The following is a 72,089-nucleotide window of genomic DNA, read 5'->3' as shown; positions in this document are numbered from 1 at the left end:
GCTCCCGATATTGATCATTAGACTGCTCCCGATATTGGCCATTGGACTGCTCCCAATATTGATCATTAGACTGCTCCCGATATTGATCATTAGACTGCTCCCGATATTGATCATTAGACTGCTCCCGATATTGGCCATTGGACTGCTCCCGATATTGATCATTAGACTGCTCCCGATATTGGCCATTAGACTGCTCCCGATATTGATCATTAGACTGCTCCCGATATTGACCATTAGACTGCTCCCGATATTGATCATTAGACTGCTCCCGATATTGGCCATTAGACTGCTCCCGATATTGGCCATTGGACTGCTCCCGATATTGATCATTAGACTGCTCCCGATATTGGCCATTAGACTGCTCCCAATATTGATCATTAGACTGCTCCCGATATTGATCATTAGACTGCTACCGATATTGACCATTAGACTGCTCCCGATATTGGCCATTGGACTGCTCCCGATATTGATCATTAGACTGCTCCCGATATTGGCCATTAGACTGCTCCCAATATTGATCATTAGACTGCTCCCGATATTGATCATTAGACTGCTCCCGATATTGACCATTAGACTGCTCCCGATATTGACCATTAGACTGCTCCCGATATTGGCCATTGGACTGCTCCCGATATTGATCATTAGACTGCTCCCGATATTGGCCATTAGACTGCTCCCGATATTGATCATTAGACTGCTCCCGATATTGATCATTAGACTGCTCCCGATATTGATCATTAGACTGCTCCCGATATTGGCCATTGGACTGCTCCCGATATTGGTGATTAGACTGCTCCCGATATTGGCCATTAGACTGCTCCCGATATTGGTGATTAGACAGCTCCCGATATTGGTGATTAGACTGCTCCCGATATTGGTGATTAGACTGCTCCCGATATTGGTGATTAGACTGCTCCCGATATTGACCATTAGACTGCTCCTGATATTGGTGATTAGACTGCTCCCGATATTGATCATTAGACTGCTCCCGATATTGGTGATTAGACTGCTCCCGATATTGATCATTAGACTGCTCCCGATATTGACCATTAGACTGCTCCCAATATTGATCATTAGACTGCTCCCGATATTGATCATTAGACTGCTCCCGATATTGACCATTAGACTGCTCCCGATATTGATCATTAGACTGCTCCTGATATTGATCATTAGACTGCTCCCGATATTGACCATTAGGCTGCTCCTGATATTGATCATTAGACTGCTCCCGATATTGATCATTAGACTGCTCCCGATATTGGTGATTAGACTGCTCCCGATATTGACCATTAGACTGCTCCCGATATTGATCATTAGACTGCTCCCGATATTGATCATTAGACTGCTCCCGATATTGATCATTAGACTGCTCCCGATATTGGTGATTAGACTGCTCCCGATATTGATCATTAGACTGCTCCCGATATTGATCATTAGACTGCTCCCGATATTGATCATTAGACTGCTCCCGATATTGATCATTAGACTGCTCCCGATATTGATCATTAGACTGCTCCCGATATTGATCATTAGACTGCTCCCGATATTGATCATTAGACTGCTCCTGATATTGACCATTAGACTGCTCCCAATATTGATCATTAGACTGCTCCCGATATTGGCCATTGGACTGCTCCCGATATTGACCATTAGACTGCTCCTGATATTGACCATTAGACTGCTTCTGATATTGGCCATTAGACTGCTCCTGATATTGACCATTAGACTGCTCCCGATATTGGCCATTAGACTGCTCCTGATATTGACCATTAGACTGCTCCCGATATTGGCCATTAGACTGCTCCCGATATTGATCATTAGACTGCTCCTGATATTGACCATTAGACTGCTCCCGATATTGGCCATTAGACTGCTCCCGATATTGGACATTAGACTGCTCCCGATATTGACCATTAGACTGCTCCCGATATTGGCCATTAGACTGCTCCCGATATTCAGCATTAGACTGCTCCCGATATTGGCCATTAGACTGCTCCCGATATTGACCATTAGACTGCTCCCGATATTGACCATTAGACTGCTCCCGATATTGGCCATTAGACTGCTCCCGATATTGACCATTAGACTGCTCCCGATATTGATCATTAGACTGCTCCCGATATTGGTGATTAGACTGCTCCCGATATTGACCATTAGACTGCTCCCGATAATGGCCATTAGACTGCTCCCGATATTGACCATTAGACTGCTCCCGATATTGGCCATTAGACTGCTCCCGATATTGATCATTAGACTGCTCCTGATATTGATCATTAGACTGCTCCTGATATTGACCATTAGACTGCTCCCGATATTGACCATCAGACTGCTCCTGATATTGACCATTAGACTGCTCCCGATAATGGCCATTAGACTGCTCCCGCTATTGGCCATTAGACTGCTCCTGATATTGACCATTAGACTGCTCCCGATAATGGCCATTAGACTGCTCCCGATAATGGCCATTAGACTGCTCCCGATATTGACCATTAGACTGCTCCCGCTATTGGCCATTAGACTGCTCCTGATATTGACCATTAGACTGCTCCCGCTATTGGCCATTAGACTGCTCCCGATATTGGCCATTAGACTGCTCCTGATATTGACCATTAGACTGCTCCCGATAATGGCCATTAGACTGCTCCCGATATTGACCATTAGACTGCTCCCGCTATTGGCCATTAGACTGCTCCTGATATTGGCCATTAGACTGCTCCTGATATTGACCATTAGACTGCTCCCGATAATGGTGATTAGATTGCTCCCGATATTGACCATTAGACTGCTCCCGCTATTGGCCATTAGACTGCTCCTGATATTGGCCATTAGACTGCTCCTGATATTGACCATTAGACTGCTCCCGATATTGATCATTAGACTGCTCCCGATATTGACCATTAGACTGCTCCCGATATTGATCATTGGACTGCTCCCGATATTGGCCATTAGACTGCTCCCGATATTGGTGATTAGACTGCTCCTGATATTGATCATTAGACTGCTCCCGATATTGACCATTAGACTGCTCCCGATATTGATCATTAGACTGCTCCCGATATTGATCATTAGACTGCTCCCGATATTGGCCATTAGACTGCTCCCGATATTGACCATTAGACTGCTCCCGATATTGAGCATTAGACTGCTCCCGATATTGATCATTAGACTGCTCCCGATATTGATCATTAGACTGCTCCTGATATTGGCCAATGGACTGCTCCCGATATTGACCATTAGACTGCTCCCGATATTGACCATTAGACTGCTCCCGATATTGACCATTAGACTGCTCCCGATATTGGCCATTAGACTGCTCCCGATATTGAGCATTAGACTGCTCCTGATATTGACCATTAGACTGCTCCAGATATTGAGCATTAGACTGCTCCCGATATTGACCATTAGACTGCTCCTGATATTGACCATTAGACTGCTCCCGATATTGACCATTAGACTGCTCCCGATATTGGCCATTAGACTGCTCCCGATATTGGCCATTAGACTGCTCCCGATATTGACCATTAGACTGCTCCCGATATTGGTCATTAGACTGCTCCCGATATTGATCATTAGACTGCTCCCGATATTGGCCATTAGACTGCTCCCGATATTGGCCATTAGACTGCTCCCGATATTGACCATTAGACTGCTCCCGATATTGGTCATTAGACTGCTCCCGATATTGACCATTAGACTGCTCCCGATATTGACCATTAGACTGCTCCCGATATTGGTCATTAGACTGCTCCCGATATTGGCCATTAGACTGCTCCCGATATTGATCATTAGACTGCTCCCGATATTGATCATTAGACTGCTCCCGATATTGATCATTAGACTGCTCCCGATATTGACCATTAGACTGCTCCCGATATTGACCATTAGACTGCTCCCGATATTGACCATTAGACTGCTCCCGATATTGATCATTGGACTGCTCCCGATATTGATCATTAGACTGCTCCCGATATTAACCATTAGACTGCTCCCGATATTGACCATTAGACTGCTCCCGATATTGATCATTAGACTGCTCCCGATATTGATCATTAGACTGCTCCCGATATTGATCATTAGACTGCTCCCGATATTGGCCATTAGACTGCTCCCAATATTGATCATTAGACTGCTCCCGATATTGATCATTAGACTGCTCCCGATATTGACCATTAGACTGCTCCCGATATTGGCCATTGGACTGCTCCCGATATTGATCATTAGACTGCTCCCGATATTGGCCATTAGACTGCTCCCAATATTGATCATTAGACTGCTCCCGATATTGATCATTAGACTGCTCCCGATATTGACCATTAGACTGCTCCCGATATTGACCATTAGACTGCTCCCGATATTGGCCATTGGACTGCTCCCGATATTGATCATTAGACTGCTCCCGATATTGGTGATTAGACTGCTCCCGATATTGGCCATTAGACTGCTCCCGATATTGGTGATTAGACAGCTCCCGATATTGGTGATTAGACTGCTCCCGATATTGGTGATTAGACTGCTCCCGATATTGGTGATTAGACTGCTCCCGATATTGACCATTAGACTGCTCCTGATATTGGTGATTAGACTGCTCCCGATATTGATCATTAGACTGCTCCCGATATTGGTGATTAGACTGCTCCCGATATTGATCATTAGACTGCTCCCGATATTGACCATTAGACTGCTCCCAATATTGATCATTAGACTGCTCCCGATATTGATCATTAGACTGCTCCCGATATTGACCATTAGACTGCTCCCGATATTGATCATTAGACTGCTCCTGATATTGATCATTAGACTGCTCCCGATATTGACCATTAGGCTGCTCCTGATATTGATCATTAGACTGCTCCCGATATTGATCATTAGACTGCTCCCGATATTGGTGATTAGACTGCTCCCGATATTGACCATTAGACTGCTCCCGATATTGATCATTAGACTGCTCCCGATATTGATCATTAGACTGCTCCCGATATTGATCATTAGACTGCTCCCGATATTGGTGATTAGACTGCTCCCGATATTGATCATTAGACTGCTCCCGATATTGATCATTAGACTGCTCCCGATATTGATCATTAGACTGCTCCCGATATTGATCATTAGACTGCTCCCGATATTGATCATTAGACTGCTCCCGATATTGATCATTAGACTGCTCCCGATATTGATCATTAGACTGCTCCTGATATTGAGCATTAGACTGCTCCTGATATTGACCATTAGACTGCTCCCGATATTGGCCATTAGACTGCTCCCAATATTGATCAATAGACTGCTCCCGATATTGGCCATTGGACTGCTCCCGATATTGACCATTAGACTGCTCCTGATATTGACCATTAGACTGCTCCCGATATTGGCCATTAGACTGCTCCTGATATTGACCATTAGACTGCTCCCGATATTGGCCATTAGACTGCTCCTGATATTGACCATTAGACTGCTCCCGATATTGGCCATTAGACTGCTCCCGATATTGATCATTAGACTGCTCCTGATATTGACCATTAGACTGCTCCCGATATTGGCCAATAGACTGCTCCCGATATTGGCCATTAGACTGCTCCCGATATTGACCATTAGACTGCTCCCGATATTGGCCATTAGACTGCTCCCGATATTCAGCATTAGACTGCTCCCGATATTGGCCATTAGACTGCTCCCGATATTGACCATTAGACTGCTCCCGATATTGACCATTAGACTGCTCCCGATATTGGCCATTAGACTGCTCCCGATATTGACCATTAGACTGCTCCCGATATTGATCATTAGACTGCTCCCGATATTGGTGATTAGACTGCTCCTGATATTGACCATTAGACTGCTCCCGATAATGGCCATTAGACTGCTCCCGATATTGACCATTAGACTGCTCCCGATATTGGCCATTAGACTGCTCCCGATATTGATCATTAGACTGCTCCTGATATTGATCATTAGACTGCTCCTGATATTGACCATTAGACTGCTCCCGATAATGGCCATTAGACTGCTCCCGCTATTGGCCATTAGACTGCTCCTGATATTGACCATTAGACTGCTCCCGATAATGGCCATTAGACTGCTCCCGATAATGGCCATTAGACTGCTCCCGATATTGACCATTAGACTGCTCCCGCTATTGGCCATTAGACTGCTCCTGATATTGACCATTAGACTGCTCCCGCTATTGGCCATTAGACTGCTCCCGATATTGGCCATTAGACTGCTCCTGATATTGACCATTAGACTGCTCCCGATAATGGCCATTAGACTGCTCCCGATATTGACCATTAGACTGCTCCCGCTATTGGCCATTAGACTGCTCCTGATATTGGCCATTAGACTGCTCCTGATATTGACCATTAGCCTGCTCCCGATAATGGTGATTAGATTGCTCCCGATATTGACCATTAGACTGCTCCCGCTATTGGCCATTAGACTGCTCCTGATATTGGCCATTAGACTGCTCCTGATATTGACCATTAGACTGCTCCCGATATTGATCATTAGACTGCTCCCGATATTGACCATTAGACTGCTCCCGATATTGATCATTGGACTGCTCCCGATATTGGCCATTAGACTGCTCCCGATATTGGTGATTAGACTGCTCCTGATATTGATCATTAGACTGCTCCCGATATTGACCATTAGACTGCTCCCGATATTGATCATTAGACTGCTCCCGATATTGATCATTAGACTGCTCCCGATATTGGCCATTAGACTGCTCCCGATATTGACCATTAGACTGCTCCCGATATTGAGCATTAGACTGCTCCCGATATTGATCATTAGACTGCTCCCGATATTGATCATTAGACTGCTCCTGATATTGGCCAATGGACTGCTCCCGATATTGACCATTAGACTGCTCCCGATATTGACCATTAGACTGCTCCCGATATTGACCATTAGACTGCTCCCGATATTGGCCATTAGACTGCTCCCGATATTGAGCATTAGACTGCTCCTGATATTGACCATTAGACTGCTCCAGATATTGAGCATTAGACTGCTCCCGATATTGACCATTAGACTGCTCCTGATATTGACCATTAGACTGCTCCCGATATTGACCATTAGACTGCTCCCGATATTGGCCATTAGACTGCTCCCGATATTGGCCATTAGACTGCTCCCGATATTGACCATTAGACTGCTCCCGATATTGGTCATTAGACTGCTCCCGATATTGATCATTAGACTGCTCCCGATATTGGCCATTAGACTGCTCCCGATATTGGCCATTAGACTGCTCCCGATATTGACCATTAGACTGCTCCCGATATTGGTCATTAGACTGCTCCCGATATTGACCATTAGACTGCTCCCGATATTGACCATTAGACTGCTCCCGATATTGGTCATTAGACTGCTCCCGATATTGGCCATTAGACTGCTCCCGATATTGATCATTAGACTGCTCCCGATATTGATCATTAGACTGCTCCCGATATTGATCATTAGACTGCTCCCGATATTGACCATTAGACTGCTCCCGATATTGACCATTAGACTGCTCCCGATATTGACCATTAGACTGCTCCCGATATTGATCATTGGACTGCTCCCGATATTGATCATTAGACTGCTCCCGATATTAACCATTAGACTGCTCCCGATATTGACCATTAGACTGCTCCCGATATTGATCATTAGACTGCTCCCGATATTGATCATTAGACTGCTCCCGATATTGATCATTAGACTGCTCCCGATATTGGCCATTAGACTGCTCCCAATATTGATCATTAGACTGCTCCCGATATTGATCATTAGACTGCTCCCGATATTGACCATTAGACTGCTCCCGATATTGGCCATTGGACTGCTCCCGATATTGATCATTAGACTGCTCCCGATATTGGCCATTAGACTGCTCCCAATATTGATCATTAGACTGCTCCCGATATTGATCATTAGACTGCTCCCGATATTGACCATTAGACTGCTCCCGATATTGACCATTAGACTGCTCCCGATATTGGCCATTGGACTGCTCCCGATATTGATCATTAGACTGCTCCCGATATTGGTGATTAGACTGCTCCCGATATTGGCCATTAGACTGCTCCCGATATTGGTGATTAGACAGCTCCCGATATTGGTGATTAGACTGCTCCCGATATTGGTGATTAGACTGCTCCCGATATTGGTGATTAGACTGCTCCCGATATTGACCATTAGACTGCTCCTGATATTGGTGATTAGACTGCTCCCGATATTGATCATTAGACTGCTCCCGATATTGGTGATTAGACTGCTCCCGATATTGATCATTAGACTGCTCCCGATATTGACCATTAGACTGCTCCCAATATTGATCATTAGACTGCTCCCGATATTGATCATTAGACTGCTCCCGATATTGACCATTAGACTGCTCCCGATATTGATCATTAGACTGCTCCTGATATTGATCATTAGACTGCTCCCGATATTGACCATTAGGCTGCTCCTGATATTGATCATTAGACTGCTCCCGATATTGATCATTAGACTGCTCCCGATATTGGTGATTAGACTGCTCCCGATATTGACCATTAGACTGCTCCCGATATTGATCATTAGACTGCTCCCGATATTGATCATTAGACTGCTCCCGATATTGATCATTAGACTGCTCCCGATATTGGTGATTAGACTGCTCCCGATATTGATCATTAGACTGCTCCCGATATTGATCATTAGACTGCTCCCGATATTGATCATTAGACTGCTCCCGATATTGATCATTAGACTGCTCCCGATATTGATCATTAGACTGCTCCCGATATTGATCATTAGACTGCTCCCGATATTGATCATTAGACTGCTCCTGATATTGAGCATTAGACTGCTCCTGATATTGACCATTAGACTGCTCCCGATATTGGCCATTAGACTGCTCCCAATATTGATCAATAGACTGCTCCCGATATTGGCCATTGGACTGCTCCCGATATTGACCATTAGACTGCTCCTGATATTGACCATTAGACTGCTCCCGATATTGGCCATTAGACTGCTCCTGATATTGACCATTAGACTGCTCCCGATATTGGCCATTAGACTGCTCCTGATATTGACCATTAGACTGCTCCCGATATTGGCCATTAGACTGCTCCCGATATTGATCATTAGACTGCTCCTGATATTGACCATTAGACTGCTCCCGATATTGGTCATTAGACTGCTCCCGATATTGACCATTAGACTGCTCCCGATATTGACCATTAGACTGCTCCCGATATTGGTCATTAGACTGCTCCCGATATTGGCCATTAGACTGCTCCCGATATTGATCATTAGACTGCTCCCGATATTGATCATTAGACTGCTCCCGATATTGATCATTAGACTGCTCCCGATATTGACCATTAGACTGCTCCCGATATTGACCATTAGACTGCTCCCGATATTGACCATTAGACTGCTCCCGATATTGATCATTGGACTGCTCCCGATATTGATCATTAGACTGCTCCCGATATTAACCATTAGACTGCTCCCGATATTGACCATTAGACTGCTCCCGATATTGATCATTAGACTGCTCCCGATATTGATCATTAGACTGCTCCCGATATTGATCATTAGACTGCTCCCGATATTGGCCATTAGACTGCTCCCAATATTGATCATTAGACTGCTCCCGATATTGATCATTAGACTGCTCCCGATATTGACCATTAGACTGCTCCCGATATTGGCCATTGGACTGCTCCCGATATTGATCATTAGACTGCTCCCGATATTGGCCATTAGACTGCTCCCAATATTGATCATTAGACTGCTCCCGATATTGATCATTAGACTGCTCCCGATATTGACCATTAGACTGCTCCCGATATTGACCATTAGACTGCTCCCGATATTGGCCATTGGACTGCTCCCGATATTGATCATTAGACTGCTCCCGATATTGGTGATTAGACTGCTCCCGATATTGGCCATTAGACTGCTCCCGATATTGGTGATTAGACAGCTCCCGATATTGGTGATTAGACTGCTCCCGATATTGGTGATTAGACTGCTCCCGATATTGGTGATTAGACTGCTCCCGATATTGACCATTAGACTGCTCCTGATATTGGTGATTAGACTGCTCCCGATATTGATCATTAGACTGCTCCCGATATTGGTGATTAGACTGCTCCCGATATTGATCATTAGACTGCTCCCGATATTGACCATTAGACTGCTCCCAATATTGATCATTAGACTGCTCCCGATATTGATCATTAGACTGCTCCCGATATTGACCATTAGACTGCTCCCGATATTGATCATTAGACTGCTCCTGATATTGATCATTAGACTGCTCCCGATATTGACCATTAGGCTGCTCCTGATATTGATCATTAGACTGCTCCCGATATTGATCATTAGACTGCTCCCGATATTGGTGATTAGACTGCTCCCGATATTGACCATTAGACTGCTCCCGATATTGATCATTAGACTGCTCCCGATATTGATCATTAGACTGCTCCCGATATTGATCATTAGACTGCTCCCGATATTGGTGATTAGACTGCTCCCGATATTGATCATTAGACTGCTCCCGATATTGATCATTAGACTGCTCCCGATATTGATCATTAGACTGCTCCCGATATTGATCATTAGACTGCTCCCGATATTGATCATTAGACTGCTCCCGATATTGATCATTAGACTGCTCCCGATATTGATCATTAGACTGCTCCTGATATTGAGCATTAGACTGCTCCTGATATTGACCATTAGACTGCTCCCGATATTGGCCATTAGACTGCTCCCAATATTGATCAATAGACTGCTCCCGATATTGGCCATTGGACTGCTCCCGATATTGACCATTAGACTGCTCCTGATATTGACCATTAGACTGCTCCCGATATTGGCCATTAGACTGCTCCTGATATTGACCATTAGACTGCTCCCGATATTGGCCATTAGACTGCTCCTGATATTGACCATTAGACTGCTCCCGATATTGGCCATTAGACTGCTCCCGATATTGATCATTAGACTGCTCCTGATATTGACCATTAGACTGCTCCCGATATTGGCCAATAGACTGCTCCCGATATTGGCCATTAGACTGCTCCCGATATTGACCATTAGACTGCTCCCGATATTGGCCATTAGACTGCTCCCGATATTCAGCATTAGACTGCTCCCGATATTGGCCATTAGACTGCTCCCGATATTGACCATTAGACTGCTCCCGATATTGACCATTAGACTGCTCCCGATATTGGCCATTAGACTGCTCCCGATATTGACCATTAGACTGCTCCCGATATTGATCATTAGACTGCTCCCGATATTGGTGATTAGACTGCTCCTGATATTGACCATTAGACTGCTCCCGATAATGGCCATTAGACTGCTCCCGATATTGACCATTAGACTGCTCCCGATATTGGCCATTAGACTGCTCCCGATATTGATCATTAGACTGCTCCTGATATTGATCATTAGACTGCTCCTGATATTGACCATTAGACTGCTCCCGATAATGGCCATTAGACTGCTCCCGCTATTGGCCATTAGACTGCTCCTGATATTGACCATTAGACTGCTCCCGATAATGGCCATTAGACTGCTCCCGATAATGGCCATTAGACTGCTCCCGATATTGACCATTAGACTGCTCCCGCTATTGGCCATTAGACTGCTCCTGATATTGACCATTAGACTGCTCCCGCTATTGGCCATTAGACTGCTCCCGATATTGGCCATTAGACTGCTCCTGATATTGACCATTAGACTGCTCCCGATAATGGCCATTAGACTGCTCCCGATATTGACCATTAGACTGCTCCCGCTATTGGCCATTAGACTGCTCCTGATATTGGCCATTAGACTGCTCCTGATATTGACCATTAGCCTGCTCCCGATAATGGTGATTAGATTGCTCCCGATATTGACCATTAGACTGCTCCCGCTATTGGCCATTAGACTGCTCCTGATATTGGCCATTAGACTGCTTCTGATATTGACCATTAGACTGCTCCCGATATTGATCATTAGACTGCTCCCGATATTGACCATTAGACTGCTCCCGATATTGATCATTGGACTGCTCCCGATATTGGCCATTAGACTGCTCCCGATATTGGTGATTAGACTGCTCCTGATATTGATCATTAGACTGCTCCCGATATTGACCATTAGACTACTCCCGATATTGATCATTAGACTGCTCCCGATATTGATCATTAGACTGCTCCCGATATTGGCCATTAGACTGCTCCCGATATTGACCATTAGACTGCTCCCGATATTGAGCATTAGACTGCTCCCGATATTGATCATTAGACTGCTCCCGATATTGATCATTAGACTGCTCCTGATATTGGCCAATGGACTGCTCCCGATATTGACCATTAGACTGCTCCCGATATTGACCATTAGACTGCTCCCGATATTGACCATTAGACTGCTCCCGATATTGGCCATTAGACTGCTCCCGATATTGAGCATTAGACTGCTCCTGATATTGACCATTAGACTGCTCCAGATATTGAGCATTAGACTGCTCCCGATATTGACCATTAGACTGCTCCTGATATTGACCATTAGACTGCTCCCGATATTGACCATTAGACTGCTCCCGATATTGGCCATTAGACTGCTCCCGATATTGGCCATTAGACTGCTCCCGATATTGACCATTAGACTGCTCCCGATATTGGTCATTAGACTGCTCCCGATATTGATCATTAGACTGCTCCCGATATTGGCCATTAGACTGCTCCCGATATTGGCCATTAGACTGCTCCCGATATTGACCATTAGACTGCTCCCGATATTGGTCATTAGACTGCTCCCGATATTGACCATTAGACTGCTCCCGATATTGACCATTAGACTGCTCCTGATATTGGTCATTAGACTGCTCCCGATATTGGCCATTAGACTGCTCCCGATATTGATCATTAGACTGCTCCCGATATTGATCATTAGACTGCTCCCGATATTGATCATTAGACTGCTCCCGATATTGACCATTAGACTGCTCCCGATATTGACCATTAGACTGCTCCCGATATTGACCATTAGACTGCTCCCGATATTGATCATTGGACTGCTCCCGATATTGATCATTAGACTGCTCCCGATATTAACCATTAGACTGCTCCCGATATTGACCATTAGACTGCTCCCGATATTGATCATTAGACTGCTCCCGATATTGATCATTAGACTGCTCCCAATATTGATCATTAGACTGCTCCCGATATTGATCATTAGACTGCTCCCGATATTGACCATTAGACTGCTCCCGATATTGATCATTAGACTGCTCCCGATATTGATCATTAGACTGCTCCCAATATTGATCATTAGACTGCTCCCGATATTGACCATTAGACTGCTCCCGATATTGATCATTAGAATGCTCCCGATATTGACCATTAGACTGCTCCCGATATTGATCATTAGACTGCTCCCGATATTGATCATTAGACTGCTCCCGATATTGATCATTAGACTGCTCCCGATATTGATCATTAGACTGCTCCCGATATTGATCATTAGACTGCTCCCGATATTGATCATTAGACTGCTCCTGATATTGATCATTAGACTGCTCCTGATATTGACCATTAGACTGCTCCCGATATTGACCATTAGACAGCTCCCGATATTGACCATTAGACTGCTCCCGATATTGACCATTAGACTGCTCCCGATATTGACCATTAGACTGCTCCCGATATTGACCATTAGACTGCTCCCGATATTGACCATTAGACTGCTCCCGATATTGACCATTAGACTGCTCCCGATATTGAGCATTAGACTGCTCCCGATATTGACCATTAGACTGCTCCCGATATTGACCATTAGACTGCTCCCGATATTGACCATTAGACTGCTCCCGATATTGAGCATTAGACTGCTCCTGATATTGGTGATTAGACTGCTCCCGATATTGACCATTAGACTGCTCCCGATATTGACCATTAGACTGCTCCCGATATTGACCATTAGGCTGCTCCCGATATTGATCATTAGACTGCTCCCGATATTGACCATTAGACTGCTCCCGATATTGACCATTAGACTGCTCCCGATATTGACCATTAGACTGCTCCCGATATTGACCATTAGACTGCTCCCAATATTGATCATTAGACTGCTCCCGATATTGATCATTAGACTGCTCCCGATATTGACCATTAGACTGCTCCTGATATTGACCATTAGACTGCTCCCGATATTGACCATTAGACTGCTCCCGATATTGACCATTAGACTGCTCCCCATATTGATCATTAGACTGCTCCCGATATTGATCATTAGACTGCTCCCGATATTGGCCATTAGACTGCTCCCGATATTGATCATTAGACTGCTCCCGATATTGATCATTAGACTGCTCCCGATATTGATCATTAGACTGCTCCCGATATTGTTCATTAGACTGCTCCCGATATTGACCATTAGGCTGCTCCTGATATTGGCCATTAGACTGCTCCCGATATTGACCATTAGACTGCTCCTGATATTGATCATTAGACTGCTCCCGATATTGGCCATTAGACTGCTCCCGATATTGACCATTAGGCTGCTCCTGATATTGGTGATTAGACTGCTCGCGATATTGGCCATTAGACTGCTCCTGATATTGACCATTAGACTGCTCCCGATATTGGCCATTAGACTGCCCCCGATATTGGCCATTAGACTGCTCCTGATATTGACCATTAGACTGCTCCTGATATTGACCATTAGACGGCTCCCGATATTGACCATTAGACTGCTCCCGATATTGACCATTAGACTGCTCCCGATATTGACCATTAGACTGCTCCCGATATTGACCATTAGACTGCTCCCGATATTGAGCATTAGACTGCTCCCGATATTGACCATTAGACTGCTCCCGATATTGACCATTAGACTGCTCCCGATATTGACCATTAGACTGCTCCCGATATTGAGCATTAGACTGCTCCTGATATTGGTGATTAGACTGCTCCCGATATTGACCATTAGACTGCTCCCGATATTGACCATTAGACTGCTCCCGATATTGACCATTAGGCTGCTCCCGATATTGATCATTAGACTGCTCCCGATATTGACCATTAGACTGCTCCCGATATTGACCATTAGACTGCTCCCGATATTGACCATTAGACTGCTCCCGATATTGACCATTAGACTGCTCCCAATATTTATCATTAGACTGCTCCCGATATTGATCATTAGACTGCTCCCGATATTGACCATTAGACTGCTCCTGATATTGACCATTAGACTGCTCCCGATATTGACCATTAGACTGCTCCCGATATTGACCATTAGACTGCTCCCAATATTGATCATTAGACTGCTCCCGATATTGATCATTAGACTGCTCCCGATATTGGCCATTAGACTGCTCCCGATATTGATCATTAGACTGCTCCCGATATTGATCATTAGACTGCTCCCGATATTGATCATTAGACTGCTCCCGATATTGTTCATTAGACTGCTCCCGATATTGACCATTAGGCTGCTCCTGATATTGGTGATTAGACTGCTCCCGATATTGGCCATTAGACTGCTCCTGATATTGGTGATTAGACTGCTCCCGATATTGACCATTAGACTGCTCCTGTTATTGACCATTAGACTGCTCCTGATATTGACCATTAGACGGCTCCCGATATTGGCCATTAGACTGCTCCCGATATTGACCATTAGACTGCTCCTGATATTGATCATTAGACTGCTCCCGATATTGGCCATTAGACTGCTCCCGATATTGACCATTAGGCTGCTCCTGATATTGGTGATTAGACTGCTCGCGATATTGGCCATTAGACTGCTCCTGATATTGACCATTAGACTGCTCCCGATATTGGCCATTAGACTGCCCCCGATATTGGCCATTAGACTGCTCCTGATATTGACCATTAGACTGCTCCCGATATTGGCCATTAGACTGCTCCCGATATTGACCATTAGACTGCTCCCGATATTGGCCATTAGACTGCTCCTGATATTGATCATTAGACTGCTCCCGATATTGATCATTAGACTGCTCCCGATATTGGCCATTAGACTGCCCCCGATATTGACCATTAGACTGCTCCCGATATTGACCATTAGACTGCTCCCGATATTGGCCATTAGACTGCCCCCGATATTGACCATTAGACTGCTCCCGATATTGACCATTAGACTGCTCCCGATATTGACCATTAGACTGCTCCCGATATTGACCATTAGACTGCTCCCGATATTGATCATTAGACTGCTCCCGATATTGATCATTAGACTGCTCCCGATATTGATCATTAGACTGCTCCCGATATTGACCATTAGACTGCTCCCGATATTGACCATTAGACTGCTCCCGATATTGGCCATTAGACTGCTCCCGATATTGACCATTAGACTGCTCCCGATATTGATCATTAGACTGCTCCTAATATTGACCATTAGACTGCTCCCGATATTGACCATTAGACTGCTCCTGATATTGGCCATTAGACTGCTCCCGATATTGGCCATTAGACTGCTCCTGATATTGGTGATTAGACTGCTCCTGATATTGGCCATTAGACTGCTCCTGATATTGACCATTAGACTGCTCCTGATATTGGCCATTAGACTGCTCCTGATATTGACCATTAGACTGCTCCCGATATTGACCATTAGACTGCTCCCGATATTGATCATTAGACTGCTCCCGATATTGGCCATTAGACTGCTCCTGATATTGGTGATTAGACTGCTCCCGATATTGACCATTAGACTGCTCCTGATATTGACCATTAGACTGCTCCCGATATTGACCATTAGACTGCTCCCGATATTGACCATTAGACTGCTCCCGATATTGACCATTAGACTGCTCCCGATATTGATCATTAGACTGCTCCCGATATTGGCCATTAGACTGCTCCTGATATTGGTGATTAGACTGCTCCCGATATTGACCATTAGACTGCTCCTGATATTGACCATTAGACTGCTCCCGATATTGACCATTAGACTGCTCCCGATATTGATCATTAGACTGCTCCCGATATTGAACATTAGGCTGCTCCCGATATTGACCATTAGACTGCTCCCGATATTGACCATTAGACTGCTCCTGATATTGACCATTAGACTGCTCCTGATATTGACCATTAGACTGCTCCTGATATTGACCATTAGACTGCTCCTGATATTGACCATTAGACTGCTCCTGATATTGATCATTAGACTGCTCCTGATATTGACCATTAGACTGCTCCTGATATTGACCATTAGACTGCTCCTGATATTGATCATTAGACTGCTCCCGATATTGATCATTAGACTGCTCCCGATATTGGTGATTAGACTGCTCCCGATATTGATCATTAGACTGCTCCCGATATTGGTCATTAGACTGCTCCCGATATTGACCATTAGACTGCTCCCAATATTGGTCATTAGACGGCTCCTGATATTGACCATTAGACTGCTCCTGATATTGATCATTAGACTGCTCCCGATATTGATCATTAGACTGCTCCTGATATTGACCATTATACTGCTCCCGATATTGGCCATTAGACTGCTCCTGATATTGATCATTAGGCTGCTCCCGCTATTGGCCATTAGACTGCTCCCGATATTGATCATTAGACTGCTCCTGATATTGACCATTAGACTGCTCCTGATATTGACCATTAGACTGCTCCCGATATTGATCATTAGACTGCTCCTGATATTGATCATTAGACTGCTCCCGATATTGACCATTAGACTGCTCCCGATATTGACCATTAGACTGCTCCTGATATTGATCATTAGACTGCTCCCGATATTGATCATTAGACTGCTCCTGATATTGGCCATTAGACTGCTCCCGATATTGACCATTAGACTGCTCCCGATATTGACCATTAGACTGCTCCCGATATTGGCCATTAGACTGCCCCCGATATTGACCATTAGACTGCTCCCGATATTGACCATTAGACTGCTCCCGATATTGACCATTAGACTGCTCCCGATATTGACCATTAGACTGCTCCCGATATTGATCATTAGACTGCTCCCGATATTGATCATTAGACTGCTCCCGATATTGATCATTAGACTGCTCCCGATATTGACCATTAGACTGCTCCCGATATTGACCATTAGACTGCTCCCGATATTGGCCATTAGACTGCTCCCGATATTGACCATTAGACTGCTCCCGATATTGATCATTAGACTGCTCCTAATATTGACCATTAGACTGCTCCCGATATTGACCATTAGACTGCTCCTGATATTGGCCATTAGACTGCTCCCGATATTGGTCATTAGACTGCTCCTGATATTGGTGATTAGACTGCTCCTGATATTGGCCATTAGACTGCTCCTGATATTGACCATTAGACTGCTCCTGATATTGGCCATTAGACTGCTCCTGATATTGACCATTAGACTGCTCCCGATATTGACCATTAGACTGCTCCCGATATTGATCATTAGACTGCTCCCGATATTGGCCATTAGACTGCTCCTGATATTGGTGATTAGACTGCTCCCGATATTGACCATTAGACTGCTCCTGATATTGACCATTAGACTGCTCCCGATATTGACCATTAGACTGCTCCCGATATTGACCATTAGACTGCTCCCGATATTGACCATTAGACTGCTCCCGATATTGATCATTAGACTGCTCCCGATATTGGCCATTAGACTGCTCCTGATATTGGTGATTAGACTGCTCCCGATATTGACCATTAGACTGCTCCTGATATTGACCATTAGACTGCTCCCGATATTGACCATTAGACTGCTCCCGATATTGATCATTAGACTGCTCCCGATATTGAACATTAGGCTGCTCCCGATATTGACCATTAGACTGCTCCCGATATTGACCATTAGACTGCTCCTGATATTGACCATTAGACTGCTCCTGATATTGACCATTAGACTGCTCCTGATATTGACCATTAGACTGCTCCTGATATTGACCATTAGACTGCTCCTGATATTGATCATTAGACTGCTCCTGATATTGACCATTAGACTGCTCCTGATATTGACCATTAGACTGCTCCTGATATTGATCATTAGACTGCTCCCGATATTGATCATTAGACTGCTCCCGATATTGGTGATTAGACTGCTCCCGATATTGATCATTAGACTGCTCCCGATATTGGTCATTAGACTGCTCCCGATATTGACCATTAGACTGCTCCCAATATTGGTCATTAGACGGCTCCTGATATTGACCATTAGACTGCTCCTGATATTGATCATTAGACTGCTCCCGATATTGATCATTAGACTGCTCCTGATATTGACCATTATACTGCTCCCGATATTGGCCATTAGACTGCTCCTGATATTGATCATTAGGCTGCTCCCGCTATTGGCCATTAGACTGCTCCCGATATTGATCATTAGACTGCTCCTGATATTGACCATTAGACTGCTCCTGATATTGACCATTAGACTGCTCCCGATATTGATCATTAGACTGCTCCTGATATTGATCATTAGACTGCTCCCGATATTGACCATTAGACTGCTCCCGATATTGACCATTAGACTGCTCCTGATATTGATCATTAGACTGCTCCCGATATTGATCATTAGACTGCTCCTGATATTGGCCATTAGACTGCTCCCGATATTGACCATTAGACTGCTCCTGATATTGGCCATTAGACTGCTCCCGATATTGACCATTAGACTGCTCCTGATATTGATCATTAGACTGCTCCCGATATTGACCATTAGACTGCTCCTGATATTGACCATTAGACTGCTCCCGATATTGACCATTAGACTGCTCCCGATATTGGTGATTAGACTGCTCCTGATATTGACCATTAGACTGCTCCCGATATTGGCCATTAGACTGCTCCAGATATTGACCATTAGACTGCTCCCGATATTGACCATTAGACTGCTCCCGATATTGATCATTAGACTGCTCCCGATATTGGTGATTAGACTGCTCCCGATATTGATCATTAGACTGCTCCCGATATTGACCATTAGACTGCTCCCGATATTGACCATTAGACTGCTCCCGATATTGATCATTAGACTGCTCCCGATATTGGCTATTGGACTGCTCCCGATATTGACCATTAGACTGCTCCCGATATTGGTGATTAGACTGCTCCCGATATTGACCATTAGACTGCTCCTGATATTGGTGATTAGACTGCTCCCGATATTGGCTATTGGACTGCTCCCGATATTGACCATTAGACTGCTCCCGATATTGGTGATTAGACTGCTCCCGATATTGATCATTAGACTGCTCCTGATATTGGTGATTAGACTGCTCCCGATATTGATCATTAGACTGCTCCCGATATTGACCATTAGACTGCTCCCGATATTGACCATTAGACTGCTCCCGATATTGGCCATTAGACTGCTCCTGATATTGACCATTAGACTGCCCCCGATATTGACCATTAGACTGCTCCCGATATTGACCATTAGACTGCTCCCGATATTGATCATTAGACTGCTCCCGATATTGATCATTAGACTGCTCCTGATATTGGCATTAGACTGCTCCCGATATTGACCATTAGACTGCTCCCGATATTGATCATTAGACTGCTCCCGATATTGACCATTAGACTGCTCCCGATATTGACCATTAGACTGCTCCCGATATTGGCCATTAGACTGCTCCAGATATTGACCATTAGACTGCTCCCGATATTGATCATTAGACTGCTCCTGATATTGACCATTAGACTGCTCCCGATATTGGCCATTAGACTGCTCCCGATATTGATCATTAGACTGCTCCCGATATTGATCATTAGACTGCTCCCGATATTGAACATTAGACTGCTCCCGATATTGTTCATTAGACTGCTCCCGATATTGACCATTAGGCTGCTCCTGATATTGGTGATTAGACTGCTCCCGATATTGATCATTAGACTGCTCCCGATATTGACCATTAGGCTGCTCCTGATATTGGTGATTAGACTGCTCCCGATATTGGCCATTAGACTGCTCCTGATATTGGTGATTAGACTGCTCCCGATATTGACCATTAGACTGCTCCTGATATTGACCATTAGACTGCTCCTGATATTGACCATTAGACTGCTCCCGATATTGGCCATTAGACTGCTCCCGATATTGACCATTAGACTGCTCCTGATATTGATCATTAGACTGCTCCCGATATTGGCCATTAGACTGCTCCCGATATTGACCATTAGGCTGCTCCTGATATTGGTGATTAGACTGCTCGCGATATTGGCCATTAGACTGCTCCTGATATTGACCATTAGACTGCTCCCGATATTGGCCATTAGACTGCCCCCGATATTGGCCATTAGACTGCTCCAGATATTGGCCATTAGACTGCTCCCGATATTGACCATTAGACTGCTCCTGATATTGATCATTAGACTGCTCCCGATATTGGTCATTAGACGGCTCCTGATATTGACCATTAGACTGCTCCTGATATTGATCATTAGACTGCTCCCGATATTGATCATTAGACTGCTCCTGATATTGGTCATTAGACGGCTCCTGATATTGACCATTAGACTGCTCCTGATATTGATCATTAGACTGCTCCCGATATTGATCATTAGACTGCTCCTGATATTGACCATTATACTGCTCCCGATATTGGCCATTAGACTGCTCCTGATATTGATCATTAGGCTGCTCCCGCTATTGGCCATTAGACTGCTCCCGATATTGATCATTAGACTGCTCCTGATATTGACCATTAGACTGCTCCTGATATTGACCATTAGACTGCTCCCGATATTGATCATTAGACTGCTCCTGATATTGATCATTAGACTGCTCCCGATATTGACCATTAGACTGCTCCCGATATTGACCATTAGACTGCTCCTGATATTGATCATTAGACTGCTCCCGATATTGATCATTAGACTGCTCCTGATATTGGCCATTAGACTGCTCCCGATATTGACCATTAGACTGCTCCTGATATTGGCCATTAGACTGCTCCCGATATTGACCATTAGACTGCTCCTGATATTGATCATTAGACTGCTCCCGATATTGACCATTAGACTGCTCCTGATATTGACCATTAGACTGCTCCCGATATTGACCATTAGACTGCTCCGGATATTGGTGATTAGACTGCTCCCGATATTGACCATTAGACTGCTCCCGATATTGGCCATTAGACTGCTCCAGATATTGACCATTAGACTGCTCCCGATATTGACCATTAGACTGCTCCCGATATTGATCATTAGACTGCTCCCGATATTGGTGATTAGACTGCTCCCGATATTGATCATTAGACTGCTCCCGATATTGACCATTAGACTGCTCCCGATATTGACCATTAGACTGCTCCCGATATTGATCATTAGACTGCTCCCGATATTGGCTATTGGACTGCTCCCGATATTGACCATTAGACTGCTCCCGATATTGGTGATTAGACTGCTCCCGATATTGACCATTAGACTGCTCCTGATATTGGTGATTAGACTGCTCCCGATATTGGCTATTGGACTGCTCCCGATATTGACCATTAGACTGCTCCCGATACTGGTGATTAGACTGCTCCCGATATTGATCATTAGACTGCTCCTGATATTGGTGATTAGACTGCTCCCGATATTGATCATTAGACTGCTCCCGATATTGACCATTAGACTGCTCCCGATATTGACCATTAGACTGCTCCCGATATTGGCCATTAGACTGCTCCTGATATTGACCATTAGACTGCCCCCGATATTGACCATTAGACTGCTCCCGATATTGACCATTAGACTGCTCCCGATATTGATCATTAGACTGCTCCCGATATTGATCATTAGACTGCTCCCGATATTGGCCATTAGACTGCTCCCGATATTGACCATTAGACTGCTCCCGATATTGATCATTAGACTGCTCCCGATATTGACCATTAGACTGCTCCCGATATTGACCATTAGACTGCTCCCGATATTGGCCATTAGACTGCTCCCGATATTGACCATTAGACTGCTCCCGATATTGATCATTAGACTGCTCCTGATATTGACCATTAGACTGCTCCCGATATTGGCCATTAGACTGCTCCCGATATTGATCATTAGACTGCTCCCGATATTGATCATTAGACTGCTCCCAATATTGAACATTAGACTGCTCCCGATATTGTTCATTAGACTGCTCCCGATATTGACCATTAGGCTGCTCCTGATATTGGTGATTAGACTGCTCCCGATATTGATCATTAGACTGCTCCCGATATTGACCATTAGGCTGCTCCTGATATTGGTGATTAGACTGCTCCCGATATTGGCCATTAGACTGCTCCTGATATTGGTGATTAGACTGCTCCCGATATTGACCATTAGACTGCTCCTGATATTGACCATTAGACTGCTCCTGATATTGACCATTAGACTGCTCCCGATATTGGCCATTAGACTGCTCCCGATATTGACCATTAGACTGCTCCTGATATTGATCATTAGACTGCTCCCGATATTGGCCATTAGACTGCTCCCGATATTGACCATTAGGCTGCTCCTGATATTGGTGATTAGACTGCTCGCGATATTGGCCATTAGACTGCTCCTGATATTGACCATTAGACTGCTCCCGATATTGACCATTAGACTGCTCCCGATATTGGCCATTAGACTGCCCCCGATATTGGCCATTAGACTGCTCCAGATATTGACCATTACACTGCTCCCGATATTGGCCATTAGACTGCTCCCGATATTGACCATTAGACTGCTCCCGATATTGACCATTAGACTGCTCCCGATATTGACCATTAGACTGCTCCCGATATTGACCATTAGACTGCTCCCGATATTGGCCATTAGACTGCCCCCGATATTGACCATTAGACTGCTCCCGATATTGACCATTAGACTGCTCCCGATATTGACCATTAGACTGCTCCCGATATTGACCATTAGACTGCCCCCGATATTGACCATTAGACTGCTCCCGATATTGACCATTAGACTGCTCCCGATATTGATCATTAGACTGCTCCCGATATTGATCATTAGACTGCTCCCGATATTGATCATTAGACTGCTCCCGATATTGACCATTAGACTGCTCCCGATATTGGCCATTAGACTGCTCCCGATATTGACCATTAGACTGCTCCCGATATTGATCATTAGACTGCTCCTAATATTGACCATTAGACTGCTCCCGATATTGACCATTAGACTGCTCCCGATATTGGCCATTAGACTGCTCCCGATATTGGTCATTAGACTGCTCCTGATATTGGTGATTAGACTGCTCCTGATATTGGCCATTAGACTGCTCCTGATATTGACCATTAGACTGCTCCTGATATTGGCCATTAGACTGCTCCTGATATTGACCATTAGACTGCTCCCGATATTGACCATTAGACTGCTCCCGATATTGATCATTAGACTGCTCCCGATATTGGCCATTAGACTGCTCCTGATATTGGTGATTAGACTGCTCCCGATATTGACCATTAGACTGCTCCTGATATTGACCATTAGACTGCTCCCGATATTGACCATTAGACTGCTCCCGATATTGACCATTAGACTGCTCCCGATATTGACCATTAGGCTGCTCCCGATATTGACCATTAGTCTGCTCCCGATATTGACCATTAGACTGCTCCTGATATTGACCATTAGACTGCTCCTGATATTGACCATTAGACTGCTCCTGATATTGACCATTAGACTGCTCCTGATATTGACCATTAGACTGCTCCTGATATTGATCATTAGACTGCTCCTGATATTGACCATTAGACTGCTCCTGATATTGACCATTAGTCTGCTCCTGATATTGATCATTAGACTGCTCCCGATATTGATCATTAGACTGCTCCCGATATTGGTGATTAGACTGCTCCCGATATTGATCATTAGACTGCTCCCGATATTGGTCATTAGACTGCTCCCGATATTGACCATTAGACTGCTCCCAATATTGGTCATTAGACGGCTCCTGATATTGACCATTAGACTGCTCCTGATATTGACCATTAGACTGCTCCTGATATTGACCATTATACTGCTCCCGATATTGGCCATTAGACTGCTCCTGATATTGATCATTAGGCTGCTCCCGCTATTGGCCATTAGACTGCTCCCGATATTGATCATTAGACTGCTCCTGATATTGACCATTAGACTGCTCCTGATATTGACCATTAGACTGCTCCCGATATTGATCATTAGACTGCTCCTGATATTGATCATTAGACTGCTCCCGATATTGACCATTAGACTGCTCCCGATATTGATCATTAGACTGCTCCCGATATTGATCATTAGACTGCTCCTGATATTGGCCATTAGACTGCTCCCGATATTGACCATTAGACTGCTCCTGATATTGGCCATTAGACTGCTCCCGATATTGACCATTAGACTGCTCCTGATATTGACCATTAGACTGCTCCCGATATTGACCATTAGACTGCTCCCGATATTGGTGATTAGACTGCTCCCGATATTGACCATTAGACTGCTCCCGATATTGGCCATTAGACTGCTCCAGATATTGACCATTAGACTGCTCCCGATATTGACCATTAGACTGCTCCCGATATTGATCATTAGACTGCTCCCGATATTGGTGATTAGACTGCTCCCGATATTGATCATTTGACTGCTCCCGATATTGACCATTAGACTGCTCCCGATATTGACCATTAGACTGCTCCCGATATTGATCATTAGACTGCTCCCGATATTGGCTATTGGACTGCTCCCGATATTGACCATTAGACTGCTCCCGATATTGATCATTAGACTGCTCCCGATATTGACCATTAGACTGCTCCCGATATTGACCATTAGACTGCTCCCGATATTGGCCATTAGACTGCTCCTGATATTGACCATTAGACTGCCCCCGATATTGACCATTAGACTGCTCCCGATATTGACCATTAGACTGCTCCCGATATTGATCATTAGACTGCTCCCGATATTGGTGATTAGACTGCTCCCGATATTGATCATTAGACTGCCCCCGATATTGACCATTAGACTGCTCCCGATATTGGCCATTAGACTGCTCCCGATATTGGTCATTAGACTGCTCCTGATATTGGTGATTAGACTGCTCCTGATATTGACCATTAGACTGCTCCTGATATTGGCCATTAGACTGCTCCTGATATTGACCATTAGACTGCTCCCGATATTGACCATTAGACTGCTCCCGATATTGATCATTAGACTGCTTCCGATATTGGCCATTAGACTGCTCCTGATATTGGTGATTAGACTGCTCCCGATATTGACCATTAGACTGCTCCCGATATTGACCATTAGACTGCTCCCGATATTGACCATTAGACTGCTCCCGATATTGACCATTAGACTGCTCCCGATATTGGCCATTAGACTGCTCCTGATATTGACCATTAGACTGCTCCTGATATTGATCATTAGACTGCTCCTGATATTGACCATTAGACTGCTCCTGATATTGACCATTAGACTGCTCCTGATATTGATCATTAGACTGCTCCCGATATTGATCATTAGACTGCTCCCGATATTGGTGATTAGACTGCTCCCGATATTGATCATTAGACTGCTCCCGATATTGGTCATTAGACTGCTCCCGATATTGACCATTAGACTGCTCCCAATATTGGTCATTAGACTGCTCCTGATATTGACCATTAGACTGCTCCTGATATTGACCATTAGACTGCTCCTGATATTGACCATTATACTGCTCCCGATATTGGCCATTAGACTGCTCCTGATATTGATCATTAGGCTGCTCCCGCTATTGGCCATTAGACTGCTCCCGATATTGATCATTAGACTGCTCCTGATATTGACCATTAGACTGCTCCTGATATTGACCATTAGACTGCTCCCGATATTGATCATTAGACTGCTCCTGATATTGATCATTAGACTGCTCCCGATATTGACCATTAGACTGCTCCCGATATTGATCATTAGACTGCTCCCGATATTGATCATTAGACTGCTCCTGATATTGGCCATTAGACTGCTCCCGATATTGACCATTAGACTGCTCCTGATATTGGCCATTAGACTGCTCCCGATATTGACCATTAGACTGCTCCTGATATTGACCATTAGACTGCTCCCGATATTGACCATTAGACTGCTCCCGATATTGGTGATTAGACTGCTCCCGATATTGACCATTAGACTGCTCCCGATATTGGCCATTAGACTGCTCCAGATATTGACCATTAGACTGCTCCCGATATTGACCATTAGACTGCTCCCGATATTGATCATTAGACTGCTCCCGATATTGGTGATTAGACTGCTCCCGATATTGATCATTTGACTGCTCCCGATATTGACCATTAGACTGCTCCCGATATTGACCATTAGACTGCTCCCGATATTGATCATTAGACTGCTCCCGATATTGGCTATTGGACTGCTCCCGATATTGACCATTAGACTGCTCCCGATATTGATCATTAGACTGCTCCCGATATTGACCATTAGACTGCTCCCGATATTGACCATTAGACTGCTCCCGATATTGGCCATTAGACTGCTCCTGATATTGACCATTAGACTGCCCCCGATATTGACCATTAGACTGCTCCCGATATTGACCATTAGACTGCTCCCGATATTGATCATTAGACTGCTCCCGATATTGGTGATTAGACTGCTCCCGATATTGATCATTAGACTGCCCCCGATATTGACCATTAGACTGCTCCCGATATTGGCCATTAGACTGCTCCCGATATTGGTCATTAGACTGCTCCTGATATTGGTGATTAGACTGCTCCTGATATTGACCATTAGACTGCTCCTGATATTGGCCATTAGACTGCTCCTGATATTGACCATTAGACTGCTCCCGATATTGACCATTAGACTGCTCCCGATATTGATCATTAGACTGCTTCCGATATTGGCCATTAGACTGCTCCTGATATTGGTGATTAGACTGCTCCCGATATTGACCATTAGACTGCTCCTGATATTGATCATTAGATTGCTCCCGATATTGGCCTTTAGACTGCTCCTGATATTGGTGATTAGACTGCTCCCGATATTGACCATTAGACTGCTCCCGATATTGACCATTAGACTGCTCCCGATATTGACCATTAGACTGCTCCCGATATTGACCATTAGACTGCTCCCGATATTGGCCATTAGACTGCTCCTGATATTGGTGATTAGACTGCTCCCGATATTGACCATTAGACTGCTCCCGATATTGACCATTAGACTGCTCCCGATATTGATCATTAGACTGCTCCCGATATTGACCATTAGGCTGCTCCTGATATTGACCATTAGACTGCTCCCGATATTGACCATTAGACTGCTCCCGATATTGATCATTAGACTGCTCCTGATATTGACCATTAGACTGCTCCCGATATTGACCATTAGACTGCTCCCGATATTGATCATTAGACTGCTCCCGATATTGACCATTAGGCTGCTCCCGATATTGACCATTAGACTGCTCCCGATATTGACCATTAGACTGCTCCTGATATTGACCATTAGACTGCTCCTGACATTGACCATTAGACTGCTCCTGATATTGACCATTAGACTGCTCCTGATATTGAATATTAGACTGCTCCTGATATTGATCATTAGACTGCTCCCGATATTGACCATTAGACTGCTCCCGATATTGGTGATTAGACTGCTCCCGATATTGATCATTAGACTGCTCCCGATATTGGTCATTAGACTGCTCCCGATATTGACCATTAGACTGCTCCCGATATTGGCCATTAGACTGCTCCCGATATTGATCATTAGACTGCTCCCGATATTGGTGATTAGACTGCTCCCGATATTGATCATTAGACTGCTCCCGATATTGGTCATTAGACTGCTCCCGATATTGACCATTAGACTGCTCCCAATATTGACCATTAGGCTGCTCCTGATATTGATCATTAGACTGCTCCCGATATTGGTCATTAGACGGCTCCTGATATTGACCATTAGACTGCTCCTGATATTGATCATTAGACTGCTCCCGATATTGATCATTAGACTGCTCCTGATATTGACCATTATACTGCTCCCGATATTGATCATTAGACTGCTCCTGATATTGATCATTAGACTGCTCCCGATATTGGTCATTAGACTGCTCCCGATATTGACCATTAGACTGCTCCCGATATTGACCATTAGACTGCTCCCGATATTGATCATTAGACTGCTCCCGATATTGACCATTAGACTGCTCCCGATATTGAGCATTAGACTGCTCCTGATATTGGTGATTAGACTGCTCCCGATATTGACCATTAGACTGCTCCCGATATTGACCATTAGACTGCTCCCGATATTGACCATTAGGCTGCTCCCGATATTGATCATTAGACTGCTCCCGATATTGACCATTAGACTGCTCCCGATATTGACCATTAGACTGCTCCCGATATTGACCATTAGACTGCTCCCGATATTGACCATTAGACTGCTCCCAATATTGATCATTAGACTGCTCCCGATATTGATCATTAGACTGCTCCCGATATTGACCATTAGACTGCTCCTGATATTGACCATTAGACTGCTCCCGATATTGACCATTAGACTGCTCCCGATATTGACCATTAGACTGCTCCCAATATTGATCATTAGACTGCTCCCGATATTGATCATTAGACTGCTCCCGATATTGGCCATTAGACTGCTCCCGATATTGATCATTAGACTGCTCCCGATATTGATCATTAGACTGCTCCCGATATTGATCATTAGACTGCTCCCGATATTGTTCATTAGACTGCTCCCGATATTGACCATTAGGCTGCTCCTGATATTGGTGATTAGACTGCTCCCGATATTGGCCATTAGACTGCTCCTGATATTGGTGATTAGACTGCTCCCGATATTGACCATTAGACTGCTCCTGTTATTGACCATTAGACTGCTCCTGATATTGACCATTAGACGGCTCCCGATATTGGCCATTAGACTGCTCCCGATATTGACCATTAGACTGCTCCTGATATTGATCATTAGACTGCTCCCGATATTGGCCATTAGACTGCTCCCGATATTGACCATTAGGCTGCTCCTGATATTGGTGATTAGACTGCTCGCGATATTGGCCATTAGACTGCTCCTGATATTGACCATTAGACTGCTCCCGATATTGGCCATTAGACTGCCCCCGATATTGGCCATTAGACTGCTCCTGATATTGACCATTAGACTGCTCCCGATATTGGCCATTAGACTGCTCCCGATATTGACCATTAGACTGCTCCCGATATTGGCCATTAGACTGCTCCTGATATTGGTGATTAGACTGCTCCCGATATTGACCATTAGACTGCTCCCGATATTGATCATTAGACTGCTCCTGATATTGATCATTAGACTGCTCCCGATATTGACCATTAGACTGCTCCCGATATTGACCATTAGACTGCTCCTGATATTGATCATTAGACTGCTCCCGATATTGATCATTAGACTGCTCCTGATATTGGCCATTAGACTGCTCCCGATATTGACCATTAGACTGCTCCTGATATTGGCCATTAGACTGCTCCCGATATTGACCATTAGACTGTTCCTGATATTGGCCATTAGACTGCTCCCGATATTGGTGATTAGACTGCTCCCGATATTGACCATTAGACTGCTCCCGATATTGGCCATTAGACTGCTCCCGATATTGACCATTAGACTGCTCCCGATATTGACCATTAGACTGCTCCCGATATTGATCATTAGACTGCTCCCGATATTGGTGATTAGACTGCTCCCGATATTGATCATTAGACTGCTCCCGATATTGACCATTAGACTGCTCCCGATATTGACCATTAGACTGCTCCCGATATTGACCATTAGACTGCTCCCGATATTGACCATTAGACTGCTCCCAATATTGACCATTAGACTGCTCCCGATATTGATCATTAGACTGCTCCCGATATTGGTGATTAGACTGCTCCCGATATTGATCATTAGACTGCTCCCGATATTGGCTATTGGACTGCTCCCGATATTGACCATTAGACTGCTCCCGATATTGACCATTAGACTGCTCCCGATATTGGTGATTAGACTGCTCCTGATATTGGTGATTAGACTGCTCCCGATATTGACCATTAGACTGCTCCCGATATTGACCATTAGACTGCTCCCGATATTGATCATTAGACTGCTCCTGATATTGGTGATTAGACTGCTCCCGATATTGGCCATTAGACTGCTCCCGATATTGATCATTAGACTGCTCCCGATATTGATCATTAGACTGCTCCCGATATTGATCATTAGACTGCTCCCGATATTGACCATTAGACTGCTCCCGATATTGACCATTAGACTGCTCCTGATATTGACCATTAGACTGCTCCCGATATTGACCATTAGACTGCTCCCGATATTGATCATTAGACTGCTCCTGATATTGGTGATTAGACTGCTCCCGATATTGATCATTAGACTGCTCCCGATATTGACCATTAGACTGCTCCTGATATTGATCATTAGACTGCTCCCGATATTGACCATTAGACTGCTCCAGATATTGGCCATTAGACTGCTCCTGATATTGGTGATTAGACTGCTCCCGATATTGATCATTAGACTGCTCCCGATATTGGCCATTAGACTGCTCCTGATATTGATCATTAGACTGCTCCAGATATTGGTGATTAGACTGCTCCCGATATTGACCATTAGACTGCTCCTGATATTGACCATTAGACTGCTCCCGATATTGATCATTAGACTGCTCCCGATATTGGCCATTAGACTGCTCCTGATATTGACCATTAGACTGCTCCTGATATTGATCATTAGACTGCTCCAGATATTGGTGATTAGACTGCTCCCGATATTGACCATTAGACTGCTCCCGATATTGATCATTAGACTGCTCCTGATATTGATCATTAGACTGCTCCCGATATTGATCATTAGACTGCTCCCGATATTGATCATTAGACTGCTCCCGATATTGATCATTAGACTGCTCCCGATATTGATCATTAGACTGCTCCCGATATTGACCATTGGACTGCTCCCGATATTGATCATTAGACTGCTCCCGATATTGACCATTAGGCTGCTCCTGATATTGACCATTAGACTGCTCCCGATATTGGCCATTAGACTGCTCCTGATATTGGTGATTAGACTGCTCCTGATATTGATCATTAGACTGCTCCCGATATTGACCATTAGACTGCTCCTGATATTGATCATTAGACTGCCCCCAATATTGATCATTAGACTGCTCCCGATATTGATCATTAGACTGCTCCCGATATTGACCATTAGACTGCTCCCGATATTGATCATTAGACTGCTCCCGATATTGACCATTAGACTGCTCCCGATATTGACCATTAGACTGCTCCTGATATTGATCATTAGACTGCTCCCGATATTGACCATTAGACTGCTCCCGATATTGACCATTAGACTGCTCCCGATATTGACCATTAAACTGCTCCCGATATTGACCATTAGACTGCTCCCGATATTGACCATTAGACTGCTCCCGATATTGACCATTAGACTGCTCCCGATATTGGTGATTAGACTGCTCCCGATATTGACCATTAGACTGCTCCCGATATTGACCATTAGACTGCTCCCGATATTGGCCATTAGACTGCTCCCGATATTGACCATTAGACTGCTCCTGAATTTGGCCATTAGACTGCTCCTGATATTGGCCATTAAGAACATAGGCCTAGAAATTGAGTTGATGCCGCGCCAGGGCTTTAGCGCCGGAAATTTAGCGCCGGCGCTAATTCCCTTGCGCGTGCCAAAAATTCAGTAGCGCCGCGCCCAGACGGCTGCCGGCGCTACTGGCGGGCGTGAGTGCCTCCCAATGGGCGCCGAGTGCCGAATTGCGGCGCCAATCCGGCGCTGCGGCACCCGATGCGGTGCGGCAGGCTGGGGAAGTGCAGGCCTCCTCCTCCCGTTAAGGAGGCGCTGCCTTCACCCGATCGCTGGCCGTTTGATTTTTTCAAAAATGAGCCCGGCACCTCGGACAAGTGCCGGGCTTGCAGGCCAGACGCATCTGTTCCGCGGGGGGCGGGGGTGGAGGAGTCCGGGGAGGGAGGTGCGGGCAGGCGGCCGGCGGGAAAGCGGCCGGCCGCCGCGCGACCTTAATGCGCCGGCGCTAACTTGTGTAAGACTCGGTTGCCAGAGTCTTAGTTGCGGCTGCCACGGGCGAGGCGGCCGCAACTGAATTTCGGCTTGGGGCCGGGTTACCACGGCAACCGGGACGCTGCGCACACCGATGACGTCATCGGTGCCGGCGCAGCGCTACCGGTCTACCGCCGCAGAAGGGCCCCAGGCAATTTGGGAACCGGCGCCAATTGCAGCGCTAGGCCCTCTAGCGCCGCAAAATCGGTGCTAAGGGCACTGAATTTCTAGGCCATAAGAACATAAGAAGTAGGAGCAGGAGTAGGCCATACGGCCCCTCGGGCCTGCTCCGCCATTCAAAAGGCTCATGGCTGATCCGAATCTAGACTCACGTCCACTTCCCTGTCCTCTCCCCGTAACCCCTAATTCCGTTATCTGCTAGGAAACTGTCTATCTCCGTTTTAAATTTATTTAATGTTGCAGCTTCCACTGCTCTCTGGGGTAGCAAATTCCATAGATTCACTGCCCTCTGAGTGAAGAAGTTTCTCCTCATCTCAGTTTTGAAAGGGCAGCCCCTTATTCTAAGATTATGCCCCCTAGTTCTAGTCTCACCCATCAGTGGAAACATCCTCACCGCATCCACCCGATCAAGCCCCCTCACAATCTTATATGTTTCGATAAAATCGCCTCTCATTCTTCTGAACTCCAATGAGTAGAGGCCCAACCTACTCAACCTTTCCTCATACATCAACCCCCTCATCTCCGGAATCAACCGAGTGAACCTTCTCTGAACCGCTTCGAGAGCAAGTATATCTTTTCTTAAATATGGAAACCAAAACTGCACGCAGTATTCCAGGTGTGGCCTCACCAATACCCTGTATAACTGCAGCAAGACTTCCCTGTTTTTATACTCCATCCCCCTTGCAATAAAAGCCAAGATTCCATTGGCCTTCCTGATCACCTGCTGCACCTGTATACTAACTTTTTGTGTTTCATGCACCAGGACCCCCAGATCCCTTTGTACTGTAGCACTTTGCAGTTTCTCTCCATTTAGATAATAACTTGCTCTTTGATTTTTTCTGCCAAAGTGCATAACCTCACACTTTCCAATATTATATTCCATCTGCCAAATCTCTGCTCACTCACTTAGCCTGTCTCTGTCCGTTTGCAGGATTTTTATGTCCTCCTCACTCACTGCTTTCCCTCCCATCTTTGTATCGTCGGCAAACTTGGATATGTTGCACTCGGTCCCTTCCTCCAAATCATTAATACAGATTGTAAAGAGTTGGGGTCCCAGCACTGACCCCTGCGGAACACCACTAGTTACTGATTGCCAGCCCGAGAACGAACCATTTATCCCAACTCTCTGTTTTCTGTTAGATAGCCAATCTTCCACCCATGCCAGTATATTACCCCCAATCCCGTGATTTTTTATCTTGATCAGTAATCTTTTGTGTGGAACCTTGTCAAATGCCTTTTGGAAGTCCAAATACACTACATCCACTGGTTCCCCTTTATCCACCCTGTATGTTACGTCCACAAAGAATTCGAGCAAATTTGTCAAACACGACTTCCCCTTCATAAAACCATGCTGACTCTGTCCTATTAAATTATGTTTATCCAAATGCTCTGTTACTGTTTCCTTAATAATGGACTCCAACATTTTGCCAACCACAGATGCTAGGCTAACTGGTCTATAGTTTCCAGCTTTTTGTCTACTTCCCTTCTTAAATAAGGGTGTTACATTAGCAGTTTTCCAATCAGCCAGGACCTTTCCTGAGTCCAGGGAGTTTTGGAAAATAATCACCAATGCATCCACAATCCCTACCGCCACTTCTCTCAAGACCCTAGGATGTAGGCCATCAGGTCCAGGGGATTTATCCGCCTTAAGTCCCATTATTTTACCGAGTACCATCTCCTTAGTGATTTTAATCGTGTTTAGCTCCTCCCCCCCCCCACCCATTGCCCCCTGTTTGTCCAGTGTTGGGATATTTTTAGGCCTAGAAATTGGGTTTTGGCTTAGCCAGGGCTTTAGCGCCGGAAGTTAGTGCCGGCGCTAAGTCCCCCTGCGCGCGCCAAAAATTCAGCAGGGCCGCGCCCAAACGGCTGCCGGCGCTACTGAAGGGTCTTTGCGGCGGTAAATCGGCGCTAACTGCCGTTTCGCGCCGCAATTCCGGCGCTGCGGCACCCGATGCGGTGCGGCAGGCTCGGGAAGTGCAGGCCTCCTCCTTCCGTTAAGGAGGAGCTGCCTGCACCCGGCCGCAGCCCGCGCAAATCTGTCTAAAAATGAGCCCGGCACCTCGGACAAGTGCCGGGCTTGCATCTGTTCCGGGGGGTGGGGGGGAGAAGTCCGGGGAGGGAGCTGCGGGCAGGCGGCCGGCGGGAAAGCGGTCGGCCGCCGCGGGGCCTTTAATGCGCCGGCGCAAACTCATGCAAGACTCTGTTGCCAGAGTCTTAGTTGCGGCTGCCACGGGCGAGGCGGCCGCAACTGAATTTCGGCGCTAGGGCCCGTCGGCATGGCAACCGGGACGCTGCGCACACCGATGACGTCATCGGTGCCGGCGCAGCGCTACCGGTGCAACGCCGATTTAGGGCCCCAGGGAATTTTTAAACTGGCCATAACTCTGGCGCTAGTCCCTCTAGCGCCTCAAAAGCGGCGCTAAGGCAACTGAATTTCTAGGCCTTAGTGTCCTCTACTGTAAAGACTGATACAAAATATTTGTTCATCATCTTTGCCATCTCCATGTTCCCCACCACTAGTTTCCCGGTCTCATCCTCCAAGGGACCAACGTTCACTTTAGCCACCCTTTTTCTTTTTATATAGCTGTAGAAAATCTTGCTATCTGTTTTTATATATTTTGCTAGTTTACTTTCATAATCTATCTTCCCTTTCTTAATTAATCTTTTAGTTATTGTTTGCTGGCTTTTGAATGCTTCCCAATCTTCTATCCTCCCACTAGACTTGGCTACTTTATATGCCCTTGTTTTCAGTCGGATACTATCCTTTATTACTTTACTTAGCCACGGATGGCTGTCTTTTCTTTTACTCCCCTTTTTCCTCAGTGGAATATATTTATCTTGAAAGATGTGAAATATCTCCTTGAATGTAGACCACCGCTCTTGTACCGTCTTACACTTTAATCTGTTTTCCCAGTCCACTTTAGTCAATTCTACTTCATAGTCTCCTTTATTTAAGCTCAGTACGCTGGTTTGAGATCCAACTTTCTCACCCTCAAACTGAATTTGGAATTCAACCATATTATGGTCACTCATTCCAAGGGGATCCTTTACTGGGACATTTTTTATTAATCCTGTCTCATTGCACAGGACCAGATCTAAGATTGCCTGCCCCCTGGTTGGTTCAGTTACATACTGCTCAAGAAACCCGTCCCTAATACACTCTATGAACTCTTCCTCAAGGCTGCCATGCCCAATTTGATTAGCCCAGTCAATATGAAAGTTAAAATCCCCCATGATTATAGCTGTTCCCTTATTACAAGCCCCAACTATTTCCTGATTTATACTCCGACCAACAGAGTTACAACTGTTAAGAGGCCTATAGACTACTCCCACTAGTGACTTTTTCCCCTTATTATTCCTTATCTCCACCCAAACTGTTTCACTATCCTGATCCTTTGACCCAATATCATTTCTGACTATTGCAGTGATTCCATCCTTGATTAACATAGCAACCCCACTTCCCTTTCCTTCCTGTCTGTCCTTCCTAATTGTCAAATACCCTTGTATGTTTAGTTCCCAGTCATGATCATCTTGCAGCCATGTTTCCGTAATGGCCACCAGATCATACCCATGTGTATTTATTTGTACCGTCAACTCGTCTATTTTGTTATGAATGCTGCATGCATTCAGATAAAGAACTTTCAAATATGTTTTCTGACAATTTATTCCTGCTTTTACCCCTTTTACTACTTTACCTTTATCATTATACATTCTGTCCCTTCCTGACACGCTCTGGTTTTTAATTCCCCCACTGCTACCTTGCTCTATTGCCTTCTCCGCTGTCATTTTTATTATTCGCTCTTAAAACCTCCCCCCCACTAATTAGTTTAAAGCCCTCTCTACAGCCCTAGTTATTCGATTCGCCAGGATTCTGGTCCCAGCACTGGCCAAGTGAAGTCTGTCCCAATGGAACAGCTCTCTCCCGTCCCAGTACTGATGCCAGTGTCCCAAGAAGCAAAACCCATTTCTCCCACACCAGTCTTTGAGCCACGCATTTAACTCTCTAATTTTATTTACCCTAGCCAAATTTGCACGTGGCTCAGGTAGTAATCCAGAGATTATTACCCTTGTGGTTCTGCTTTTTAATTTGGCCCCTAGCTGTTCAAACTCCCTCAGCAGAACCTCTTTCCTTGTCCTATCTATGTCGTTGGTACCAGCATGGACCACGACAACTGGATCCTCCCCCTCCCACTCCAAGTTTCTCTCCAGCCCAGAGGAGATGTCCTTAACCCTGGCACCGGGCAGGCAACACAGCCTTCGGGACTCTCGCTCTCGGCTGCAAAGAACCCTATCTTTCCCCCTAACGATACTATCCCCTACCACTACAACATTTCTTTTAACTCCCCCCACTTGAATGGCCCCCCGCTCCATGGTGCTGTGGCCAGGTTGCTCATCCTCCCCGCAGTCCCCATTCCCATCCTCACAGGGAGTAAGAGCCTCAAACCTGTTGGACAAGAACAAGGGCTGCGGCTCCTCCAACACTACCTCCTGGATCCCCGTACCTGCCTCACTTCTAGTCGCACCATCCTGTCCCTGGCCACAAACTACATCTGAATTAATTAATCTAATTGGTGTGACTACCTCCTGAAACACAGAGTCCAGGTAACTCTCCCCCTCCCTGATGTGTCTCAGTGTTTGAAGCTCAGGCTCCAGCTCTTCAACACGGAGCCGGAATTCCTTGAGCAGTAAACACTTACTGCAAATGTGATCACCGTGAGCATCAATGGTGTCCACCAGCTCCCACATATTGCAGCAGCAACACATCACCTGTTCTCCCTTTCTATGTAATTAATTAAAGTTATTAATATTATTTTTAAATACCCTCTGCCCCGATTCTAGATGATGAATATCACACCTTAGAAACTATAAACCACAGAGTTTAACTTTAAAAAGAGAGAAATACTCACCAACCAATCACTTGCCTGTTTTCTGGTGACGTCACACTTTGATTATTTTTTACCTCTCTCCTTCCCTCTGAGTTCCGAGTTCGGAGACTGGTAGGCCTTGCCTGGTTTCTAGGGCTTTTATAGCCCCGCTCTGCCGCTCGAGTTTCCCGCCGACGCTCTGAGGCCTTACCTGGTCTCTGGGGCCTTTTATAGCCCCGCTCTGCCGCTCGAGTTTCCCAGCGACGCTCTGAGGCCTTACCTGGTCTCTGGGGCCTTTTATAGCCCCGCTCTGCCGCTCGAGTTTCCCACTGACGCTCTGAGGCCTTACCTGGTCTCTGGGGCCTTTTATAGCCCCGCTGCTGCTCGAGTTCCCCGCCGACGCTCTGAGGCCTTACCTGGTCTCTGGGAGCCTTTTATAGCCCCGCTCTGCTGCTCGAGTTTCCCGCCGACACTCCAGATATTGGTGATTAGACTGCTCCAGATATTGACCATTAGACTGCTCCAGATATTGACCATTAGACTGCTCCAGATATTGACCATTAGACTGCTCCCGATATTGGCCATTAGACTGCTCCAGATATTGACCATTAGACTGCTCCAGATATTGGTGATTAGACTGCTCCAGATATTGACCATTAGACTGCTCCAGATATTGACCATTAGACTGCTCCAGATATTGACCATTAGACTGCTCCAGATATTGGCCATTAGACTGCTCCTGATATTGGCCCTCCTGTTGAGCGCTAAGCCAATCAGCAACTTGTTTAGCGCTGAGATCAGCACTTCAATCATGTAAATGAGCCGGCAACACGAATTTGGCTGTATCAATTTGAGCGAGCGCAGGCAAATAGCACTGTGCGATGCCCCCGCCTGTTTTCGGGACTTATCCAATTTCTAGACCTTGGAGTTTGCCCATATTGGATGTCAGATTTAACCAGTTTATTATTCTCTCCCGTCTTCAATAAAGGTGTTGCTTTGGCTACTCTCCAGTCCAATGGTACAATTTGAATATTTAACAGGGATTAAAACATTTTGGCCTAAGCCTCTGCTATCTCCATCAACCTAGGATACATGCCATCAGGCCCCAGTGAATTATCCATCGCGAGTTCTGCCAATTGTTTCAGAATCAATTCCCTTTTTCTATAATTATTACTGACAAGTGATCCATATCCTCCTGCAGTACATCTAGGCTCTCACTTTCTCTCACATTTGTATAAAACAATGCAAAAAAATTATTTAATATCTGTCATTTCTTGATAACCCCCCTTGCCCCCACAGTTAGGTTCCCTCCTTTATCCTTGAATGGTCCTATGCTGACTTTAACTATTTTACTTTTTATATTATTATTCCGTTTTATATTATCGGTTAGCCATTTTGTCATATTCACTATTAACCCATCTAATCTCCCTTTTCTCCTCCCTACTACACAATTATTCTACTTCTTAGGCAGCCCCTCGGAACCGAGGATGACTTGCTTCCACATTAAAAATGAGTTCTCAGGTGACTGATGAGTCCAATGCGGGACCTACAGTCTCTGTCACAGGTGGGGCAGACAGTGGTTGAAGGGGCGGGTGGGTGGGGTGCTTGGGTTGACGTGCGAGCCTTGCACTGCCTGTGCTTGGCTTCCGCTTGCTCCCAGCGAAGAGACTCGAGGTGTTCAGCGCCTTCTCAGATGCTTCTCCTCCACTTTGTGCGGTCTTGGGCCAGGGATTCCCAGGTGTCGATGGGGATGTTACACTATTTCAAGGAGGCTTTGAGGGTGTCCTTGAAGTGTTTCCTTTGCCCACCTGGGGCTCTCTTGCCGTGCTGGAGCTCCGAGTAGAGCGCTTGTTTTGGAAGTCTCGTATCGGGCCTGCGGATGATGTGGCCCATCCATCGGAGCTGATCGACCGTGGTCAAAGCTTCGATGCTGGGGATGTTGGCCTGAGCGAGAACACTGACATTGGTGCGCCTATCCTGCCAATGGATTTGCAGGATCTTGTGGAGGCAGCATTGGTGGTACCTCTCCAGTGCTTTGAGGTGCCTGCTGTACATGGTCCATGTCTCTGAGGCATACAGCACGGCGGGTATCACTGCTGCTCTGTAGACCATGAGCTTAGTGCCGGGTTTGAGGTCCTGGTCTTCAAACACTCACTTCCTCAGGCTGCACTGGCACACTGAAGGCGGTGTTGGACTTCGTCATCGATGTCTGCCCTTGTTGACAGTAGGCTCCCGAGGTATGGAAAGTGGTCCACGTTGTCCAAGGCCTTGTCGTGGATTTTGATAATCGGGGGGCAGCACTGTGTGGCGGGGGCAGGTTGGTAGAGGACCTTTGTCTTACGGATGTTTAGTGTAAGGCCCATGCTCTCTTACGCTTCGGTGAAGGTGTTGACGATGGTTTGGAGTTCGATCTCCGAGTGAGCGCAGACGCAAGCGTCGTCTGCATACTGTAATTCGACGACAGAGGATGGGACAACCTTGGATCTGGACTGGAGGCGACGGAGGTTGAACAGTTTCCCATTTGTTCTAAGGTATTGTTAGCCCTAATTATCATGGGCTAAAAATTGAGTAGCGCCCCAATTGGGAAGCGGAGCGCTACTGGAAGCGCCCCGCATTCCTCTTGGGGCGCTGTGAGTCAATATTGCGGCGTTATGTGCCGCAGCACCACACGCTGTGGCATGTCGCACCACGGTATTGCAGGCCTTCCTCCCCTTTTTAAAGGGGAGGGGCCTTGTGCAGCACAACCTGGGGCCCAGCTGGGCCCCCGGGGATCAGGCGTGCAGGCAAAAGAGCCTGGCACTCAAGAGAAACATAGAAGATAGCAGCAGGAGTAGGCCATTCGGCCCTTCGAGACTGCTCCGCCATTCAATGAGATCATGGCTGATCATCCAAATTCAGTACCCTGTCCCTGCCTTCTCCCCATATCCCTTGATCCCTTTAGCCGTAAGAAAAATATCCAACTCTTTCTTGAATGTATTTAATAAACTGGCCTCCACCGCCCTCTGTGGCAGAGAATTCCACAGGTTCACCACTCTCTGGGTGAAGAAATTCCTCCTCATTTCAGTCCTAAATGGCTTACCCCTTATCCTTAGACTATGACCCCTGGTTCTGGACTCCCCAGCCATCAGAAACATTCTTCCTGCATCTAGTCTGTCCAGGTCTGACAGAATTTTATAGGTTTCGATGAGATCCCCTCTCAATCTTCTAAACTCCAGTGAGTATAAGCCCAATCGACACAATCTCTCCTCATACATCATTCCTGCCATCCCAGGTATCAGCCTGGTGAATCTTCGCTGCATTCCTTCCATGGCAAGAACGTCCTTCCTCAGGTAAGGCGACCAAAACTGCACACAATACTCAAGGTGCGGTCTCACCAAGGCACTGTACAACTGTAGCAAGACATCCTTGTTCCTGTACTCGACCCTCTTGCTACGAAGGCCAACATACCATTTGCCTTCTTAACCGTCTGCTGCACCTGCATGCTTACCTTCAGCGACTGGTGCACAAGAACACCCAGGTCTCTTTGCACTTCCCCTTCTCCCAATCTATTGCCATTCAAATAATAGTCTGCCTTCCTGTTTTTGCCACCAAAGTGGATAACCTCACATTTATCCACATTATAGTGCATTTGCCATGTTTCTGCCCAACCACCCAACCTGTCCAAATCGTACTGGAGTTTCACGACATCCTCCTCACAGTATACCCTCCCACACAGCTTTGTGTCGTCTGCAAATTTGGAGATATTGGCCTAGAAATTCAGCTGTTTGCGCCAGCCGTTAGCGCCAGATTTCCGGCGCTATCCACTTAGCGCCCGGGCACCGCCGGATCTGCGCCTACGCCGAAATTCAGCTGGGCTTTAGCGCCGGCGCAAAGTGTTAGCGCCCGCTCAGCTGCGCGCGCATCTTATGACGTCATTCCGTCGTGCAACGCCGTTTGTGCGCCCCAAACCGGAAATTCAGTGGCGCCCGGCCGATGTGGGCGTGGCGCTGCTAAGAACTGTGAAATGGAACTCAACAGAGGCCCTGTGGGATTCGGGGAGTGCTAATTAAAGGGCACATCCACTCACCCATAAAAGCCAGCCATTTCGCTGCAATGACTTGACTGGTTTGGATTTCTGCACAGAGAGCAAGGCACAGAGATTACTGATTTCGGACACCATAGGAGAGGTATTTTTGGCTTCTAGCCAGTGCTTTGACATTTGCATCCTTGTGATTTTGCTGTTTGGAACTTTGTAATGGGGGCTGCATGGGGGGCCAACCCTCAGTTGCTACATTTTGTGCGAAGGGCTCGCAGACGCTTTGAGGGCCAGGCATGCCTAGACGCAGAGGGGCCATTAGGCGTCGCCAACGTAGGCCTTACCCAGTCAGGCAATACCGGGAGCAGGTCTCATATCTCACCATGACTGCGGCGCATTGTGTTAAGAGGCTGCGCTTCAGAAGGGAGGTGGTTGGAGAGATCTGCCAGCTGCTTCATGCAGATTTGCAGCCACAGCTCATGTCCAGGGCGTCTCTCTCGGTGGAAGTGAAGGTCACGGTGGCTCTCAGCTTTTATGCAAGCGGCTCCTTCCAAGCCGCTGCTGGGGACATTGCGAACATCTCCCAGTTCGCCACGCATCGCTGCATCCGACAGGTCACCGAAGCACTTTTCGCAAGGAGGCACCAATTCATCTCCTTCCCCATGACCCAACACAAGCAGGAGCAGCGTGCAGTCGGATTTGCCAGGATTGCGGGCTTCCCCATGGTGCAGGGCGCCATTGACTGCACACATGTGGCTATGCGGGCACCTATCCACAATGCCGAGCAATACCGCAACCGGAAGGGCTACCATTCCCTAAATGGGCAGCTGGTGTGTGACCACAGGCAGCGCATCCTAGCTGTCAATGCCCGCTTCCCAGGAAGCAGCCACGATGCCTTTATCCTGCGCCAGACTACTGTGGCTGACATGTTCCAGGCACAGCCTCCACCAAGGGGATGGCTTATCGGGGACAAGGGCTACCCTTTGTGCAGATGGCTCATGACCCCGCTCCGCGCGCCCAGGACCCCAGCGGAGCTGGCATACAACGAAAGCCATCAAGCCACAAGGAACCTAATAGAGCAAACGATAGGCGTCCTCAAGCAACAGTTCCGTTGCCTGGATCGTTCGGGCGGGTCTCTTCAGTATTCGCCGGATAGAGTCTCCCAGTTCGTCGTGGTGTGCTGCATGCTCCACAACCTGGCTATCCGCAGGACTCAGGCACTGCCACCTGACATTGCCCCACCACCTCAGGAGGACGAGCAGGAGGACCCTGAGGAGGAGGAGCACCAGGCCAGGAGGGAGCGACAAGGTCCAAGGGCCGTCCGCCGGGGGCTTATTGCTCGACACTTCTAGGCCCCCTGTCAGGGAATGGCCTGGGCCACTGAACGCAGCTGAAGGCAGCCGCTCCGCAAGCCCTCAGCCGGTTAACCCAACAACCACTTGAAACATGACACCTGCACATGGTGAATAAATAAACATCTTTATTTCAAAAACTCAGGGCCCTTCCCACATGGAAGAGCAAAACAGAGAAGACCCCCAAAAAACAGTAACAAACTTCTGTCACTCCCAAAACCTGGGGAGGACTAACAAAACATCACCATCCAAATGGCCTTCCTCACTGGCCTAACAAAAACAAGCCCCCCCCACAACACAAACACCCCCATAAAACCAAACAACATAATGCCCCCCAGAACAGAAGCCCCCACATCACCCAAACCCTCGCTCAACACACTCTATTCGGTGTGGCGAGAGGGCGAGTCTGTCGACAGCCGTCTTTTGCCCCGGCCCGTCCTGCTGCTGTGCCTCAAGCTGGGCCGTGAGGCTGTGGCGAGGCTGGGGGAAGGATCTTCAGGGCGACAAGGCGTCTCACCAGATGCCCTTGGGGGTCGGCCTACACGAGGGCGGGCCCGGGAGGGGCCGGCTGGTGGCTGCTGCAGCTGTGGGTGGCCCTCTTCACTGCCTGCAGCAGCTCCTTGCACCCTGGCTGGGGGAGTGGCAGGCTCGCCTGCACCAATGGGGACAAGGTGGGTGATGCCAGGCGCGCGCTGGTCGCCAGACACACGTGCACTCGGGCGGCCTGGCCGGGGAGCAAGCGCGCCAAACTGTTGGTCGCCAGACCGGTGTGCGGCAGCAGGGCGGCGGCTGGCCTGGCGACGCCTCCGCGCCAGTGCGAGGGTGGCAGAAGTCAGTGCCCCAACTGCGCCGGCATGTGCCCGCATCTGCAGTGCCATTGTCTGCCCAGCACCTCTCAGCTGGCAACTGGCGTGCTGCGCTGCCTCGAGTTGTTGCACCCCCCTCTCATGCGCTGCCACAAGGAGCTCCACCCCCCTGGCGTGCGCTGCTGCGAATTGCTCCAGGCCCCTGGCCTGGGATTGGCCGAAAGCCACCACACTTTGTGCGAGGCTTTCGATGGCATGAGGCATCTGTGCCACCACCTCCATGAATTCGACGTGCCGCCGCTCCGACGCCGCCGACATCTCGTCCAGGAGGCGCACCTCCTGGGCGACGTCCGAGTCCGGACTGGAGGGCGCCTCCACCCTCTGGCCAGAAGGCTGGCGTGCCGCCGGAGCCTTGCCGCGTGCGGCCACGCCACTGGGACCAGGTTCGGGGCTCCCCTCCCCCGCCTCCCCCTGGCTCTCCGGCACGCCAGACGTCTCCCCTTCATTGCCATCTCCTGGAGCGGAGGAGGGTTCCCCCGAGGTGGCGCCTTCCTGCTGCTCCTCGACGTCCTCCTCCTCCAAGGGCCTGGCTGTCTGGGCTTCAGGGAGCACCTCCTCCTCACCAGCTGAAAGCAGGAAGGCACAAGTGTAGCTTTAGAGTGAGGACAGGCCGACAGCGAGGGAGGCCGCACTGGTGCATTATGCGCATTTTTCGGCCAGTGGGGAAGGATGTAGATCTGATGCGCGAGGGCAAGGAGAGAGGTGCACCCGGTCCTGTCCTTACCAGTGGGTTCCAGTATAGGGTCGGCGTCGCCGAGCGCCACAGGCCCAATCACCGGGTGACGCAGGAGTCGGGCCACCCTCTCTTCCAGAACCGTTAGCTCCTGGTAATCGCGAGGGCCTCCACCAGTGACACGCAGGCTCCTGGCGTTCCTCGCCAGCTTGGCCTGCAAGAGAAAGGAGGGCGTCTAAGTAAAGTGTGGTGCCCCGTTGTTGTGTGTGAGTCCTCCCATGGTGGAATAGCTTGCACAGTGTGGTGCCCTGTTGCGGTGTGTGAGGCCCCCCATGGTGGAATAGCTTGCACAGTGTGGTGCCCTGTTGCTGTGTGTGAGGCCTCCCATGGTGGAATAGCTTGCACAGTGTGGTGCCCTGTTGCTGTGTGTGAGGCCTCCCATGGTGGAATAGCTTGCACAGTGTGATGCCCTGTTGCTGTGTGTGAGGCCTCCCATGGTGGAATAGCTTGCACAGTGTGATAAGTGCAGAAAGAGCTATTGATTAACATGCAAGTGCCATTGCAGCGGCAGGAGGGCTGGGCATTAGACCTTTGATGTCCCTTTGGCCCTAATGGGAGGTGCACATGCAAGGATGAGGGGGACACTGGAAAGGGTACTCACCTTGACCAGCCGACATAGGTCATTGTATTTCTTGCGGCACTGGTCCGCACTCCTGGGAACATCGGAGTTGGAGGAGACCCTCCGGGCAATTTTGGTCCACGCCTCCCTGAACTGGCTCCTGGGAGCCTTCCTGCCACTAGCCGGGCACACGACCCGTCTTCTCTTGCGTACCCCATGAAGGAGCACACCCAGCGCATGCTCAGAGAACCGCTGGGCTCTTTCACGGGCCCTCTCCATGACCTCCAGGCGTTGATTTGGTACACAACCAGTCCTGAGGCCTAGTTGCAGGGCTACAGCATGCAGGGCGTGGCTGCAGTCAAAGTTGACCCTTCCCCCTTTAAGAGCTGGCCGGCGTCAGGGTGTCTGCTGACACTCACCACATGATCGCACCTGCGCTGCGCCCGGAATCGGCGTTATCAGGCTGCATCGCCGGATTAGCGCCTGAACACAGGGTTCCAACACCTTTTGCAGCGCTCGGCCAAAAAGTTGGCCAAATCTACTGAATTTCGGCGAGCTCGCCTGCACTTTCCGGCGGCCGCTAAATTTGCCGAGCGCCCGACTTTAGCGCCGCAATAGCGTCCGAACTGAATTTCTAGGCCATTATATCCAATTCCCTCGTCCAGATCATTAATATATATTGTGAACAGCTGGGGTCCTAGGACCGATCCTTGTGGTACCCCACTAGTCACTGCCTGCCACTCAGAAAACGACCCGTTTATTCCAACTCTTTGCTTTCTGTCCATCAACCAGTTCTCTATCCAAGTCCAAGAAGTACCGGGCTCTTGGAGCGCAGCCAGCACTCCGCGGGGGGGTGGGGGGGTGCAGTTCAGAGGTCTGGGACGGGAGAGCAGGCAGGTGCTGGCAGGTGACCAGCAACAAAAATGGCCGCCCCGCACCTCGCCTTTAAATTGCGCCTCCCCGGCCACAGGTACACCCCCCTGAGCCTGTCGGACATAGCGTCCGGCGGTAAGTCAGGGGGCGCTCCCGAAGATCGTGGCCGGGGTGAGAGCAGGACGCTGCACACACCAATGATGTCATCGCCAGAGGTGCAGCGCCGCAGGGCACTACCGGTTAGTGCCACCACTAACCTCCCGCTGAATTTTGCGGGAGGTGTGGGCAGTGCCGCGCCCGGGCGCTAGTTGGTTTGCGTCCCATTAGCGCCTTCTGAAGGCATTAACGGGAGGCGCAACCAACTGAATTTTTCCCCCATAGGGGGAGAAATTCGGTATAGCCCCATTTGAGGCGCTAAAACTTTAACGGGGAAAAATTGGGTTGGTTTGCACCTCTCATTAGCATAATGGGGCACAAATTCCCTAGCGCCCAGGCGCAGTGCCGCTAATGCTTCCAGCGAAATTCAGCAAGAGATTAGCGGCGGTGATAGCCGGTAGTACCCTGCGGAGCTGTGTCGCCAGCGGTGACATCATCGGTGTGCACAGCGCCCCGCTTGCACCCTTGCCGCAAACTTCCCTTGAACCCCGACCTACCGCCGGATGATATATCTGACAGGATATGGGGCGGTTTTGCAGCGGCGATGGCGCAACTTAAAGGGGCAGGTGTCTGGCGGCCATTTTAATTCGGCCAACTGTCAGCAACTGCCCCCTTTCACTTTTGTATGCAGGGTGCCGGCCGCGATTGCTCAGCCCGGCACTCCTTTTGAGTAGCGGGCTGTTTTCGCAGCACCCCGATCCCCGGTGGTCCGGCAGGGCCCCGGTGGTCCGGCAGGGCCCCGGTGCACGTAACGCTAGGCCCCTCCCCTTTAATCAGGGAAGGAGGCCTGCAATGACGCGGTGCTACGTGCCACCATGACATTGAATAGTAGTGCCCCAAGCAATCAGGAAGGACAGGCAGGAAGGGAGAGGAGGTGGGGTGGCTATGTTAATAAAGGAAGGAATCACTATAATACAGAGAAATGATATTGGGTCAAAGGAGCAGGATAGTGAAACAGTTTGGGTGGAGATAAGGAATGATAAGGGGAAAAAAACACTAGTGGGTGTAGTCTATAGGCCTCCGACCAGTTGCAACTCTGTTGGACGGAGTATGAATCAGGAAATAGTTGAGGCTTGTAATAAGGGAACAGCTATAATTATGGGGGATTTTAATTATCATATTAACTGGACAAATCAAATTGGGCAGAGCAGCCTTGAGGATGAGTTCATTGAGTGTATTAGGGATGGGTTTCTTGAGCAGTATGTAACTGAACCGACCAGGGGGCAAGCAACCTTAGATTTTGTCCTGTGTAATGAGACAGGATTAATTAAAAATGTCCTAGTAAAGGATCCCCTTGGAATGAGTGACCATAACATGGTTGAGTTCCATATTCAATTAGAGGGTGAGAAGGTTGGATCTCAAACAAGCGTGCTGAGCTTGAATAAAGGAGACTATGAAGGTATGAGAGCGGAATTAATTAGCGTGGACTGGGAAAATAGATTAAAGGGTAAGACGGTACATGATCAGTGGTGTACATTTAAGGAGTTATTTTACAACTTCCAAAAAAATATATTCCACTGAGGAAAAAAGGGTGTAAAAGAAAAGATAGCCATCCGTGGCTAAGTAAAGTAATTAAGGATAGTATCCGACTAAAAACAAGGGCATATAAGGTAGCCAAATCTAGTGGGAGGATGGAAGATTGGGAAGTCTTTAAAAGACAGCAAAAAATAACTAAAAGATTGATTAAGAAAGGGAAGATAGATTATGAAAGTAAATTAGCAAAAAATATAAAAACAGACAGTAAAAGTTTCTATAGTTATATAAAAAGAAAAAGGGTGGCTAAAGTAAATGTTGGTCCCTTAGAGGATGAGACCGGGAAATTAATGGTGGGAAACATGGAGATGGCAAAAACACTGAACGATTATTTTGTATCAGTCTTTACAGTAGAGGACACTAAGAATATCCCAACACTGGACAAACAGGGGGCTCTAGGGGGGGAGGAACTAAATACGATTAAAATCACTAAGGAAGTGGTACTTGGTAAAATAATGGGACTCAAGGCAGATAAATCCCCTGGACCTGATGGCTTGCATCCTAGGGTCTTGAGGGAAGTAGCGGTAGGGATTGTGGATGCATTGGTAATAATTTTCCAAAACTCACTGGACTCAGCAAAGGTCCCGGCAGATTGGAAAACTGCTAATGTAACACCCTTATTTAAAAAGGGTAGTAGGCAGAAGGCTGGAAACTATAGACCTGTTAGCTTAACATCTGTGGTTGGTAAAATGTTAGAGTCCATTGTTAAGGAGACAGTAACGGGACATTTGGATAAACATAATTTAATAGGACAAACTCAGCATGGTTTCATGAAGGGGAAGTCATGTTTGACAAATTTGCTTGAGTTTTTTGAGGAAGTAACATACAGAGTGGATAAAGGGGAACCAGTGGACGTAGTGTATTTAGACTTCCAAAAGGCATTTGACAAGGTGCCACACAAAAGATTATTGCTCAAGATAAAAAATCACGGGATTGGGGGTAATATTCTGGCGTGGGTGGAGGATTGGCTCTCTAACAGAAAGCAGTGAGCTGGGATAAATGGTTCGTTCTCAGATTGGCAACCAGTAACTAGTGGTGTTCCGCAGGGGTCAGTGCTGGGTCCCCAACTCTTTACAATCTATATTAACGATTTGGAGGAGGGGACCGAGTGTAACATATCAAAGTTTGCAGATGATACAAAGATGGGACGGAAAGTAGTGAGTGAGGAGGACATAAAAAACCTGCAAAGGGACATAGACAGGCCAAGTAAGTGGGCAGAGATTTGGCAGATGGAATACAATACTGGAAAGTGTGAGGTTATGCACTTTGGCAGGAAAAATCATAGAGCAAGTTATTATCTTAATGGCAAGAAACTGGAAAGTACTGTAGTACAAAGGGATCTGGGGGTCCTGGTGCACGAAACTCAAAAAGTTAGTATGCAGGTGCAGCAAGTGATTAAGAAGGTCAATGGAATGTTGGCTTTTATTGCTAGGGGGATGGAATATAAAAACAGGGAGGTATTGCTGCAGTTGTACAAGGTATTGGTGAGACCGCACCTGGAATACTGCATACAGTTTTGGTGTCCATACTTAAGAAAAGACATACTTGCTCTCGAGTCAGTACAAAGAAGGTTCACTCGGTTAATCCCGGGGATGAGGGGGTGGTCATATGAGGAGAGGTTGAGTAGATTGGGACTCTACTCATTGGAGTTCAGAAGAATGAGAGGCGATCTTATTGAAACATATAAGATTGTGAAGGGGCTTGATCGGGTGGATGCGGTGAGGATGTTCCCAATGATGGGTGAAACTAGAACTAGGGGGCATAATCTTAAAATAAGGGGCTGCTCATTCAAAACTGAGGTGAGGAGAAACTTCTTCACTCAGAGGGTGGTAGGTTTGTGGAATTTGCTGCCCCAGAAAGCTGTGGAAGCTACATCATTAAATAAATTTAAAACAGAAATAGATAGTTTCCTAGAAGTAAAGGGAATTAAGGGTTACGGGGAGCGGGCAGGAAATTGGACATGAGTCTAGGTTCGGAATGGTCATGGCCCTGTGGGTAGTGGAGTGGGCCCAGGGGCCGTGTAGCCTTGTTCTGCTCCTACTGTGTTCTAATTCTGTGTTAGATTTCAGGAGATGGTTTTATTCCTGTTCCTGGCTGGGGTGGAGATCGCCTTTACAGAAGGTAAGTACTGTAGAAAATATAGGGACAGAGTGATCTCCTGGAAGAATTTCGATCGCCTAGATGGGTCGGAGAGGAATTTCCCAGATTTTTTTCTCCCAAATTGGCCATTGGGTCTTTATCTGGTTTTTCGCCTCTCCCGGGAGATCACATGGGTTCGGGTGGATGCAGAGTGATAGAAGATTTGAGGTTAGGATCAGATCAGCCATGATCTTATTGAATGGTGGAGCAGGCTCGAGGGGCCGATTGGCCTACTCCTGCTCCTATTTCTTATGTTCTTACGTGCCACCACGACATTGAATAGTAGCGCCCCAAGCAGGAGATGGAGCGCATTCCAGTAGGGCTCCACCTCCTCCTTGGGGCGCTACTACTGAATTTACGGTGGAGGGGCACTAATTTTAGCGCCCCAGCGACGTTAGCGCCCCAAAAGAGGCACCACCCAATGTTCCCCCAATAAAATTTGAAAAATTAGCGCCAGGCTGCTAATCACTCTCGTCTCCCGCGAAATTCAGTTTTTGCACTCCAAGAGGGAAGTGGATGCTAAATCAAGTGTTGACCACTTCTCTCAGGGTGCTAAAGTGTGTGAGGGGGCGGGAGCGGCAGAGCGCTGAAGAATGTGCAGTGCTAACGGCATCTGAGGCTCTGTCCCTCGCTTAAAGGGATGGGCCAATGATGGTTTTCAACATTCTTCTTCTTAGTTCTGTGGGGCCAGGGGACCTGCGCAACTTCCATTACAGCCCCAATCACTCTCAGAGAGTGGAGGGCTTAGGCATCGCGCAACAATGAGGCTTCAAAAACTTTCAGCAGGCACCAGACTGCTACGAAGAATAAAGTTTGGCCTACCTAACCACTAGTGCCTTTAATTATCGCTCCCCAAGTGGCCAGCCGAGGTGACTGCACCTTCTGCAGCTGTCGTTGACGCCCAGCGATGCAGCAGGGGGCGGGAGCGAATTTCACATCCGGGGCAGTGACGGGGCGCTGCGTCACGATCTACGGGGCGCTAGAGACCGAGGCGGTAAGTGTTAGTGCCAGCGCAAAACCACCAGGGAAGTTCATGGACGTCACTTAATTCGCCGGGCCCGCTCGATAACTCCTTAGCGCCCCGTTTATGCCCCCCACAGGTGCGAAGCAGCCGAACTTCTAGCCCAAATCAAATCTACCCTTGTATGTCAAATTGGCAATTACATGATGAGTTAGGTGGTTGATTTAATACTCCTGGTATCCGAGTTCATTCATTTGATTTAGGAAACCTTCAGGGCAAATCTACTGTTTCACAATAGCTAAGATGGATACATGATGGATACGCTTCTGCCTCTGTAATTTGTTGATTCGGTATTACGCTCTCTGGCGACTGCTCGATTAATTTGCTGATTTAGAATTTTTTTGAGGTCCGATCTTACCTAATTTTCATATGTCAACATGAGGGCCAGTGACAGCAGCAGCTCCAAGTTTCCTGGATAATGTCGACATGGACTAATGAGGTGCAGCAACTGCCATGATCCGCTGCTACAGACAGAAGTGAGAGTTTCTGAGGTAGAAGAGTCTGGAAAATTTGAATTGTGATCTCTGCAGCTGGAGAACAATGTTTTTTGTGTAATTTTTTTGTTGTCATTCTGCCTGCAGGCACCTGCACTAGTTTCTAATTGTTTCTGATGGGGTTAGACCATGTTTTATACTGGAAAATTCAGCCCTCCCTGAATTAAACGGGAAATGAGAGAAGCATGCAATAAAGGCACAGCAGTTATCATGGGTGACTTTAATCTACATGTAGATTGGGCTAACCAAATTCGTAACAATACTGTGGAGGAGGAATTCCTGGAGTGTTTACGGGATGGTTTCCTGGACCAATATGTCGAGGAACCAACTAGAGAGCAGGCCATTTTAGACTGAGTATTATGTAATGAGAAAGGATTAATTAGCAATCTTGTTGTGCGAGGCCCCTTGGGTCGGAGTGATCTTAATATGATAGAATTCTTCATTAAGATGGAGAATGAAGTAGTTCACTCAGAGACTAGGGTCCTGAATTTAAATAAAGGAAACTATGATGTATGAGGCGCGAGATGGGTAGGATTGATTGGGGAATGTCACTCAAAGGGTTGACGGTGGATAGGCAATGGCAAACATTCAAAGATCGCATGGATGAATTACAGAATTTGTTCATCCCAGTTTGGCATAATAATAAAACAAAAAAGGTGACTTAACCGTGGCTAACAAGGGAAATTAGGGATAGCATAAGATCCAAGGAGAGGACATATAAATTGGCCAGAAAAAGCAGTAAACCTGAGGATTGGGAGCAGTTTAGGATTCAACAAAGGAGGACAAAGGGATTAATTAAGAGGGGGGAAATAGAGTATGAGAGTAAGCTTGCAAGGAACATAAAAACTGACTGTAAAAGCTTTTATAGATATGTGAAGAGAAAAAGATTGGTGAAGTCAAGCGTAGGTCCCTTGCAGTCAGGATCAGGGGAATTTATAATGGGGAACAAAGAAATGGCAGACCAATTAAATACATACTTTGGTTCTGTCTTCACAAAGGAGGACACAAATAACCTCCCAGAGATGTCGGGGAACATAGGGTCTAATGAAAGGGAGGAACTAAAAGAAATCAGTATTTGCAGGAAAATGGTGTTAGGGAAATTGACGGGATTGAAGGCCGATAAATCCCCAGGGCCTGATAATCTACATCCTAGGGTACTTAAGGAAGTGGCCCTAGAAATAGTCGATGCATTGCTGGTCATCTTCCAAAATTCGATAGACTCTGGAACAGTACCCATGGATTGGAGAGTAGCTAATGTTACTCAAAAGGTTAGTAAGCAGGTGCAGCAAGTGATTAAGAAGGCCAATGGAATGTTGGCTTACATTGCTAGGGGGATAGAATATAAAAATAGGGAGGTATTGCTTCAGTTGTACAAGGTATTGTTGAGACCGCACCTGGAATACTGCATACAGTTTTGGTGTCCATACTTAAGAAAAGACATACTTGCTCTCGAGTCAGTACAAAGAAGGTTCGCTCGGTTAATCCCGGGGATGAGGGGATGGACATATGAGGAGAGGTTGAGTAGATTGGGACTCTACTCATTGGAGTTCAGAAGAATGAGAGGCGATCTTATTGAAACATATAAGATTGTGAAGGGGTTGGATCGGGTGGATGTGGGGAGGATGTTCCCGATGAAGGGTGAAACTAGAACTAGGGGGCATAGTCTTAGAATAAGGGGCTGCTCTTTCAAAACTGAGATGAGGAGGAACTACTTCACTCAGAGGGTGGTAGGTCCATGGAATATGCTGCCCCAAAAAGCTGTACAAGCTACATCATTACATAAATTTAAAACAGAAATAGACAGTTTCCTAGAAGTAAAGGGAATTAAGGGTTACGGGGAGTGGGCAGGAACTTGGACATGAGTCTAGGTTCGGATCGGTCATGGCCCTGTGGGTAGCGGAGCGGGCCCAGGGGCCGTGTAGCCTGATCCTGCTCCTATTTCGTGTGTCTAATTCTGTTAGATTCAGGAGATGGTTCTGTGATAGTAGATTGGCGGTTAGGATCAGATCAGCCATGATCTTATTGAATGGCGGAGCAGGCTCGAGGGGCCGATTGGCCTACTCCTGCTCCTATTTCTTATGTTCTTATGTTACCCTACTATTCAAAAAAGGTGTTAGAGAGAAAATGGGGAATTATAGACCGGTAAGCCTGACATCGGTAGTGGGGAAAATGCTAGAGTCCATTATCTATCTATATATATAAAGCGGTTTGCCTGTTTGTCTGTCTGTCCGCTATACACTCAAAAGTTATACAGCGTACCTACACGCATGTTATATCAAAAGAAAGCTTATCATTAGGGGAGTCTAATAGGCATATTTACTTTTTGGTCAGACAAAAATTGTTCGGACAGTATACAAAAAAGGTTCAAAAAATGGCAAAATTCCGCTCATTAGCGTTGAGTGACGTGATGGTTGACTAATCGTACAGGGGATTAACCTGATGGTTGACCAATCGGTGCATCACGGGGGGTGTTTCATTGTGTGTGTGAGCGGGCCTAATCCTTCTGAGCTGAGGTGAGTGGCTGCCATCTTGATTCCTAACTATTGATTTATTTTTCCCACTTTCTGTGTGTTTATTTTTCCCACTTTCTGTGTGTACCCCGTTCGGTTCTTTTCTGCAGTTGTCTTCTTAGCTATGGGGTGCTTAAAAACCTGAACTTTAATATTTAGGAATCTCTCTTTATTGTAGTGGATGCGAGGAGCCGCGGCCTAGCAGCGCGGGAAGCCTGGGCCTCGAGTTCAGCAGATTCCCAGCGCGCCCGGAACCTGTCGAACCTGCTCAAGACCGTTCATTTCCGCAACCACGTCACCGTCTTCGCCTCGGCCAACGGCATCGGGGTGACGGCCGAGGCCGCCAAAAGTGTCATGGGGAACGCATTCATCCAGGTGCCGAGGCCCGGGCCACAGGGCGGAAAGCCAACCAGGTCACCATCTTCGCCTCGGCCAACAGCATCAGAGTGACGGCCGAGGCCGCCAAAAACATCCAGGGGAATGCGTTCATCCAGGTGCCGAGGCACGGGCCCCGGGGCGGAAAGAGGGATTGGAGCGGGGGATGAGGGCTCCGGGAGGGGAGAGGGGGGGAGGGGAGAGGGTAAGAGGGAGGGGGGGAGTGGGGGAAGAGGAGGGGGAGGGGGGGAAGAGGGAGGAAGGGTAGGGAGGAAGAGGGAGGAGGGGGTGGGGGGAAGAGGGAGGAGGGGGAGGGGGGGGAGGAGGGGGAAGAGGGAGGGGGGGAAGAGGGAGGAGGGGCGGGGAGAGGAGAGGAGGAGAGGAGAGGGGGAGGGAGGGGGGAAGGGGAGTTAGGGGAGAGGAGAGGGGGAGGGAGGGAGAGGAGAGGGGGCGGGAGGGGAGCAGAGGGGCAGGGAGGGAGTGAGAGGGGAGGGAGTGAGAGAGTAAAGCAGGAGAGACAGGGGGAGTGAGAGAGAGAGGGTGAGGGAGGGAAAGAGTGAGGGGGTGGGAGAGGAGGGAGAGCTCACTTCTTCCATCCTTCCTTCCTTCGCAGGGGACCATCGGGCCAGGCCTGAGGCGCTCCTTCCCCCCCTCCCTCTCCAGGCTAATCCCAAACTAAATCCAGCAGTCTCTCTCTCTCTCTTCCCCCCCGTCTCTCTCTTCTCCCCCCAGTCTCTCTCTCTCTCTCTCTCTCTTTCCCCCGTCTCTCTCTTCCCCCCCATCTCTCTCTTCCCCCCATCTCTGTCTTCTCCCCCCCCCCGGCTCCCTCTTGTCCCCCCAGTCTCTCTCTCTCTCACTCCCCCGTGTCTCTCTCTCTCTTCCTCCCAGTCTCTCTCTCTCTTCCCCCAGTCTCTCTCTCTCTCTTCCTCTTCCCCCAGTCTCTCTCTCTTTCTCTCTCTTCCCCCAGTCTCTCTTCCCCCAACTCTCTCACTTCTCTCTCCCCCAGTCGCTCTCTCCCCCCCAGTCTCTCTCTTCTCCCCCCAGTCTCTCTCTCTCTCTCTTCCAACAACAACATGCCCTCAAAAAACCTCGGCACCACAGGCACTCCAGCTAGTAAAAGATGTAATAGCAGAGCACTTGGAAAACAGTGACAGGATCGGACAAGTCAACATGGATTTACAAAAGGTAAATCGTGTTTGACTAATCTACTGGAATTTTTTGAGGATGTAACTGGTAAAATAGATAAGGGAGAACCAGTGGATGTGGTGTATTTGGACTTTCAGAAGGCTTTCGATAAGGTCCTGCATAAGAGATTAGCGTGTAAAGTTAAGGCACATGGATTGGGGGCAAGGTATTGAGTTGGATAGAGAACTGTTGGTAGACAGAAAGCAAAGAATTGGAATAAACAGGTCTTTTTCAAGTGGCAGGCAGTGACTAGTGGGGTACCGCAGGGATCGTCCTGGGACCCCAGCTATTCACAATATATATTAATGATCTAGACGAGGAACTAGATGTAATATCTCCAAGTTTGCAGACGGCACAAAGCTGGGTGGGCGTGTGTGCTGTGAGGAGGATGCTGAGAAACTCAGTATGATTTGGACAGGTTGGGTGATTGGCAGAAGCATGGCAGATGCAATATAACATGGATAAATGCGAGGTTATCCACTTTGGTGTCAAAAACAGAAAGGCAGATTATTATCTGAATGGCAATAGATTGGGAGAAGGGGAAGTCCTTGTGCACCAGTCGCTGAAGGTAAGCATGCAGGTGCAGCAGGCGGTTAAGAAGCCAAATGGTATGTTGGCCTTCGTAGCGAGAGGGTTCGAGTACAGGAACAAGGATGTCTTGCTGCAGTTGTATAGGGCCTTGGTGAGACCACATCTTGAGTATTGTGTGCAGTTTTGGTCGCCTTATCTGAGGAAGAATGTTCTTGCCATGGAGGGAGTGCAGCGAAGATTCATCAGCCTGATACCTGGGATGGCAGGAATGACATATGAGGAGAGATTGGGTCGATTAGGCTTATACTCGCTGGAGTTTAGAAGAATGAGAGGGGATCTCATTGAAACTTATAAAATTCTAACAGGACTAGACAGACTAGATGCAGGAAGGATGTTCCCGATGGCCGGGGAGTCCAGAACTAGGGGTCACAGTCTAAGGATAAGGGGTAAGATATTTAGGACAGAGATGAGGAGGAATTTCTTCACCCAGAGAGTGGTGAACCTGTGGAATTCTCTACCACAGAAGGCAGTAGAGGCCAATTCATTAAATATATTCAAGAAGGAGTTGGATATATTTCTTAAGGCTAAAGGGATCAAGGGATATGGAGAGAAGGCAGGGACAGAGTACTGAGTTTGGATGATCAGCCATGATCTCATTAAATGGCGGAGCAGGCTCGAGGGGCCGAATGGCCTACTCCTGCTCCTATCTTCTATGTTTCTATGTTTAACTCTTCATGGAAGAAAATGACCTCAATGGATGGCTTCTGGGTGACAAAACTTCCCTTTGCTCCTATGCCAGACAGGCCCAAAGTGGATCTTCCAAAACTCTCTTGATTCAGGAATTGTCCCCTTGGATTGGAAAATTGCCAATGTCACTCCATTATTTAAGAAGGGTAGGAGAGATAGACTAGGAAATTATAGGCCTATTCGTCTAATATATGTTCTGGGGAAGTTACTAGAATCTATTATTAGGGACAGTGACTGGGCATCTGGACAAACGCGAACTGGTCAGAGAGCCAGCATGGATTTGTAAAGGGTAAGTCATGTCTAATGAACCTCATTGAACTTTTTGAGGAGGAAACTAAAGTAGTAGATAAGAGAGAGTCTATGGATGTTATGTATACGGACTTCCAGAAGGCTTCAATAAAGTTCCACACAAGAGATTGCTGACTAAAATGAGAGCACATGGAATTGGAGGCAACCTATCGGCATGGGTCGGGAATAGGTTAGGAGGTAAGAGACAGAGAGTAGGGATAATGGTTATGTACTCAAATTAGCTGTATGTGACTAGTGGTCCCCCAGGGATCTGTACCAGGGCTTCAGCTTTTCACTATATTTATAAATGACATAGATGAGGGAATAGAGAGCCATATATCCAAGTTTGCTAAGTTAGGTGGCACAGTTTGTACAGTGGTTGGGAGCAGAAAGTTGCAAATGGACATTGATAGATTAAGTGAGTGGGCAAAACTGGCAGATGGAGTTCAATGTGGGAAAGTAAGGCCATCCACTTTGGACCTAAGATAGATCAGAATATTTTCTAAATTATGAGAAGCTAGGAAATGTAGATGAGCAGAGCAATTTAGGGGTCCATGTATAGAAATCACTAAAAGCTAGTGGACAGGTACAAAATATAATTAAAAAGGCAAATGGAATGTTGGCCTTTATCTCAAGGTGGGTAAATGGAGTTAAGATACAGATCAGCCAGGATCTAACTGATTGATGGAGCAGGCTCAAGGGGCTGAAAGGCCTACTCCTATTCCTATGTTCCGAACAGAAGCAGCAGAGTGCTACAACGATGCATGTGCCTCTATGAGATTGGCCGGTGACAGGACCATCGGGGCATTAAAGATACGTTTTCACTGCCTAAAAAAGTAGAGCGGGTCTCTGTAGTATGCTGCAGATGGTGTCGCTGGCCTAGAAATTGGCCTGAGGCGCCCAAGCGGCGCAAAGTTTGCCTGGGCGCTGGAATTTGCGCCGCGATCGCCGCATTAGCAATCGCCGCAAATTCAGTTGAAGTGCCCCTAGAGGGAGACGGGGCGCGGCTCGAGGCGCTCCGCGTCCCTCTTAGGGCGCTGAAAGTGAATTCGCAGCGCTACGTGCCGCAGCGCCACACGCTGCGGCACGGCACGCTGCAGTACTGCAGGCCTTCCTCCCACTGTTAAGGGGGAGGGGCCTGCAGCAGCACGAGCCCCGACCATGAGTGCCGGCAAAAGAGCCCGGCACCAAGGAGAAGTGCCGGGCTCTCGGGAAACAGCCGGCAATGCCGCGGGGAGGGGACCAGGAGGCCGGGGACGGAGGTGCTGGTAGGCGGCCGCCAAAAAAGCGGCCGCCCCGCACCTCCACCTTAATTTGCGCCTCTGCCGGCGCAGCAAGGCCCCGTGAACCGGGCGCGGGTAGCGAACGGCGCTACAGCAGCGTTCACTACCAAATATCGCGATCGGGGCGCGAATGGGGCGCTGCGCACACCGATGACGTCATCGGTGGCGGCGCAGTGCAAAAGACTAACGCCACCATTAGCGCCCCTGCTGAATATCGCGGGAGGCACAGCCAGTGGTGCTACAGCCACTGACTGCCTCTTTAGGCGCTAACAGGTGGCGCTACTCACCCAATTTCTCCCCGGCTGTGCCCTTCACAGTTTCACCATTCAAGAAGGGCTGAACTTTGACATTGCTGGCAAGGAGGTCCTGGCTCTGTGGATCAAGAACTGCATGGCGGAGGGCATCAGGATGACCAACAGTCAGTGACACCTCAGTGACAGCTGCAAGGGCCATCAGAGCACGTCTCATCGCTGAACTCTTATGTCCTGTGTAACACAGTCTGCTGTTGATGCCAGAGCCTTACCTCCTTCTCCCCCATTTCCCAATATAGGGACATTCCCTCAATCCACTAACCATATTACCACAAGACAACACAGCAGTCCCCTTTGCCCCTACATGAGCATGCCAATAGTCATGACCTGAGCCAGTACCAAATAATTGCAGCTTCTCCTGTGTGACTGTAACTTCAATGAATAACAAAGTGCCATGTCAGTGCACAATTTTAATACAATGAAGTCCAAAATGAACACAAGCCAAACTAGTCTTTCTTAGGAGTGTGCTTCCCCTTGGTGCCTACACATGCTCTTCTTTCACCTATTCTAGCGTTTCGCCCAGATGCCATCATGGGACTGAGATGGACCTCATCTAATAGCAGCTGCTGCTGGCAGGGAGTTGATGTTGGCTGGATCTCTAGAGCTTGCTCCTGGGCAGTTTAATAATGCCTCTCACATTCCACTGTGTGGTTTTTTTTAAATTTGTTCATGGGATGTGGGTATCACTGGCAAGATCAGCATTTATTGCCCATCCCTAATTGCCCAAGAGCAGGTGGTGGTGAGCCGCCTTCTTGAACCACTGCAGTCCGTGTGGTGAAGATACTCCCACAGTGCTGTTAGGTAGGGAGTTCCAGGATTTTGGTCCAGCAACGATGAAGGATTGGCAATATACTTCCAAGTCAGGATGGTGTGTGGCTTGGAGGGGAACTTGGAGGTGGTGGTGTTCCATTGCACCTGCTGTCCTTGTCTTTCTAGGCGCTAGAAGTTGCGGGTTCGGGAGGCACTCCCAAAGAAGCCTTGATGAATTGCTGCAATGCATCTTGCAGATGGTGCACACTTCAGCCACGGTGCACCGGTGATAAAGGGAGTGAATGTTTAAGGTAGTGGATGGGGTGCCAATCAAGCGGGCTGCTTTATCCCAGATGGTGTCGAGCTTCTTAAGTGTTGTTGGAGCTGCACTCATCCAGGCAAGTGGAGAGTATTCCATCACACTCCTTACTTGTGCCTTGTAGATGGTGGAAAGGCTTTGGGGAGTCAGGAGGTGAGTCACTCACTGCAGACTACCTAGCCTCTGACCTGCGGCTAGTTCTGGAGCACAAGTCTTCAGCACTACAGTCAGGATGTTGTCGGAGCCCATAGCCTTTGCTGTATCCAGTGAGCTCAGTCGTTTCTTTATATCATGTGGAGTGAATCAAGTTGGTTGAAGACTGGCTTCTGTGATGGTGGGGACCTCAAGAGGAGGCTGAAATGGATCATCCACTCAGCACTTCTGGCTGAAGATGGTTCTGAATGCTTCAACCTTGTTTTTTGCACTCCTGTGCTGGGCTCTGCCATCACTGAGGATGGTGATATTCAGGGAGCCTCCTCCTCCTCCCGTTAGTCCTTTAATTGTCCACCACCATTCACGACTGGATGTGGCAGGACTGCAGAGCTTTGATCTGATCTGTTGGTTGTGGGATCGCTTAATTCTATCTATAGCATGCTGTTTCCGCTGTTTAGCATGTATTATGTCCTGTGTTGTAGCTTCACCAGATTGGCACCTCATTTTTAGGTACACCTGATGCTGCTCCTAGCATGCTCTTCTAAATTCCTCATTGAACCAGGGTTGGTCCCCTGTCTTGATGGTAATGGTAGAGTGAGGGATATGCTGGACCGTGAGGTTACAGATTGAGGTGGAATACAATTCTGATGCTGCTGATGGCCCACAGCACCTCATGGATGCCCAGTTTTGAGCTGCTAGATCTGTTCTGAATCTATCCCATTTAGCACGATGGTAGTGCCACACAACATGACGGAGGGTGTCCTCAGTGTGAAGACGGAACTTTGTCTCCACAAGGACTGTGCGGTTATTACTCCTACCAATATTGTCATGGACAGATGCATCTGCGATAGGTAGATTGGTGAGGACGAGGTCAAGTAGGTTTTTCTCTCGTGTTGGTTCTCTGACCATCTGCTGCAGGCCCAGTCTGGCAGCTATGTCCTTCAGGACTCAGCCAGCTTGGTCAGTAGTGGTGCTACCGAGCCACTCTTGGTGATGGACATATACCTCCTCCAACCTGGTGTGCTGTATTCGCTGCTCATGATGCGGTCTCCTCTACATTGACCAAATAAGATTAGGTGATCGCTTTTCTGAACACCTCTAATCAGTCTGCAAGTGGGACCCTGAACTTCCTGTCACTTGGTTTATACCTGAAATGTTCCACAGAAGCTGCATTACCTGCTGAGTGTCTCCAGCATTTTCTATTTTTGTTTCAGATTTCCAGCATTTGTTGAGAGCCCTTCTCCCCCTCCTCCTCCTCCTCCCACTGCGAGCAGCTTGTCTTCTTTGCTGCCTCTGCTCCCTCTCCCTGTCATGCTGCAGCGCGAGGAGGACTGCAACTAGAGCCCCCATGACTGGGAGCAAGTGGTGTAGTCAGAGGCCTTCCAGTTGCAGCCAACACCTTCCCAATGTCCATTAGCACTCCTTGCACACTTTAACAATGTTATAAATGTCTTCCAGCAAACCAGCCTTCATATAAACTCTTCAAGAGCCAGTACAAGAGAAATAATAATCTTACCTGCAAGTTGGAAGTATCTCTTTAAATAGCGCTGGTGGGGGGTCCCTCGTGCAACTGAACGCAAGCTCAGCTGTGCATGTTTAGGAGAGGGTGTTGTTTGGAACGGTGACGTCCAAATTGGTAGGTCGTGCGTCCAATCAGTGTTACACGCTGACTGACATCATGATCTGTCTACACTGCATACTGCCGCTGCACGCATGTCCCGCCCGTGCTATTGCCCTCATCAAGATGGCAACCAGCGCGGGCCGCACCAGATGTGGGCGGAAGCAAGGAGACTGCCATTTTATTCCCGAAACCGGCTTTAACTGCTGGTGTTAAGGTGCCAAATTTTGAAGCCAAAATTCATTCTCCACCCACACTCCCATCAGAAAATAACATAGTTAAACACACCATATGAGCAATTCGAGACATGACATGATAAGTGTAGCATGCTCAGGATGCAGAGGTGACTTTGGACCTATGGTTCCCAAAGCTCTCTACCACTGGCGTTTTCCTTGCATCACGTCTGGGTCTGTTGTAGACTAATTGATAGAGATTGATTGCTATGATTAGTCAACAACTCCATTATCATTGTACCATGCGACTACCAGGATAGTAGAAGGCGAACTAGATGGTCTTTCTTTATCTAGCAATTGCTATGTTTGTATCTCATCCCTCTTCCCCCCCCCCCCCACCCCCCATGAGAAAGCTTAATCAGAGGGAAAATGTCTATTATGCTCAATTTTGTGGTTTCACAATGTCAAATGCAAGTTGAGGCTTACATGGCAGCAAAGCTTTGATTGAATCCCATTATCTATGTTTGACATGCTACATGCGTACTGATCTTTCTCTTCTCACCCCCACCATAGGAAAGAGCTTAAATGCAGCCATGCAGATAATGGGCTGAACTGCAAACTATTTTCTGACTGTTGGCCTGCACGACTTGCGAAACATTTTTAGAGCTTCCATTAAAGCGTATTTTAATTCCACAGATAGCAATACTTTGTAAATGGATTGCAGAGAGATTTTCTTTTTTGCTGCACTCAGTTTATCCTGTTTTTCTTCTATTATCTGGTAAAAGTATTTATATATTATCCTATTTTCCCTTTCAAAGTTGATGCATATCGTACATGCAATCTGATTTTAACAGACAGGCAGTAAACCTTCTCCCAGACTAAATTCTGAGGCGCCTAAAGGTATTTATGATCTGTGAGCAGGGCCAGGTTATTTTTTCTCTCAGTTTCTGTCCCTCTCTTTGGGAAAGCTCTTGGCTTCAATTCTAATCCTACACCTAGCAGCACCGCTGAAGTCAGGGAGTTACTGGTTGGGCACTGACCTATGTCCTACCGTTTCATGGCACAGATTATACTGTGTAGCTCAAAATTGAAATTTTAAAAAATATGGCTCAGAGATTCCATATGGAATCCTCTGATTTCCCACTGTAACTTTAGTGGGAGATTAGTGGAATCGGCAGAGAAATGGCGTAAGCAGTTGAAAATGGTTCCGCTGGTTATGGCACGAGTTTGGGAGAACCTTCATGGAATTTCCAGGCCTATCTATTTGGTGGTATAACAATGGATGTAGCCAGAGACATCCCTAGTAATGACGTCTACTTAATGGTGGCCTGATGTTTCTCTTTCCTCTCTGGTGTTTCTAGCACATAGGGCTGGATTTTATCAATGGGGACGCGTTGGGGGTGGGGCTGCTGGTTGTCGGGTTTCAGTCCCGCCTCCATCGACATCGGGCCAACCCACGCTATTTTCGCTTGATTGACCTTGTTAAGCCCGCCCTGCGGGCTTAGCCGGCCAATTAAGGGAAAGCCGGTGACAGAGAAGCTATCAAACACGGATAATCTCTGTTCTTTGGTGAGTCCTTGAACTGAAGACTCACCAAACCTCTTTCCAGAGCAGAAATCAGATGGCTGTTGCATCGGAGAATGCAGCAGCCATTCTGTCATCTCTGCGGTTGCGATGAGGAGCCTCCGGATTCCCAAGGGTTAAAGCCTGCAGGAAGAAGCAAAGGTAAGTAAACTTTTTCTAACACTTTACACTCACCTCCCATACTTACCTCTCCACACTTGCACCCACCGCTCACCTCCACAACGCACTTTTGGATCCCTCTCTCCCCCGCAGACCCATTGCTCGCCTCGCTGACCCTGGCGAGGTTCGCAGGCATCAGGAAGCCCGTACCTGTGTGGGTAAAATGGGGATAAGCCTCTTAACTGCCTGTTAACTACCTGTTAACAGGCAGTTAAGTGGTTGTAATCCCCTTCCCATCTCGAGGAAACGGGTCCCTGCGCGAGTCGGGGACCCGCCTCCCGGGAAGATGGCACGGAGGTGGGTTAGGAGTGGGGTCGGTACCTGCTCTCAGTTTCTGCCATTTTCCAGGCAGTCCCGCCTCCATACCCGCCTCCCCAGGGCTGGCAAAATTCCCACCATACATTTTTAATATTGAACTGAGGCCCAATTTCATGTAAGCCTTGGCATCAAGCTTCTGACACACACTGGAAGTGACCACTCTATGCCTGGAAATGGGCCAAAACAAATTTTTTGCCCCATTAGTATTTATTTCAGTAGCACAGTGGATGAGCTGACAATGTACACATTTGGATTTCCTTGGACATATTATCAGTTGAAGGATTAATGAATAATGACAAGTTTGGTCATACAATGATTTTGTTGATTGCACCCTGCCCTGCACAACTTTTAAAAATTAAAATAGCACCAAAATGAAAACACACGTTGTAGAAGTTTGTACTATTATAGTACAAACTTATCGTGGCAGCCAACAAGGAATTATAGCTGTTTGTTGAAAGTTTTTAAACAGTCCTTCGAACAAACTCCCTAATATGGAAAGAACAGGCCTTTAGGTTTATGTAGTATTTCTTATTCTCTCAGTTGTCATGATTGATTATTGAGCACTTGTTAGGCAAAAGTTCTACTGACTTCTTTTAGTGCTTCTTAAAGATTTACTTCTTGTCAACTCATTATTTCCATCTGTATAACAGAAGAAAATAGATGCAGTGATATCAGACTGTGTTAATATATATAAACATAATTTTATCTCAGCGTGTTCAGTGCATGGCTAAGTTTTAATGGCAGTGACATCTAGTTTATGTTCATATACATATTTATATTGTATTTTGTTACAGTACAAATAACAGGGTAAAATAGGATGCAGTTAGATAGTTCGCAGCGACAGAGCTCTGGACTCTCAAGTCCGGTCAAGTCAATTCTGAACTCCCTTCTCAATTGATGCTCCAGATGCACCCAGACGTTGCTTTCCTATCTGATCTTTGTCCAATCTCAGCAATATCTGGTATAGAAACTCTAGGAAAGCACGTCAACATTGTAAGTCATTCAATGAGAGACATTTAAGTATCAAAATGTCTATTTGTCAATGGTAGTTGATTTTGCTCTTCTCTGGCTTGCATGTGAGTCCCAGCCAAAACTGCAATTGATTGCTGATGAATTCTGCTGAATCTTGAGTCACCTACTGCACATTTTCCTGCAATATATATATGAAGTTTGAGGGTGGTATTTGTTATGTTCATTAATAACAAGTCGTTTTTATTAAGAACAGCTAGCTTTTGCTAGACACTTTATTGAGCACATGTGGACTAGGTACAGTATCTGTAGAGGCCTCCATCTTGACTGCTGCCTTGTGGGTAGCCTAGTGCATCATGGGTAGCCCACTCTTATATACATACAGCACCACCTAGTGTACCATTCCAGAATGACAGGTTACTGATCATTACATCCCCCTTTCTTTGAGGTTAAACAAAATCAGTATCAATCAATATCAATAAATAACAACATAAACATCTTCAACAGTCAATACATTTTTAATGTAGTTATCTTTGTACTCAAAGATTAAGTCTATCAAGCTTTTTTACTTCACGTGTGGATCTTCTCAGCACAGGTAAGTCTGATGTGTTTTCATGAGAGCCTGTTTGTGTATTTGTGTTAGATTGTTCTGGTGGTGAGTGACAAGATTCAGTTGCGGCATTGTCATCGATTTGCTCTTCGATAGTCTCTGTCTCAGTTCCTTACTCTGCTTTTCTTTTGCACAGCAGGGTAGCGTGGTACGCAACTTGCGACCCATTAGGAGTTCAGCAGGTGAAGAACCAGAGTCTAAAGGTGAGGCTCGGTAGCTCAGCAGGGCGAGATAAGGATCAGACTTGCTTTCTGTCGCTTTCTTCATTAGCTGCTTGAGAACTTGAACACCTTTCTCTGCCTTACCATTCGACTGAGCATACAAAGGACTGGATGTGATGTGTTGAAAGTCATAATGTGCTGCAAACTGTTGCCACTCCTTACAGTTGAAGCATGGACCATTGTCGCTAACGGCAATCCTGGGAATTCCATGTCTGGCGAAGATGGATTTCACATGCATTATGACACTGCTTGCTGTGGTTCTTGAGAGCAGCGCCATCTCAGGATAGTTAGAATAGTAGTCAATCACTATTAGATAGTCTTTACCATTTAAATGAAAAAGGTCCATACCAACCTTTTGCCATGGTGCTGTTGGTATGTCAGCTACTATCATTGGTTCCTTTGCTTGTTTGTTTTGGTGTTTCTGACATGTCTCACATTTGCCTATCATGTTCTCAATGTCCTTATTTATGCCAGGCCAATAAACAGTCTCTCTTGCTCTCCTTTTGCATTTTTCAATTCCGAGGTGTCCCTCATGAATCCTTTTGAGCATGTCTTGACGTAGAGCCTGTGGAATGACTATTCTGTTCTGTTTTAGTAATAGTCCACTTGCGACACTCAATTCTGACCTTATGTGAAAATATTTTGGACAGGAACCTTTTGGCCAACCATGATGAATGTTCTCTATTACTGTTTGTAATGCTGTATCTTTTACTGTTTCTTCTGCTATTTGCTTTGATTTTGTGTCTGACACGGGCAGCGCAGCAGTGACCATACTCACATGAACATCCACGTCTTCTTCAGTAGAGCTTACATGACTCATTGTGGGTGCTCGGGATAGTGCATCTGCTAACACTATGTATTTGCCTGGTGTGTAGAACAGTTCAAATTCATATCTTTGCAGCTTCATCATGAGTCGTTGAATCCTTGGAGACATCTCATTCAGGTTCTTTTTTATGATGGCAACCAGTGGGCTGTGGTCTGTCTCAACTGTGAAGGTGGGAAGTCCATATATGTAGCCATGGAACTTTTCTAGTGCAACTACCAAGCCTAGACATTCCTTTTCAATCTGGGCGTATCGACACTCAGTATCAGTCATAGACCTGGAGGCATAGGCAACAGGCTTCCAATCTTCACCCTCTGCTTGTAGCAAGACCGCACCTAGGCCATCTTTTGATGCATTCGTTGACACTTTGATTCTTTTTGTTGGGTCAAAGAAGGTGAGTACAGGTGTGGTTGTCAGCACTGTTTTGAGGTTTATCCACTCTTGTTCATGTCTTTCTGTCCATGCGAACTCATTTGTTTTATGTAGCAGGTCTCGCAGACAGGCTGTCTTGGCTGACAAGTTAGGAATGAACTTTCCAATGAAGTTTATCATCCCCATGATGCATAGCACTCCTTTTTTGTCAGTGGGTCGGGGCATTTTGAGTATGGCGTCTACTTCTTCCATATCTGGCTCTATTCCTTTACCAGATAGATTATCTCCTAGGAAAGTGACTTTCTGGATGCCAAACTGACACTTGGCTTTGTTGAGCTTCAGTCCATTCCGGCGTATGCTCTGTAGCACTTTAGTCAGTCTCTCATTGTGTTCTTTCAGTGTGGAGCCCCAGATGATGATGTCATCAACATAGACCCAAACTCCTTCCAGACCTTCAATTATGTGTTCCATCGCTCTATGAGAGATTTCAGATGCAGATATTATCCCGAAAGGCATTCTGAGGAAACAATACCTGCCAAATGGTGTGTTGAAGGTACAGTATTTGGTGATCTCTTCATCCAGTTTTAGTTGCCAAAATCCTTGTGAGGCATCGAGCTTTGTGAAGTATCTGGCACCTAACATTTCACTGGTGATTTCTTCTCGCTTGGGAATCTGGTAGTGTTCACATTTTATGTTTGCATTTAAGTCCTTTGGATCCATGCATATTCTTAGATCATTGTTCTTTTTCTTTACACATACCATGGAGTTAACCCAGTCTGTTGGCTCTTCGACTTTCCTGATGACTCCTAGTGTGGTCATTCTGTCCAGTTCATTCTTGAGCCGGTCACGCAGGGGTGCTGGAACTCTTTGTGGAGCATGTACCACTGGCTGAGCATCCTCTTTTAGCTGGATCTTGTAAGTGAATGGTAGAACTCCAAATCCTTTGAACACATCCTGGAAATTATTCACTACAGAATCCACCGAGTCATCTGGTCTGCTTATGGCACAGTTTATACGGTAGACTCTCTTGACCAGTTCTAAGTCCTCACAAGCTTTGTCACCCAGTAGTGAATCAAGTCCTTCAGCCACAACAGAAAACATGATGATGCACTTTGTCTTTGACTGTCACTTTAAGTCTGCATACACCTAAGCTATCTATTTTCTGTCCATTATAGTCCTTCAGTAGTACTGACTTTTTCTGTATTTTGGGCTTTTCTTTCATATTGTTAATGTCACTCATACTGATTAAGTTTGCTTTTGCCCCAGTGTCTAGTTTCAAGGTAACTAATGCTCCATTTACCTGCAGTGGGATCATCCATTTATCCTCTTTTACTGCATTTACTTTATGTTCAGCATTGTTAATTCCTGAGGGCTGCACATTTTCTGTACCTTTTTGATATTGTCACATGACACCATTCCTACAAAACATGTCTCACTTAAATCAGTGTCCTCAATTACATTAACTCATTGCCCTTTCTTAGTTTTTACTTTTGAAAAGCATTGTTTGGCAAAGTGATTCTTTCCATGACATTTTGTGCACATTTTTCCAAACGCTGGACATTGTTTTAACTGGTGTTTGTAACCACAGTGTTTACAATTAAAAATTCCTTCCTCCGATTGCTTTTCACTTCTGTTCTGCCCATGTTTCTTCCCCTTGTAGGACACAGCACCGACAGCAGCACTTACTGCAATCGCATCATCATTGATTTCACTGAAAGTCTTGGCATGCTTTTGAGCTAGCTCGCTAGCTTGGCATATTTTCACAGCAATTTCCAATGTTAGTTCGATTTCTCTCAACAGACATTCCCTGACTTTTTTTTATCATGAATACCAAACACAATCTGGTCACGAATCATGGATGCTTTCAGCTCAGAGAAATTACATGTCTGTGCTTTCAGTTTCAGATCAGTCAAAAAGCTATCAAAAGTCTCATTTTGCTGCTGTGTCCGAGAATGGAAGATGTACCTCTCATAGGTTTCATTCTTTTTGGGAGAACAATGTGTATCAAACTTCTTTAGCACATCGTCTAATTTTTCTCTGTTCTCCTCTGGATTAAATACAAATGTATTAAATACCTCTATCGCCTGTGGGCCTGCAACCGTGAGCAGCAACGCTATTTTCCTTGTGTCTGGCTTCGTACCATACCCGGTGGCAGCAATGTAGAGTTCGAATTGTTGTTTAAAAGTCTGCCAATTGGAGTCGACATTTCCTGTGAGTTTCAAATGCTCTGGTGGCTTCAAATTCTCCATGTCGCGTTGCACAATATTCAGCAGATCTTACCAAGCCTGGTACCATGTTATGTTCATTAATAACTAGTCATTTTTATTAAGAACAGCTAGCTTTTGCTAGAAATTTTATTGAGCACATGTGGACTAGGTACAGTATCTGTAGAGGCCTCCATCTTGACTGCTGCCTTGTGGGTAGCCTAGTGCATCGTGGGTAGCCCACTCTTATATACAGCACCACCTAGTGTACCATTCCAGATTGACAGGTTACTGATCATTACAGTATTGACTAATTAAGAGGAAAAAGCAGGTGATAAGCTATGTATTTTCCTCAGATGATATATATTTTTATTTCCAAGAATAGCCATTACAAATAAACAGAAATCAGTACTTTTTGTGACTAATAGTTTTCTCTTTATATTATCTAATTTTATTCCGATTTCAATTTATACTGAATAAAATTCAGAATTTTTGTGAATAGTTATCAAATGAGATTTTCTTCTGAGCATCAAAAAAAATGCTCCACAATTTACTGTAGCCCTCGACCCCCGCCGTTCTTGCCCATTTAATTTCTATGACCTTTTGCACTAGAACTTGCTGTAAGTTAGTGATTTAAACAGCACAGCCCCCTCTACAAGGCATCTGGGACTGTGTGAACAGGGAAAGCAACTGTGTATCTCCTCAATCAATCAGATTGAAGAATTGTTAATAAACAGCACAAGTGAGGTACGGTAGCATGGTTAAATTACTGGACTAGTAATCCAAAGGCCTGGACTAATGATCCGGAGACACAAGTTCAAATCCCGCCATAGCAGCTGGGGAATTTAAAATCAGTTAATCAAATAATTCTGGAATATAAAGCTAGTATCAGACCATGAAACCACCAAATTGTTGTAAAAACACATCTGGTTCACTAATGTCCTTTAGGGAAGGAATTCTGCTGTCCTTACCTGGTCTGGCCTATATGTGACTCCAGGCCCACAGCAATGTGGTTGACTCTTAACTTCCCTCTGAAATGGCAGCTCACTGCCACCTTCTCACCTTGCCAATGATGCCCACATCCTGTGAACAATTTAAAAAAAAGTCTGAATCAGGAAGTTTCAGTTAGAATAGTGAATTCAATGGCCTGTAATTTGCAGTCAGTGGTGAAGCAAAGCTGCCCACAGAGATCTCTCTGTGGTGAGAAGATTGGCTATTTTGACATTTAATTGATTTCAGCACTCTGTAATGGGAATTCCTAGTGCAAGTCTAAGCAGCTAATCAAAATGCAGAATTTTCACAGACAGGAAATGAGAAGCTGCTTTTATCCAGACTTTTTTAAATGTTACAGAGAGCAAAATAAAGATTGGGACTCTCACATGGGGACAGGATAGAAGCTCAGATATCATGAAGAAAATTATAAAAAAAACATTTTCAAAAGTTTTTTAAAATTGTAATTTTTATCATAATAGAGAAATTTGACATTCCACAAATATAAAAATTAGATTTTCACACCAGAAAAACGCTTTTAAAACCCAATTTACACCTATTCGAACAAGGTTTAATGGGGTATTTAATAATGATATTACCGTGGAAAAGCCCAAGTTTTCATCAGTTTCACTGATTTCACTGATTACACTATTTGCTGGCTATGGTGGGGTGGGGTCCACAGCACAGCCTATGTTGGAGCTGTGAATGACTGACCGCAACTTCAGGGTTTTCACATTAGGATGCGTATGCACTACATCCTGAAGTTGAGGTCAGTTTCAGAGGGATAATGACGGCAAACTACCAGCGCAAATTCTGGGCCAATGTAAATCAGGTACAGAAAGCAAAATAAAAAGAGGGAAAGAAAGATTGGATTAAGAGAGAGGAAAAGAGGAAAAAAAACCCAGAAAAAGTTAAAAAAAATGATTACTTTTTTATAAATCTCCAACAATTAAAATCTGAAGGAATGAGACTCCACACTTGTAAAAGTTAATTTTCAGTGCCAGAGAGGTCGGTTGGGAGTAATTAAGACTTACCATGCCGTTAAAAAGGGTACTTAAACTGAATTGGACAAGCCCTAACCTTCTGTGGTGAGTTTAGTCCGTACCTACCATGCAAGTACAGGAACTTCACAGCGTTCAATACATTTTGAATGGTGAGCCAGTCGGCGAGATACCATTATTGCGCAGTTTATGGGGGAATGGCGCATCTTGGACAGCAACTTCCAGATTTTCACATTTAACTGCGCATCTGCAATGCCTGAAGTTAATGTCCGATTTGCACATAAATAATGGTGAGCGCGTTAGCCTCACTGTTATTTTTACAGTAAATCCTGGCCTGGTACTTAGGCAGTAAAACAGTGAACAACCAGATTAGTAATGATTTATGTAAATAGGGCTGCTTGATGTGGTCAATGGAGACAATAGCACGATGTATTCTTTCTTGATCAAGGAGGACAGCACACACAAGCCTATCACCTGAGGGAATGATTTATGCAAAGTAATAAAATAAGGTTGACTTGAGTTATAGTTAATGTAAACAAGAAAATGGATGTTTTTATTGCAATGTCATGTAGCAATACTACTGCTCACTTCCACATTCCTTTATTTATTGTTAAATAGAGCGTGATGTCTGCATTTGTGTGTTTTCAGATCATTATTAGATTTGTCCTCGATCATGGGTTTTCTACTCATATTATGGGGATA

Source organism: Somniosus microcephalus, chromosome 2, assembly GCF_052327205.1.
Source record: "Somniosus microcephalus isolate GS21.2 chromosome 2, FLI_Smic_1.0, whole genome shotgun sequence".
In the NCBI taxonomy this organism is placed as follows: Eukaryota; Metazoa; Chordata; class Chondrichthyes; order Squaliformes; family Somniosidae; genus Somniosus; species Somniosus microcephalus.
Note: the sequence above shows the minus strand (reverse complement) of the source record.